This window comes from Antedon bifida, chromosome 11 (assembly GCF_963402885.1).
Source record: "Antedon bifida chromosome 11, ecAntBifi1.1, whole genome shotgun sequence".
Taxonomy (NCBI): Eukaryota; Metazoa; Echinodermata; class Crinoidea; order Comatulida; family Antedonidae; genus Antedon; species Antedon bifida.
In genome coordinates, this window is record NC_136236.1 from 7211350 (window position 1) to 7282139 (window position 70790).

Sequence of the window (70790 nt, forward strand, 5' to 3'; positions counted from 1 at the left end):
CGTACAATAAGCCTACCGGGTACTACGACACAAAATCATACCTTATTTATTAATTATTTCTGTATAGGCCTACACTTAGTAACTTAGTTAGGTTTGCTCCCAAAGACGATGGTTTATAAACGATTTACGCCGAGACATTCTCAGCTTTAATGTGCAGACCTATTTACTTTTTGGAAACACGTGTTGTAATGTTAATGAGACGGTTCAGATGCCCGGTGCCAATGGTGGCTGATGATATATATATACAGTAGTATTAAGAGGTACTTTGTCACCAAAAAAATGAGCCCCCTGAGTGAGTGAGGAGTAACTGTATCAATCGTACGTGTTATTAATTTTGAGCCAAAATTTGACCTATTTTAGAAGACGTCAATATTCGCATACCTACCGTATAGAACGTTAGGCCTATTCCTATCGAAATACATTACAACAAAATCTCCTGCCAAAACATGTTACATTCACTGCATAATGCCTAATGCTGCTTACAAATAGTACTGAACATCAATATTAAATTCATCTTTTTGAAACCAATTTACAAACTCACATAATAAAGCAGTTCTATTATTGTGAAAACGCATCGTTCTGAAAGGTCGCACTGGAATTGTTGTCAGCTACATTAGCCGATTGGCTAACGTTCTCTGTCGCATTTTTCCGCCGGAACATCAGTACGTATAACACGTCGTACATGCACTCTAGAAATTCCATGAACGTTAAAGCCGACATACCAATCCAAAGACCCAAGTGTCCTCCAACATTACTTACAAGTGATAGCAACTTTAGAAGAAGAAAATAACAATAGCTGTTATATATTCATTTCTCCATATAGACAAGCCAAATGGACACACTCATCAGAGGTTTTACTCAGGCCTAGGCCTATACCTACACGACCGTCAACAAAATGTTATGGACAACGCGCCATTTCCTGGTCAGCTGCTGCTCTTTGGAACGCCCTTCCAAATTCAATCAGGAATGTCGAATCACTCGCCACATTCAAACTCCTCAAATCCCACCTTTTTAATTTGCATTTTTTAACAATAATTAATTAGTGCTTTTTACTTTTTTGTTGTTTGTTCAGCGGTTAGACACGCCCTGCATTATTATTATTATTATTATTATTATTATTATTATTATTATTATTATTATTATTATATAATCGATGTGAAATAATCAACATTATTAATGCTATTGTGTGTTTTTTTTAAATTTCATCGGCTGGTTCCTAATTCATAACAACAATAATACATTATAATGTCGGATGATATTAATGTCAAAATAATTAAATACACGTACGATAGCGTGCATTTCAGAATGTACTATGTGTTCATAGCTGCTTTTAATATATATTATAACTTACTGTGTACGTTGCTACTTGTTCGATTGAGTCGTATTGCAGATTTTCATAATAAACATTCAATTTTGCAAAGTTTTCACTAGAAAAATAAATGGTAATTGTATAAAATGGTTATAGTTTAATATAATATTTAGTATTGTATTTGTACCTATAACGTACAGATCCTATTACTAGCTAGATATTATACATGAATGTTGACAACATTTTATTTGTTTTTTATATTTGTTACAGCACTGGTATCACAGACAAAAAAAATGAATACAAATGAAAATTGATAAAAACAAAATAATATTTTTTTTTATATGTAAATATTTAAAAAATATATATATATATATAATTGTTTTAGAAACAACGCTGAAAAGAAGAAGAAAAAAAAAGTTAATTTTTTAATTAAGTTGATTTTCACACGAAACGAAAAAGGTACAAAGTTGAAAAGGTTAAATGGCGAATTAGAATGTATTATTCGGTGATGAAAAAGCACAACATTTACAGAGAAAAATAAGTATTGGTATATTTACTAAATGAATTTCTCGGTATCGTTGCCTTCTACACTAATTTCTGGTGTATTCTGCAATTTGTCTACGATTTTAGGCTGTGAAAATAATGTGTTAAATAATAATAAAAAATAATAAATTTAAGTTTTTAAAACTAGTGTAAAAAGCAACAGTATCTGACATGTTCAAAATACTCTAAAATTATCACATTGATTTAAAGATGTATTGTCCCCCTGAAAAAATAATTTTTAACAACATTTTTGTTGAATATGCCATTTTAATGTAACATAATAGTTATCCACTTTGACCAAAAATTGGATCGAAAAAAAAATGTATTTACCTGAAAAAACCTGTAATTTATAGCAAAAAATTGTCAAATTGGCTGCCAGTCAATGGGTTTTTGGTTGAATTTAACCATTTACTTTGTCATTTTAAAAGTGAAAACATTATTTGTTTTCGTTTTTTTTCTACTGAAGTGATTAACTTTATTAAAACTACAAAATAACATATTAAAAGACTGATTCAATTAATCTTCATTTTTCATGTTTCTGGGGACAATACATCTTTAAAGAATAAAAAGTGTGTAGTTTATTAGAAAAATAATTGAAAATCTTACCAAATACTCTGAACCCGGCCATGTCGATGAAAATACGCTCGTACTGTAGGATACCTCTCTGTGGACAACCAACATAAACAAGAAGTCATTACTTAGGCCTATACTTAAAATAATAATTGGTCAAATGGTTGCCCTACTCTGACGTAATTGTACTAAGTACATTATGAGAATATTTAAGTCAATCTCGGGTGGGAATCGAACCAACGACCTCCAGATCACTAGCCGACCATTGATTCCTCTAATGCTTTGTTTCCATAGAACGTAACGCAAGGAAATTCAAATTATGTGATTCGGTAAGCTAAGGATAGCAAAAGAGCGGTAAATATGTATGCGGTTTTTTTAATGTAGGGCCTACTTATACATTATTATTCAGATATTAAAAGATGATACTGGGATAGTGACATTTGAAAGCACTGACTTACGTGCATGCCGGCCCACAGTTACAGCTGATGTTACCCTCTGCAATCATTAATTCAGTATTAAGCAAGCACTCCTCTAAATAAATACCGTATACAAAACACAAACACATTAATGAAAGTTAATAAGTTGATTATCAACTGTATCTGACTCGGATGTTTTGTTTTGGTTTTTTTTTATATTTATGGTCTACCGTACCTTATATTTAGTCAAATTTAGACATATTTGTATTATTTGACAATGCAGAAAAACAGCTGAAATTCAGTACCGGACCAGTACTGTAGGTCTAGGCCTATTCATCATTTTAAACAGCACCACAAAAATAAAGAATGGTGACGATACCTTCATCTTCCACACCAACTTTGCACACTGGCGATTCAGAATCGTACGTGTATCGAGAATTGTAACAGTCACATTCAAGAAATGTGTGTCTGTAGAGACAATCTTTTAGACAAGCCTATGCAAGGAAACAATTACATTATCAATTAGTAAGTTACCGTATGGGACAGACCTCTTGTCATTTCTAAAAAGGAAAGTTCAGTTAATAATGTCGTCTAGTAGACCTTCATGCCTGAGACATATTACTCTGTAGGCCTATATTTGAATAAATTCAATTTTAACCGAGAAGAACATTTCAATAATTTTGGAGTAAAATCATTATTTTAACTAACACAAAGGAAAGCTTTCCTTTATCCTATTCAATGTGTATGTCTTGATGAGTAACTACTTTGAAGTAGCCTTGCGTCAGCGAGCTTAAAAAACAATCAAATGTGAATAAATTATAGAAAACACTCGAATAATTAATTTCAATCCAGCATTTTTAAGATAAAACCCATTTAATCTAAGAAAGATGTCATCATAACAGTGCGTACAGCCTAATTTGTTTCAATGCATCAAGGAAAAGCAAAATATCAATATATAATATATAACACCCGACAAAATAGCTTATAGCTATGGTTGCTAACGGCAACACATTAGTAGTAATTAGAAGAAATAATAATTACTCAAGAAATCATAATTCTTCATACGAACCGTAGTATTATGAAAATAATAATATATGATCTTCCAGTGTTGTTGATAGTGATTCATTGCACTTTGAATGAATGCTAAATCTTACATTTATTGTATAGACTGTAAGCCTACTATCATGCCTAATACCTGGTTAATCATTTCATAACGTGTTAAGCTTGGTTCCCACTAGAACGTAACGCAAGGACGTAAACGCAACGCAAACGTTTTAACCAATGACAAGCGAAGTTATAGACAGTTAGCAATCACAATCGAATAAGCCATCGCTTGTGATTGGTCAATTCACTTGCGTTGCGTTACGTCCTTGTGTTGCGTCGCTAGTGGGAACCACGCTTTACCGGGTTTTTCATCTAGGAAATAGAAGACGTCGGGCCTAAAATATTGTGAAATGAAGTGCCGAACTCTATGATAAATACCCTTCACTGTAAAAATAGTGTTTAGATCTTAAACATGTATTTTGTACTCACTTTTTCCCCACGTCTAGCCTTAAATATGTTTAGATATGAACATGTTTAGATTCTACATACATTCTAAACATGTGACGTGTTGATTGTTAAACATGTGGAGCAATATAAAGACACGTGGAGCTTTTTCCCGCCACAGTAAAATCATATGAACGCAACGTTAAACACGTACCTAAACATGTTGACTGAACATATTAATAGTTGACTGCTGAACGAGTGGAGGAAAACAACATGTAGATATAAACACGTTTAGGTTTTAAACACGCTAACATGTAAATATAAGTTTGAAAGCTAAATGTGTGGAAAAGGTGGGTACAGAATAGATGTTTAAGATCTAAACACTATTTTTACAGTATTACGTTTTAAGTAGATTGAATACTTTACCGATTTGCTATATTCAATGCCAGGAAATCTTCTGCTGAATATCGTCTGACTCTCTTTTAGTTTACAGTCAGACGGATAGGGATGTGGTAATCGTTCAAACTCAGTCTGTCGTATACAAAATGGAGAATGTTATTTCAGAGTTTAGTCAAGGTGGTTAATATATGTTAGGTATGGAATAGAAATCCAAAGAATTGAAAACAAAGTTGATGGTGCTGCTTGTACAATTACTTCTATTAATGGCTTGAATTATTTCCCAGCTCCTAATCGGTGTGGTGTTCCCCATGCATCTATTTTGGGACCTTTTCTTTTTATTATTTTTATTAAAGATGTATTGTCCCCCAAAAACATGAAAAATGAAGATTAATTTAATCAGACTTTGAATATGTTATTTTGTAGTTTTAATAAAGTTAATCACTTCCATAGAAAAAAAAACAAAAAAAAATTGTTTTCACTTATAAAATGACAAAATAAATGGTTAAATTCAAGCAAAAATCCATTGGCTGGCAGCCAATTTGACCATGTTTTGCTTTAAATTCGATTTTTTTCAGGTAAATACATTTTTTTTCGATCCAGTTTTTGGTCAAAGTTGATAACTATTAAGTTACATTAAAGTGGAATATTCAACAACATTTTTTATTTTAAATATTTTTTCAGGGGGACAATACATCTTTAATGATCTTCCCAGTGTTATACTAACTGCACTAGTTTTAAGTAAGCTGATGGCATTGCTATCTTCTCTGCTGCTTCTAAATCGTTTGATGCTGTTAAAATTAATCTTAAAAATGATTTTAACCATGCTTCAACAAAACTCTCTTTAAATATTGAGAAAAACCAACTATTTATCGTTTGGTTCTCGTAAGAAATTACATGGTGCAGCTGCATTTTGATATCAAGATTAGGGACTCTGCCATGCAAGTTGTTGATAAGTTTAAATGTCTTGTAGTTTGGTTTGACCCTTCGCTTACCTAGAGTGTCCATGTGGATAAACGTTGTGTTAAAGTAAGCAACCAAATTTCTCTTTTATGTAGACTGTGTGACACTATATATTGATAACAAATCTCTTAATTTATTTTACAAATCGTTAATTTTACTTCTTTTTGATTATTGTGATTTAGTTTTGGGAAGTTGAAGTAAGGGTCTGTCCGACCAACTTCAAAAGATGCAGAATAGAGCTGCCAGTGTTATTCTCAGGGCGGATCATCGTTCTAACTTAATTCGTTTGCATGCATACTTCTTTGTTGGTCTTTTCTTAGTGAAAGACGTGACACCCATGTGCTTACTTTTGTTAATAAATGATTGAGTGGCAGGGTCCCCGCTCTCCAAAATTGTTTTAATTTAGCTCATGATTTTCATAATTATTATATCAGGTTCAGTTCTAATGGTAATTTATTATTACCCAAGGCTAGAACTGAATCTGGTAGAAGAAGATTTATTTATCAGGGGTACGCAGATCTGGAATACTGATGGTGGATAATTTGGAACGTGAGGTGGTATTCTATTCTTTGTTTGTTTGTATCGTTGGTTTGTTTTAATTTGTTTTGTAATTTTTACTGTGATTTGTGCACTGGGTACTCTGGGAGAACATTTTTTGTTACTGAAGAGGTTACCCAGTATAAAGAATAAATAAATTGCTTAAATCGTTATGGTACAACGATTGTATTGTTCTGACTTGTGAAAATATTAATTTCATCGAAGCCATTCTATTGGTCTAGGATGGAAACTGTTTTCTTTTCTGAATACAAATGTATATGTATCTATTTATCGTCGTTGTTTATCGATCGTACTCCTTTATAGTTTATCCAATTTTAAATATAAAAATCATTTACCCTATATACACCAACCGATGTCTCTTTTCCAGGAGGAACATTAATACCTTTATCTTCTGGGAATGGCATTTCATGTTGGTCGTGCACAAGAATCCGCAGTCCGGCGGCCGGTCGTATATCTGCAATGTACTCGGATTGTTGGATGTTCATTTCCAGGGTTAACCCTAAAATGATTATAAATAGAATACATTTGTAATTTGAATAAAGTCGATGAAAACGGTTTTAATAATTTGTTTCTGAGAGTACGGCATCAGTCAATTTCACGTTGTTTCTGTATTTTTATATTACATTGTTTTAGTTGTATGGCATTATTATATCGAACCATTTCCATGCATTTTATAATTATTGATAACTGAATCTTGAAATTGAAAATATTTGATACCGTAAGGAATATCATGGATCAATTTCTTCTAGCGATATAATAAATTTTTAATTAATTGTAGGTATTGTTAATCGTATGTTATCATCTTCAAATTATTTTGCGTTTTCCTCTAACAATAGAAAAATCAATAGATGGTGTAAAGGTAAAGCAAACACAGCATCGATTTTGATGGAAAACATTCAGCCGCTAAATGAAGATGTGTAATACTATATCAAGCGTGGATTGGCGCCTTACTGATTTATTGTTATGCTTCAAGACATTGTCGTATATATTCTATTATTCTTATAGATTGATATCAATACAAATATAAGGCGTGATAGATATGCAAAGAAAATACATGGATCTTGTGCACCTTGGTATATCCTAGTCTAGCGATTTATAAGAAAGATCTTAATAAAGATTGAATTTGTCCAATGCATTTGAAATGTTATTTATTTATTTTTTTAAATTTTATTTTATGTCTTTAATGTCCTATCAGATAGGTGGTAATCCCCCTGATACAGTGGCTATTTTGTGAACCAGTTCACCGGGTATCCCCCTACTCTTCTCGAATAATGAACTGGGTTCTTTAAAGCGTACACAGGTTATAACTATGTACACTGGACCTACGGTTTATAGTCCTTCGAGAAGACTTGTTTCTCCACCAGAACTAGGAGCGGTAAACGGCGCCCCTACCTTAACCGCTCGGCCATTTGACTCGCTCAAATGGCCTTGAACCTTTGCGGTAGTCCGATTTGAGTAAACAGTTAATTATGTTTTGAGAACTATTTTTAATACATCAACAAGCATGTGCTTGCAATGTTTTAAACCAAACTCACCATAAATGGGACCAGCACTGACGGTGCTACTGGCAGGAAACTTCATACCATTGTTGTAAGTATAGCAGTTACCAAATAAGTAATTGTATACGTAGGAAAAATGGCTGAAAAAAAACAAGTAAGAACATTACTTCTCATAATTGATACCATTCTTAACATTCATGCAAACACCCACCTCGATTACCATTTTCCTCTCTTTTAAAAACATAATGTGCTTTTAAAAGAAAGGAAAATTAAATTAAATAATATTATTATTATTTAATTTTGTCTTCATTATTTTATTTATCAATGACTTTTGTTTCGGTTTCATTAGAAAATAAGTACTGCATCAGTATTTCATCTTTCGGCACAAATCCAACTACACAAACGTAATCATTTTTTAATATGGTTTGCATGGATTGATCCAATTGAATACTGGAAAACGAGGCCTGTTGTACAGTGGCTTATGTCAAGATAGTTAAGTGACGCTTTATTTGACACACTAGTGTAAAGTGTGCCCCCGCGTCCGGAACGTATTTGTAGACTATGTAACAGAGGAGATGTAGAGAACGTCACGTTTTTCATCTTATTTTTAACTGTTCGTTATATAATCAAGAAAGAAATCGTCTCATTCCAAATTATATTTCAAATATGTTCTACTTTGTTTCATTATTTAAATCTGGAAACACAAATACGAATAAGTTATTAGCAAATGTTATTGTATGTGCTGTCAAGAAACAAATATTTTATTTGGCACACTAAGAAATGTTTATAATATACAGAATAAAGTGTCCATCTCAGGAGAGTTAAACTTGAGCTTGAAAAAACATGCAACACTATACTTGTCGTAATCTGAGCTGACATTTAAAAATCATTTTGCTTAATTGCTTAATTCAAGATAGTTAAGAAGTTCTTAATTAAACAAATCAAACGAACTTAGGCAAAATCTAAAAATAAAAATCTACAATAAAATAAACATTATTCAATATACTTGGGGTTGCATGGATTTCCATTAAATATGCAAGACAGCAGGCTTGTGTTGATCTGGTGACCACTACTTTCTCTGTCATCGTATGCTATAGGAGAGAGATGTTCCGTCAGAAGATTAATCAAATCAAAAGGAGCCTCATAACTTTCATCATCATCGTTGTCCCAATATTGAAACTTGGAATCCTATTTAAGAAAGTTTTTTTACAGACAATTGTTAAATACAGCATCTCAAATCGAAATTTAAGGATGTAATTTCCTAAAAACATGACAACATTTTACTTTTTTGGTAGTTTTAGCAAGATACCGCCGGTATTCATTTTCACCGAAAAACAAACCAGAATGATTTCGCTTATAGAAATATTAAATAAACAGTTGAAAAGATTTGAAGACAATGGGCTTTTCGTTGAATAGGCTAACTACTGTATCAAAATGGCTTAACAACAAATACAATCATATATAAAATATATATTTCTAAATAATTATTTATGCTTACTTACTAGTTTAGTCGCAGTACTATTTATGTCATTGAATAATTCTTCATTTTGTTGTAAGTAGGACTTTAACATGCCGTTATTGTTGCAGATAGTAACAGCGGGGAAGGTTAGTTTCGTTTTGGTAATGACGTCTACATTGGTAGTGATTTGCCGATCGAGGTAGGCGCTGATTAGCAAAGTAATCTGCCACACACATACGGAAAATGACGTCAGAAATGCACAAATCCAAAAGAGACGTCTGACATTCTGATGTGCGCGCTTTATATTTGAGATTCCATGCGCTGAACTATTCTCCATACACGATCCTACAATAAGGACGGCACTCTTAGCGGTCCTTTCACCCGCTGACTTACGTTGAAGTTCGATTGTCGTCATTTTGTTTAATTTTTCACTAAAATCGATGTTCTTTCTCCTACAATTGGAAGAGATTTATGAGAGACAGAAAATGATTTGTCATTATTAATAATATTTTTTTTCCACTGCATCAACTTTATCATAATCATCATCGCATTCTGTATATTATTAATACAGCTACAGACGTATTATTTTTCATAATCGTCATACCCATAACACACGAGACATTCGTAAGCGTATTTTTGTCGAGTGGGATTTGTTGACACTGAGTGATGTATTGTATCTCTACAGTCGTACGAATGTGACCACGTCTTAGTAAATATTTTTTAGCAGCATCGTTACTATAACTAAATAACGTCTTACCTTTGTGACAATTACTTCTCTCACTACTTAAGTGACATGGCAGTGCGTAAGAAATTCCAGTAGTATTTCGTCCATGGTTACCCATAATATTTAAAAAAAATCACCGTCAAAACGTATTCAAAGGTACGTCTTTGTAAATCTTGTAACTTGGCGGCGCTATTACTACACCATAGAAGTAACATTGATAATAATATCGATGACGATAGAGCTGTTAAACACTTTAAATTATCGTCGATCTGCTCTGATTACATCAGTGTGATTCTTATGTTTGATGTCTTACTGAATTGTTATTGTTAATTATACAATATTTGAATTTAATTGGTCTATATGAAATTGTGGTTTCTTTGTTATTTCTGCCTTGAGTTGATTTCAAATTTTAATCACGTCAATCAATAACCAACTGTAGCTTCCTTTATAAGAACGTGCGCGTGTATTACGCAATTAAGTCGTTTACTTAATAACTTAACTTAATTTGCCAACATTGTTGGGGGTCTCCATCTCAAAGAAAACAGGTTAAAGCCATAATAACATGAAATCCATTGTAGAAACATTAGATAAATCAGTTTTTTATAATTAATAAATAGATAATAAACCCAAAGTGCTCCATTTAGGGATTGTCAAGGTTATACTAATAATAATTGATATTCAAATAGGATTTTCTCCAATTTACTCAAGATATTTGAAGATCGTAACAGATAGTTCCTAGTACACACAACGAGATCATTTTCACTAAGTTACGATACTTAAAGCCCCCTTCCCTACGTTTTTTAGATCTAATTTAACATCACAAACTATATTTAATGTAAAAATAATACTATATGGTCCTATTGCGATAATTTTTTTCGTCTTTAAACGGTTAAAAATGTGAAAAATAAGTCGATTCTAATAATTATAGCGGCCCGCTATAAATCCCAAAATGCATTGCGCGCGGATTGATATTTTTGTTTTTCACCTGTAATTCGCCCACTTTTCGATCAATCGTGAGGCAAAAACAAATGGAAGACTCCTAACCTTTCAGTGAAAATACCGGGTTTTCCCCAACTTGTATCAACGGAGTCTGGCAAAAATAGAAAGACAATTAATGCAGCAACTATACAACGTCAGGCTAGGTATATAGCTAGCGTACGATGTTCGTACGTTACCGATGTTTACCAGCTAGGCCTACAAAACTAAGCCTAGCTAGGCTAGGCCTAAGACCGTCCACGAGAGGTCGATCGCCGCGAGCTACTTAGGTAGTGCATTGTTTCTCACTTTTTATCATAATTTACCATAAAACGTACATTTAAGACAAGGAATGACATGGTTTAATGTTTTTAAAGTGATATATATGTATTATTTTCCAAAAAACGTCCAAAATTGCAGGGAAGGGGTCTTTAACACTTGAAATGAATTAATTGTCGTATACCTTCGAATGGGAACTTTCGTTGTCAACATTTAAGATTCGTTGAGTACTTTTTGTATTTGAATGGTAAATTGTTAACAGATTGTGCTCAACAGAGAGTCATTCAAGTAAGACCCCGTGCATTATAACAAAATATTCATGCCTTCTATAGGAAAAAAAAAGTATTTCAAAAAGGGGTATTCAGTGTATCACCGGACAGTTTCTTTCGACTTTGTATAATTTAAGTTAAATATTTTAATCCAGCTAAATAATAAACCACAAATAAATGAATCACAAGCTAATAAAATCTCTTTTGGGACATGTGGTGGCTCTGAAAAGAGCCGTTTGGTTTGAGATTCAGCAAAATGATGTTTACTTGGAGCTGGTGTATTTGGTGACAGCCTTGGTACCCTCAGAGACGGCATGTTTAGCCAATTCACCAGGAAGCAATAGACGGACAGCGGTCTGGACTTCCCTGCTAGTGATGGTAGATTTCTTGTTGTAGTGAGCAAGACGAGATGCTTCTCCTGCAATACGTTCGAAGATGTCGTTGACGAAACTGTTCATGATTCCCATGGCTCTGCTGGAGATACCAGTGTCTGGGTGAACTTGCTTCAACACCTTGTAGATGTAGATGCTGTAGCTTTCCTTTCGCTTACGTTTCCTCTTCTTGTCAGTAGCTCTTACAGCTTTAGCCTTACCGGCTTTCTTGGCAGCTTTTCCTGAAGTTTTTGGTGGCATGATTTTAGTAACTACGATACGATACTAGTAAAGTAATCAAGTGAAGATTTCAATATTGCCCAGTGTATTTATTGACTTTGGTATGCAAATGAGGTTTTCCAGTTAGGCTTGCTTGTCAACGGTTTTCATTGGTTGTTGACTGCACGCAATTTATTGAATGTACAAAACAAAAGCTTACTCATTCTTTCTTTGTTAATATTTGGAGGGAAGAAGACAAGTAAACACCTACCCTTTTATTTGTATGTATGCTTTATTTTGTACTTACCACCACCAATACAATGGTGTACTTTACGAACACAAAAGGTAGTATAAAACTGAAAATGACTATAATAATGGTGTCTATTGTAATAAATAATCTGTTGTACAAGCAGTAACAAAAAAATGTTTCAAAAATCTCTGTAAAACGTTTTTAATAATGTATGAACACAGGCAGTACATTTACTGTATTTTATTCTTATCTGGAATAATAAATTAGCGTGGTCATTTAATTGTAAAAAATGTAATTCTCATCCTGATAAAAATGAAAGGTTGTATTTTCACAAGGCAAATCATTTTACTGAAAGATATTATTATAATGTACAGTTTATACAGTATACTGAATACAGTAATTATTATATGGTATGTTATTTATGTGTTAGTATTAAATTCCTGATGATAAAAGTCGAAATGTTGAATCATGGCCTGGTTATTTGGAGTCAGTTTTATACTACTGTGTATGTTATTTTTAAAGTCAATCAGTGCATATATTGGTACTGTACACATAAAAGTGTTATTTTCTTCATTAAATCTGATAAATTATAATTTATATAGACAAATCATGGGAAAAGAAAGTGCAATTAGTAAGTATACTATACTTTTGTTTTTACCTGTGTTTAGGATTAGATTATTATAATGTACATATGCTAAGCTTCACTTAATTAATGTATATTATATAGTATATTAAATAAATATAAAATAGACAAGTGCTAATTTCATCTCTTTTGTACATATGGTGGCTCTGAAAAGAGCCTTTTGGTTTGAGGAAACGGAGAATTGCCTTATGCACGTTCTCCACGGATACGGCGGGCAAGTTGGATGTCCTTTGGCATGATGGTAACACGTTTGGCGTGGATGGCACACAAGTTGGTATCTTCGAAAAGCCCAACTAGGTATGCTTCGCTAGCTTCTTGAAGAGCCATGACAGCTGAGCTCTGGAAACGAAGATCTGTCTTGAAATCTTGGGCGATTTCACGAACAAGACGTTGGAATGGGAGCTTTCGGATAAGAAGCTCAGTGCTCTTCTGGTAACGACGGATCTCACGAAGAGCGACGGTTCCAGGCCTGTAACGATGAGGCTTCTTTACTCCACCGGTGGCTGGTGCACTCTTTCGTGCTGCCTTGGTGGCAAGTTGTTTTCGGGGAGCTTTTCCTCCGGTAGATTTACGTGCAGTTTGCTTAGTACGAGCCATCTTTGTTTTTCAACTAATGAAATTGATTGATATCAAAATTGTTTAAATTTGTGCGTTTATAAGGACATATGTTTTCAAGGGTAATTAACTACAAGCAATACGATTGGCTAAATGGAAACTTGTGTTTCTTTGTTATTCAAACAGGAATCAAGTGATTGGCTAAATTGTACAGTTTATAACACGTCCGCAGTTTTGTTTTCAATGTGGCGGGAGTTCCACGAAACTAGTGTCTGATTAACAAAACGAATTCTATTGGTTGAAATCTGTGGCTAAGAACACGTCCGGAGCTCACCAAGATATTGACCTTTTTTTTGTTAAAATTAAACGTTTCTTTTGTCTTTTTATATTGTAAGTGAAATAATTATTTTGTTTCATTTTTTACAGAAGTAAATAAATTTATTAAAACTTCAAAATGGCCTATTTAAAGTCTCATTTTATTAATCTTCATTTTTACGTTTTTTGGGGGAGCATGTCTTCTTTTATGAACATAATTATGGCAAACACCATGCATAGCTTCTTGTAAAAGAGTCCAAATTGTATTTGTTATACAGTAAGGATCTAGGCCAGTTTGCCGACTCCCAGTTTGCCGACTCCAGTTTGCCGACTGGCTATGTGGATGGTGTGTCAAATAGCCTAGTCGGCACACGGTGAACCCACATAGCCGACAATAATAAAACTATGAAAAATCATACTTTAATCAATGGTTTCTATTAACTAAGATACCTTGGTTTTTTTGAAATGTTTTTTTCATACGCAAAAACGAAACAATCACACGCACGAACCTTGTGCTGCCGTGTTAGGTCAACAGCCACCACCAATGAAGAGCAAGTACAGAGAAAGAAGAACAGCTATTCAGAGGTTGCAGATGGAATCATGTGTTCTCTATTTGTTTAATACTTTTTAGGGCAAGAAACGTGGATTATTTCTGTGTGTTAAAAGTGAAAATTTCATTTACGTACTAATATGGAAATAAATATTATAATCAGGCTTTTGAAAATACATTCAGGGGTGCTGTAGGTTTGCTGTTTGTGTGTAGAAATTATCAAATTTAAGCATGTTGTAAATCACACTCGTCAAGGGCAGTTTTGGAGTGTGTTAGGTGAGTGATCGCTCGCCTTTAGTACTGTAAATGATGTTAAGTCGAGGATAATAAATAATACATACTATAACTACAAGAAACTGTTTTTATCGAATTTGCAGATGACGGTGACAACAAAATATTGAAATAACCCTCTTTATTTTTGGATTTTACACATAAATTAGCTTTTTGGTGGTAAATGTGAACACAGTACTGTGTTTCTATTATATTATTACCTTGTGCTAACTCAATTTCTTTTGGACAAGTGGTGGCTCTGAAAAGAGCCGTTTGGTTTGAGAGAATGCGGTAAGCAATACGATGATTTACTTGGCTTTGGCCTGGGTCTTCTTTGGTAAAAGTACAGCTTGGATGTTTGGTAGTACACCTCCCTGTGCGATGGTCACACTTCCGAGAAGTCGGTTCAACTCTTCATCATTACGGATGGCAAGTTGAAGATGACGAGGGATGATTCTGCTCTTCTTGTTATCACGGGCAGCGTTGCCAGCCAACTCCAAGATTTCAGCAGTCAAGTATTCAAGTACGGCAGCCATGTAGACTGGGGCACCAGCACCGACACGGGATGCGTAGTTACCTTTTCGCAAGAATCGGTGAACACGACCGACTGGAAACTGAAGTCCAGCACGGCTTGATCGGCTCTTGGCCTTACCTTTAGCTTTTCCTCCTTTGCCACGTCCAGACATATTTGTTACTTGCTATTGTATTTCGGTATATTCGAAAATAATGAAGATTCAAACAGTACCCGGTATTTTATAGCCGCCTTTGGTTCGTCCTACGGAAATCTTGTACTGATGTGACCAATCAGGGTCGTCCGCGCTGTAGTCGGTAATCACTTCTATTGTGATTGTTCTATTGGGTAGGCGTTCTTTGTTATTTTGGCGCAAATTTACAAAATATCATCACAACGGTTATTTGTTATACAGTACTATATACAATACATACAAATACATTAAAGATGTATTGTCCCCCTGAAAAAATAATTCTTAAAAAATTTTTTGTTGAATATTCCATTTTAATGTAACATAATAGCTATCCACTTTGACCAAAAATTGGATCGAAAAAAAATGTATTTACCTGAAAAAATGTAATTTAAAGCAAAAAATGGTCAAAACTGGCTGCTAGCCAATGGATTTTTGGTTGAATTTAACCATTTATTTTGTCATTTTATAAGTGAAAACATGATTTTTTTCTTTTTTTTCTATGGAAGTGATTAACTTTATTAAAACTACAAAATAACATATTCCAAGTCTGATTTAATTAATCTTCATTTTTCATGTTTTTGGGGGACAATACATCTTTAATAATAGCAGCAGGAAAAAAGTAACATTTTTCAGCTGAATTGCACTTTATGATAAAAGAAAAGGATTACAAAAAAATATAAATAAACACATTACAAATTTAACAACGGTTAAATTCGAATTCATCGTAAAATTTTAATCTGTAAATTTGAAAAACAATGTACAGTAAATTTACATTTATAAAACAATTTTTTCATAAATGTAATATTTAAGACCAGTTAAATATCCAAAATTCAACAACTCCCTGATAATACTATTACAAAGTACCTTATCGATTTTATGCTCACATAAATAATGATTAACCTGGGTAATAAATATTAACTAATTGTACAAGCATGTCTTCTTTTATGAACATATGGCAAACACCATGCATAGCTTCTTGTAAAAGAGTTCAAATTGTATTTGTTATACAGTAAGGATCTAGGCCATTTTGCCGATGTGTGTATCAAATAGCATAGTCGGCACACGGAAAACCCACATAGCCGATAAAACTATGAAAAATCATACTTTAATCAATGGTTTCTATTAACTAAGATACCTTGTTTTTTTTTTAATGTTTTTTTCATACGCAAAAACGAACCTCGTGCTGCCGTGTTAGGTCAACAGCCACCACCAATGAAGAGCAAGTACAGAGAAGGAAGAACAGCTATTCAGAGGTTGCAGACGGAATTACGCGAAGGACAACGCACGATCGACGAGTATTTGACCGCGATTCGACGACATGTAGGCCATAATCGTATTTAAGATGTATAATTTAAGTTATCGTATTTAAGATGTTTAATTTAGTAATTAATTATTTTAAATGTATATAGGTCAATGTGAACATGAGCATGGTGAAATCAAATGTTGCAATAGTTTGCGGCCCGCCCGGTGATAATTTTCTGAAATTTAATTAATCTGAGGAAATCGCCCCAACAGAGAGTTATTCCTCGTGTAATTAATAGTATTATCTATGCACTATGTTATGGTGAATTTTGTGGTATTCGCTTTCGACACACCCCTTTAATCTATGACATTTGTTTCGTTTTACAGTAACATATGTAAAGGCTAATGTGAATGTTGATTCATATTTTCCATATTATAAATAGCAAACAAATCAAGCAAATTAATCTGACGATAAAGATGAGGAAATCTGTGAGAATGAAAAAAAGTCGCCCCAACCGAGAGTTATTCCTCGTGTAATTAATAGAATTATATGCACTATGTTATGGTATTCGCTTTCGATACATCCCTTCAATCTATGACATTTGTATCGTTGTACAGTAACAATTGTAATGGTTAATGTCAACATGATGTAGATTCACATCGTGAATCAATGCTGATTCGGATTTTTCATACTATAAATAAATAGACATTTAGCAAACAAATCTCTTTTGTACATGTGGTGGCTCTGAAAAGAGCCGTTTGGTTTGAAATTGATCGTACTGAACTGCTTATCCACCGAATCCGTACAGGGTTCGGCCTTGTCTCTTCAAGGCGTAGACGACATCCATGGCGGTGACCGTCTTTCTCTTGGCATGCTCAGTGTAAGTTACAGCATCACGAATGACATTCTCAAGGAATACTTTGAGTACACCACGGGTTTCTTCGTAGATGAGACCAGAGATTCTCTTGACGCCACCACGGCGAGCAAGACGACGGATAGCCGGTTTTGTGATGCCTTGGATGTTATCACGCAACACTTTACGATGACGCTTAGCGCCTCCTTTTCCAAGTCCTTTTCCTCCTTTACCACGTCCAGACATATTGTAGATATTCAATTATTTTCTTCGAAGACAAATTCGAAATGTGCTAATTGTTTCGAAAATTGACGTACTTATACAGCCAATGCGGACGTAAATTCCGACTGCTGTATACAGCTGTTGTTGACCTTTGTACTGGGAAGCAAATATACTACAATAGCCGTTGTGTTTAATTTTGGTGGGAAATACAAAAATTGCGCTTTTTTGCTTGCTTGCTTTCTTTCTGTCAAATATTATGGTAAACAATAAAAGCAATTGATGTTGTATTTTTGTGTGAAATAAAAGTTGTTTTTTCTTTTTCATGCATTCCGGAAGATGAACAAAGAAAGTTCGAAATAATATTGAAAAAATCATAACATGTGTTGCCTCACTTTCGTTTGTTTTATATTGTCATAGATAAAAATATTAGTTGACCCTCCAGTTCAACTTTGTTCATTCAGTTCAGTAGATTTAACTTTTCGTTAAATATACCGTTTATGTATACAGTAATTTACAATCAAATTATACCCAGTTGCATGCACTCAATCAAAGCATCTCAAGATATTAAACATATATAAATAAAAATTGATTATTTTCCACCTCCTTCAACCATAGAAGTATATTTTCTTTGATAAACATACTAAAGCAATGTTTTAAAGATGTGTTGTCCCCCAAAAACATGAAAAATGAAGATTAATTAAATCAGACTTTGAATAGGTTATTTTATAGTTTTAATCAAGTTCATCACTTCCACAGAAAAAAAACCGGTGAAAAATAATGTTTTCACTTATAAAATAACATGATAAATGGTTAAATTCAACCAAAAATCCATTGGCTGGCAGCCAATTTGACCAATTTTTGCTTTAAATTACATTTTTTTCAATCCACTTTTTGGCGAAGTCAATAACTATTATGTGACGTTAACATATTAAAAAAAAATAAAAAAAGTTATTTTTTTCAGTGGGACAATTCATCTTTAATTAGAATCAGTTTTGTTATGGATGTTTAGCATGAAATAAAAGAATGAATAACAATACACTCTTGAATTCTGGAACATCAAGGTTCTGTCGCCATTTTAAAATACCATATGGTATGCTATACTGTATTATCAAGAATCATCTTTTATATACATAACTGTAATTATATTATACTCACGACGTCTATAACGTTTTCTTAGCGATTTGTTAAATTATTATTATGTATTATCAATAATCATCTTTTATATACATAACTGTAATTATATTATATTCACGACGTCTATAACGTTTTCTTAGCGATTTGTTAAATTAAAGCAAATTAAAAAAAAATATTGCACTGTTTTTATTGTTTCGGAAATGGATTATAGGAAATAAATGTGGTGTATATCCTGATCATCTTTTATGTATTCATTTTTACTACGTAAAGGTTATACGTAAAAGCAATCAAATCTCTTTAGGATATTTGGTGGCTCTGAAAAGAGCCGTTTGGTTTGGATTTTGAATTTAAATACTGTATTTTACTTCTTTGCAGCTGCTTTCTTTGGTGACTTTGAAGCCTTTTTAGATTTCGGCTTTTTGGGCTTATTGGTCTTTGGCTTCTTTGCAGGAGATTTAGCCTTCTTAGGCTTAGAGGATGGCTTCTTTTTCTCGGACTTCTTTGCCTTTTTAGGTGACTTGGTAGCCTTCTTTGCAGCTGGTTTCTTTGCAGCTGGTTTCTTTGCCTTCTTTGCAGCTGGTTTTTTCTCCTTATCTGCAGCTGCCTTCTTTTTAGCCTTTTCCTTTTTTACCTTTGCAGCCGCATCAGCTTTTGCTGAAGCCTGATTTAGCTTGAATGAACCACTTGCTCCAGTACCCTTAGGCTGGACTAGTTTGTTGCTCTCGACTCCGCGTTTCAACGCCATACGGAGATGGGTTTTCATGTTGGCAGGATCGACTTTGTAGTTGGCTAGAATGTAAAACTTTCGCATTTCCCGTTCTTCGCTTCATTCGGGCAAGGGGGAGGGGGGGTGGCGACCTTGATTTTGTATAATTATCCACAGCGAGCAGTATTCGTAAGGGAATAGCAGTACCCGTCTTACAGAAGACAAACAAGATCCGCATCGATCGTTCGTAGAGATCAAGGTCAAGATGGCTAAGGACAGTCAAACACCGGCTTATCAGCGACTCGTTACTGTGGACTCCGCTTGCACTTGGGGTTGATTGGAGAGAGAGAGAGAGAGAATGAAAATATCGTTTTTGTTTTATACACTCTAACATTTGGGTTGTTATTCATGATGTCATCGACAACCACAAATACGGTGTTACGATTGGTTTAATGTCGATTAAGTTTCACCCCCCACACCGTGAACACAAGTTAGGATTTTGGCAATCAGGAAAAAGTCAAGCAAAATACTACGATGTCTTCCGATTGGTTTTGTTATCGATGATGTCATCTTTAACAAAAATGCGCTAATACGATTGGTTTTGTTAACGTCAACAAAAATACGCTATTACGATTGGTTTGATGTTGTTAACACACCCACAAAAGTAGGATTTGGCCAATCAGGATATATGTCAAGTAAAATACAGTGCACAAACAAGAGAAAATGGGAGTTTCCACCTAGCTAGAGATGTACTGTGTGCGAAGGATTGCGTGCGGCCAAAGTGCATGTAGAAGTAAGTAGTTTTGTGATCCTTAAACTTTAAACAATAAACAAATAATTCACTAACACTTTATTTTTAATATTATTTCTGTCAGTTTGCTAATAATATTGTTGTAGATAGGCTAGCTAAACTACGCTACCGCTAGCTGTCTGTGGTCTAAAATATGAGATAAAATATGATAAAGCGTGCACCAACCACCAAAGGTTAATGCGTGTCGCCGTCAGACTGTCAAAGTTTGTACGTATTAAAACGGTATCACTGTCATTGCAAAAAAAATAAAAAATAAAGAATACGTCCGTCGCAATCTTTTGAAAATTATCGTCTATATAAATTATAGAAACTATATTATTAAATCACACAAATCATTTATTTTTTTTCTTTTGATTTTTTAATAGTAATTACGAATAAGTACTCTTACTACTACTGCAATATGGTGTTTTTCTCTCGTCCAACGAGTCTTCGCCATAAATATCTGTAAATAAATATTCAATAAGTTATAGTACTAATTTGTTTAAACGAATTATTAATTCGTTCAAACGGATTACTAATCCGTTCAAACAAATTATTAATTTGTTTGAACAAATTAGTAATATATGTTGCAATTCGTTTGAACGGTGTTGTATATGTTGCAATTCGTTTGAACGGATTACTAATTCGTTTGAACAGATCATTAATCTGTTCAAACGAATTACTAATTTGTTAGAACGGATTATTAATCTGTTCAAACGAATTACTAATTTGTTAGAACGGATTACGTTCGAAAAACATATACTTAAAATGGCATTAATGGGCTTTCGTAGATAACAAATTGAATGAAATTTAAAACTAATAATATGTTATTTAATTTTAAAATTATTTCAAATTACTTACAGTTATTCGATTAATACAACTTCATCGTCTGGTTGTATAACCAGACGTTGCTCTTCTTCTTCCGCCGTTACCATATTTTCTTCTTCTTCTTCTTCATCGTCTGGTTGTATAACCAGACGTTGCTCTTCTTGTATAACCAGACGTTGCTCTTCATCTTCCGCCGTTACCATATTGGTATTTTCTTCTTCTTCTTCTAAGTCCTCTATTCTTCTGTTAAGATGATAAGTCTGATTTTCTAAATATGATATCGCCTTTGCAAGCGGCGATTTAATTGTCTTTGTTCGGCTGCCAATCTAATGTTTTTCTGCTTCAGTTGAAACACCATTTGCTTTAAATTGTTTCTTTCTTTTTCTAATTTTTTTAGTTTTTCTTCTAATACGAACATCACAACTTGCGCTTGTGCCATTGTAATTGTAAATTCAAAATAATAATGCGCGGCCCGGTGATTCAATTCTAAATTAATATGAAAATATCTCATCAGCCCCATCCCTTCGCCCCCAAACCTCCTATCTAAAGCCATTCGTTGATTGGTCAAGCGTTTGGTGTAAGTTACTCTATTGGTAGGCGAAGGATATGTTTTTAGACCCTCCGAAAAACCAGTCTTCTGATCAAACTGGTCGATGCCACCGTAGGACGACACAAGTGTTACGTATTGGTGCAAAAAATCCTCGACAAGTTAATATCCCCCCACGTTTCTTTCCTTCAAAGCACCGATTGCTGCTGAAATCATGTCAATGTAAGTTGGGTGAGCAGCAGGCTTCTTAGCTGCAGCCTTCTTAGTTTTAGTTTTGTCAGCCATCTTAAATAAGTAACACACTTGAGCACGAATCAAATAGCAGGTTAAAATATTATGATAAAAGTTCAAAATTGAAAGGTAGCTTTATATTGATGTTGCGGACCTATACTAAAGCAACCTTGTTGTTTCCCCGACCGCCTTTTTGTGTTGTCATGTTTAAAATGATTTTTACAAAAATTGTGTTTGTCATTGGCCTAATTGTTGCTAAAATAATCAATTAATATTCATATTTTATCGTTCTTGTTGAAGTAAAAATAAATGACAATACATTCTTTTTATATATCCGAGTTTTTAACCGAATATTCGGCTTGGGTACAAAGATATATACAGTCAACATGTAAGTTTGTGTTTTGAAAAACATATTTATTTCACAAAATAATGAAATTGGCAAAACATTATAAATATTTTTTAATAAAAATTGTTAATACAACAAAGTCATTATTATATTCTTAAACACCGAATAGAAATTGAAAAATATATGTCAGTTTTTCTGTTTAGTTTTGAGTCAATAATATCAGTGACTTGAACACAGTTGTACTAATCTCATCCACTATACATTTTTGACTAAATATTATATTCGGGATATTTTTATTTAATTCGTACAACTTGGGTACCAAATACATTTCCAAAGCTTGGAACTTTTTTCTTATTTAATACTTCATTTTCATTGAGATCCAATTACTGTCATTTTTTCTCCAGATCTTAGGATTTATATGTTATAATGTTAGTCAACATTTTTCAGTAAGTCAGGTTCTTACAACCAAAAATCTGTTCTGAATACAGTATATTAGGATTTCGGGTTATAGTTGTTTTTTTTTTATAACAAAAAATAGCATCCAAATGGTTTTCTCTAACGTTGAATAAGATATTCAAAGTAGTTTAATGGTTAGGATATTTACAAATGATGTTCGCATCGTCCTTTCTCACAGATTTCCTCATCTTTATTGTTGAAATTAATTTATCAAACAATTTATAAAAACCATGTTGATCGATTAAACACTTAAAGATCATGGAGTTGGTACATCTACTCAAATCCAGACTCATTAAATAACTTCTACTAACATCTTGTTCTCTGTTTTATGTGATTTTATTCTTTTTTACTGTTTGTGCGACAATGTTTTTAGACAATTTTAATGTGTACACTTTCAGCCAAAGTTTCAAGCCATTCATGTGTTTGACAATAAAGTTTATTGAATTGAACAGATTAGGATGGGAATTAGTACAATTCCCATTTAACACATGAGCTGCCATTTAATACTATACTTTTCGGAGGTCTGAAATATAGGCCTATGAATGACACCTTTGATGGTAACGGAAAAATATTCGTTAAATAAAGGATTAAAAATAGATTTTGTGGATTATTTTTTAATTAAAAAATGCTTACAGACAAAATACATGAAAAAAGGACCAAGGTAGAAAATAGGCAAACTTCAAATCAAACTTTATATTATATAGACAAATCATGGAAAAAGAAATCGCAATTAATATTAGGTATTGAGAATCTTTTTTTTAGTAATTATATTATTATTGGTAGAAATGTTTGAATATGTATATATTATGTAATACTGTTTTAAGTAAATCATTTTTTATATATACAGTCGAATTCGCGTAAGTCGAAAAATCGCGAAAGTCGAATTTTTATGAAAGTCCCAATTCTTTCCTATACATTACTGTGTAATTTTTATTTGTAAGTCGAATTTTTCTAAGTCGAAATTCGTCTAAGTCGACGTCTTTTTGCGGTCCGAATACACACATTCTTTAGTGATTTATATCGTATAAGTCGAAGTCACAAATCACGCGGCAACAACGCGCTAAAAAAGCCGATGAAACGTACGTAATTCGATAAACAAACGACAGCGGGGATAATGTGGGACCATATCGGTTCTCTCAAGCAGGTTGTATAGTATAGGCGGCGTCCTACAACTCGCGATAGTGTATAGTCTATGAGTTGTTTCAGAGTTGAGAACTTGAGCGCGGCGTTTTGTGGGTACCCATTTTGTGTTAGGACAGATGGCAAAAAAAATGGATACCGATTTCGAATAAGAACCTAAATGTATTTATTATACGTTTTCGTATTGTTTCGGGCTTAAACCATAAAAGAAAATACAGTTTATCATTGCCGATAAAAGAGGCTTAGCATTTATTAGGCCTAGCTTGCTAGCTAAGCAAACTCAATTCAAGAAGGCTCATCGCGTGGGCCGCGATCGCGACAGGGTCTACTACGGTTTACGATGAAATCGGTCGCGTCTGAAATCAGTCGCGTTTGAAATCGGTCGCGCTATTTTGTATGGATCGAGCGGGATGCATGCTAGAGCGGGATATACATTTTTCGTTTATATAGATTTAATTGATATTTTTTAGGAACTAGATTATTTATGTGGATATTTTTTACTTGGTTAATAAATATTTATTATCAAGGTCTCGGAGAAGGACTGTGTCTGTTCAAAATGGCCATTTCTAAACACGTTTAAATATTATATTAGGCATAATGTTATATTAGGCATATAATAATTAATTACCTCTATTTATATGTACTGTAATTAATATATTATATAGAGAATATACGTCTGTCGTGTCTTTTATTATGCAAACAATTACGTAAAAGAGAACAATTTATTTAAAAACAATAATTTTTACAATATAGCCCGTAAAGCCAGCGTATCCATTTTTATACTTATGCATACTGTGACAGATTATATCATATCCATGTCGTTAACAACATACTATTCGATCACCTTATTTTTATTTCTATTTTATTTCTCCGTTATGTAGGATAACATTAAGTGTATAATGATTATTGTTGAGGCAAATCACGTGTATGTTTTTATTTCTAATGTTTAAAATAGATTTTAGTAAAATGTGATCGTGCAGTACAGCTGTTTCCTCTAACAATACGTGGATTTGCTGAGGGGGTTTCCCGTTTTTAAAAAACACGCACTTGTTAGTGTGTCAAATCATGGACAAAACACGTACGATCGTTGTCCATGGCGAGGTAAAGATGACGTCTATTACTAATAACCATCCATACGTTTGAAACGTCTATAGGCGTCCTGCACGTGTTTTTGTGAAACGATCCAATGAGCTATAGATGCTCGACGCGAGTATGAGATCATGTTCATTCATTCATTCATTCTTTATTTAGCCTTTAAAATCGAAATACATTTAAAACATAGGTAACCAAATCAAGACACGTGGAAATATAAGGAGGCAAGGATAAGCAAAAGCAATTAAAATCGCTGTAGCTCACAGGCTTGCTTATCCATAATAATTCCGAATAAAGCACTTTTTCTATAATTTGACAGTATGACTTATATATAATTTACGTATATACGTCGGCGATACTATAGATTTTAATTTGAATATTTTTTATTTCTTCATTTATAATCAGTGCAGATTACCTCTTTGAGAATCGTGTCCACCTTTATTATCCATACACTATTATTCTCACATCTATCATTGTACATCATAGTCCTACTGTAGGCCGGTAGATTGATTTATAACGGCATATTATCTATATATTTTATTAATATCCTAAAACCATACGTAATTGTTTGCATAATAAAAGACACGATAGACGTATATTCTCTATATAATATATTAATTACAGTACATATAAATAAGAGGTAAATTATTATATGCCTAATATAACATTATGCCTAATATAATATTTAGACGTGTTTAGAATTAATTTAATGATTAATAATAAATATTTATTAACCAAGTAACAAATATCCACATAAATAATCTATTTCCCAAAAAATATCAATTAAATATATATAAACGAAAAATGTATATCCCGCTCTAGCATGCATCCCGCTCGATCCATACAAAATAGCGCGACCGATTTCAAACGCGACCGATATAATCAAAAGTATAGCTCTAACGGCGCGCCATACAAAATACCGGAAGTTGATTTTATCGCGACCGATTTCAAACGCGACCGATTTCAAGCGCGACCGATTTCATCTTACACCAGTTGTTTTCGGGGAGCTTTTCCTCCGGTAGATTTACGTGCAGTTTGCTTAGTACGAGCCATCTTTGTTTTTCAACTAATAACATTGATTGATATCAAAATTGTTTAAATTTGTGCGTTTATAAGGACATATGTTTTCAAGGGTAATTAACTACAAGCAATACGATTGGCTAAATGGAAACTTGTGTTTCTTTGTTATTCAAACAGGAATCAAGTGATTGGCTAACTTTTACAGTTTATAACACGTCCGCAGTTTTGTTTTCAATGTGGCGGGAGTTCCACGAAACTAGTGTGCGATTAACAGATTAACAAAACGAATTCTATTGGTTGAAATCTGTGGCTAAGAACACGTCCGTAGCTCAGCAAGATATTGCGCCTTTTTTAAGTGTTTTTTTGTTAAAATTAAACGTTTCTTTTGTCTTTCTATATTTTAAGTGAAATAATTATAGAGCAGGAGCCCAGAGGGATCAACCTAGCTGGAAAGTTAACCAATTTCTATGCATGTGGCAATTATATACCTACATATTATCAATGTATGGAAATGACAGTCTGGCGCGTTTCTTTTGGTGGGTGTGGCTAGGAGGGACATTGTAAAGGGTAAAAAAAAATGAGCTAGATCAGCTTAAAAGTTAACCCTCTAAAACTGGTGGAAAAATGTTCAATAAACTCATAACTATTATGAATGACCATTTTCAGTGGTGGATTGTGCCGTCAAATATTTTGTTTTTCATTTTTTTTACAGAAGTGAATAATTTTGATAAAACTGGCCTATTTAAAGTCTGATTTTATTCATCTTCATTTTTTATGTTTTTTGGGGATGAGGTATAATTGTATTTTAGGCTTCTGCTATCTGATCATAAATGTAGAAATTAAAAACGAACCTTTGATATATCCATTTTTCTAGTTATTATTAAATCAGACCCATATCTTTTTTATCCAAACAATGATGCATCTCCTTTTACATTACATTTAATTAATTCTGTTTATGCAACCAACTACAGTATTTATTTGTACTATGTTTATAAAATATTATATACAGGGTAGTATACTATTCTATCAGGGCAAGAAACATGGTTTATTTTTTAGCTTATAAATTGGTTTCTTAGTTAAAAGTGAACATTTCATTTACGTACTTTGTATGTTCTAAATAGTCTAATATCGTATATCTATCAATTATACTAGTAAGTAGAACCTTCGTTTTACGTACCCTGATTTTACGTTCCCTTGATTGTACGTACGCTTAAATGACCGATGACGTAATCATTTTCTTACATTGAGCAAAGCCATGGCTGTGTGAGGAACTCATGTGCATTCCCCTACAGCAGCGACTGTTTTTATTGATAGAAAATATACTTTATTTAAACTAAATCACACAGCCTGTATATACTGTACTTTTCTAGGCCTCACATCTTGCTAGGCCTGGCCTAGATTAGTCTAGGCCTAGCTAATCTAGTGACCACCTGCATGCTGTAGGCATACACGGCAGCCTTTTTAGCTACGATATACGTATTTGGGGGTCAATTTAAGGTCAACCTTGATTTTACGAATCCCTTGTTTTACGTACGCCTTTCGGTCCCGTACGTAAAATGGGAGTGTAAAATGGAGGTTCTACTGTACTGTAAATGATGTTAAGTCGAGGATAATAAATAATACATACTATAACTACAAGAAACTGTTTTGTCTCCCGTTTTGTCCAACTTGTAGATGATGGTGAAAGTAAAATATTATCTATTATATTGTTACTTTGTGCTAATTCAATTTCTTTTGGACAAGTGGTGGCTCTGAAAAGAGCCGTTTGGTTTGAGAGTGCGGTAAGCAATACGATGATTTACTTGGCTTTGGCCTGGGTCTTCTTTGGTAGAAGTACAGCTTGGATGTTTGGTAGTACACCTCCCTGTGCGATGGTCACACTTCCGAGAAGTCGGTTCAACTCTTCATCATTACGGATGGCAAGTTGAAGATGACGAGGGATGATTCTGCTCTTCTTGTTATCACGGGCAGCGTTGCCAGCCAACTCCAAGATTTCAGCAGTCAAGTATTCAAGTACGGCAGCCATGTAGACTGGGGCACCAGCACCGACACGGGATGCGTAGTTACCTTTTCGCAAGAATCGGTGAACACGACCGACTGGAAACTGAAGTCCAGCACGGCTTGATCGGCTCTTGGCCTTTCCTTTAGCTTTTCCTCCTTTGCCACGTCCAGACATATTTGTTACTTGCTATTGTATTTCGGTATATTCGAAAATAATGAAGATTCTAACAGTACCCGGTATTTTATAGCCGCCTTTGGTTCGTCCTACGGAAATCATGTACTGATGTGACCAATCAGGGTCGTCCGCGCTGTAGGCGGTAATCACTTCTATTGTGATTGTTCTATTGGGTAGGCGTTCTTTGTTATTTTGGCGCAAATTTACAAAATATCATCACAACCGTTATATATCACATAACACTGGTATTATTTTATTCAATATTATTATATATAAAAATACATTCATAAAATTTAGCAGCAGAAAAAAAAGTAAAATTTTTCAGCTTAATTGCATAACAGAAAAGAATTACAATAAAAATAAACACATTACAAATTTAACAACGGTTAAATTCGAATTCATCGTAAAATTTGTATCTGTAAATTTGAAAAACAATGTACAGTAAATTTACATTTATTAAACAATTTTTTCATCAATGTAATATTTAAGACCAATTAAATATCCAAAATTCAACCTGATGTCACTATACCAAAGTACCAATACTGTTACACAGTACTGTACCTTAGAGTATCGATTTTATACTAACATAAATAATGATTAACCTGGGTAATAATATTTACTATCCCCGACTGAACAATAGTACAAGCATTATGAACATTTGGCAAACACCATGCATAGCTTCTTAAAAATGTCTTTATTACATTAAACAACATTGTAAAAGAGTCCAAATTGTATTTGTTATACAGTAACAGTATTATGTAGGTCAGTGTGAACATGAGCATCATGCTGTAATTACTGTATATTGTTTGCATGGTGAAATCAAATATTGATATGGTTTAATATGTTGATATGCTGTAATTGAATTAATCTGACAATAAAGATATCCGTGTGAGAATGAGAAAAAGTCGCCCCAATCGAGAGTTATTCCTTGAATGTGTAATTGATAGCATTATCTATGCACTATGTTATGATGGATTTTGTATGGTATATTTCGTATGGTCTTCGCTTTCGGCACAATCTAGGACATTTGTTTCGTTATAATTGTAATGTGAACATGTTGATTCGGATTTTTCATATTATAAATATTTAGCAAACAAATCTCTTTATTAAATAACATTGAAAAAGAGTCCAAATTGTATTTATTTTGTTATACAGTAATAATATTATATAGGCCAATGTGAACATGAGCATCATGATGTAATATATTGTTTGCATGGTGTAATCAAATGTTTATATAGTTTGCGGCCCACCACCATGTCGTATATATTTCTGAAAAGAACTGTTGAGTTTAGATCAATATACAGTACCTGGTTGCCCTCAGGAGGGAAAAGGTATATTCACGTTGTGTAATGTTGATTCGGATATATTATACTTTAGTATATCTCATTTCTTCAATTTTTTTTATTGATATAATTATTATCTATGCACTATGACGTACAGCAAGGAAACGTGGATTGTAGTGTACATACTATAAATAAATAGACATATTAGCAAACAAATCTCTTTTGTACATGTGGTGGCTCTGAAAAGAGCCGTTTGGTTTGAATTTGATTGTATAACTTCTTATCCACCGAATCCATAAAGGGTTCGACCTTGTCTCTTCAAAGCGTAGACGACATCCATGGCGGTGACGGTCTTTCTCTTGGCATGCTCAGTGTAAGTTACAGCATCACGAATGACATTCTCAAGGAACACCTTGAGTACACCACGGGTTTCTTCGTAGATGAGACCAGAGATTCTCTTGACACCACCACGGCGAGCAAGACGACGAATAGCCGGTTTTGTGATACCTTGGATGTTATCACGCAACACCTTGCGATGACGCTTAGCGCCTCCTTTTCCAAGTCCTTTTCCTCCTTTACCACGTCCAGACATGTTATAGATACTCGGTTATTTTCTTCGACGACAAATTCGAAATGTGCTAATTGTTTCAAAAAGTGACGTTCTTATACAGCCAATGCGGACGTAAATTCCGACTGCTGTATTCAGCTGTGGCTGACCTTTGTACTGGGAAGCAAATATACTACAATAGCCGTTGCGTTTAATTTTGGTGGCAAATACAACATGGCGCTTTTTTTGCGATCTGTCAAATGTTAATCTCCATACCATAACGTTTTCCTCCATGCCATAACGGAAAGCATGAGTTTTTGTATTAAATTTTAGTGAGAAATAAAAGTTTTTCTTTGTCATGCTTTTCTGAAGATGAACAAATAATGTTCGAAATATTGATTCATAAAATGCGTCGTTTGTTTTATGTTATCATAGATAAAAATATTAGTTGACCTCCAGTTCAGCCTTGTTCATTCAGTTCAACGTAGTTTTAACATTTCGTTTGTCGAAATCAAGGGTCCAAACGTTTGTAACTGGGCATTATTTATATTTATAAATCATAATACTGTAAATCATAAATTAAATTATAATGAAATGTGCCTTCCGTTTATGTATAATTTACAATAAAAGTATACTCGTCTGTAGGTGAAAAAAGGAATTCCCTTCGAAACTAAAATCAACGTAGACACAGAAAGAACAAATCGGGAGCGATTTATTAGTGGCATGCACTCAATCAAGATATTATAAAAGATGAAATCAAGATTGTGAGGCATTTGATAAATAGGCAAACTGTCTTAAAATACCGTGACATGTTCGAGAAACAATTCTCATCATCAGTACAGAAATCAACGCCTCTAAGCAGTTTGCCTAAAAGTTTGGTGGTATCATACATGATTTATCTAATAAAATATGAAGTGATTATTTTCCACCTCCTTCAACCATAGAAGTATATTGTCTTTGATAAACATACTAAAGCAATGTTTTAAAGATGTATTGTCCCCAAAAACATGAAAAATGAAGATTAATTAAATCAGACTTTGAATAGCTTATTTTATAGTTTTAATCAAGTTTATCACTTCCACAGAAAAAAAAAAGGGGAAAATAATGTTTTCACTTATAAAATAACATGATAAATGGTTAAATTCAACCAAAAATCCATTGGCTGGCAGCCAATTTGACCATTTTTTGCTTTAAATTCCAGTTTTTTCAGGTAAATACATTTTTTCAATCCACTTTTTGGCGAAGTATTATGTGACATTAACATATTAAAAAAAAAAAAAATTTTTAATTATTTTTCAGGGGCACAATACATCTTTAATTAGAATAAGTTTTGTTATGGATGTTTAGCATGAAATAAAAGAATGAATATAACATAAAAATACACTCTTCAATTCTGGAACATCAAGGTTCTGTCGCCATTTTAAAATACCATACGGTATGCTATACTGTATTATCAAGAATCATCTTTTATATACATAACAGTAATTATATTATATTCACGACGTATATAACGTTTTCTTAGCGATTTGTTAAATTAAAGCAAATTAAAAAAAATATTGCACTGTTTTTATTGTTTCGGAAATGGATTATAGGAAACAAATGTGGTGTATATCCTGATCATCTTTTATGTATTCATTTTTACTAAGTACAGGTTATACGTGAAAGCAATCAAATCTCTTTAGGATATTTGGTGGCTCTGAAAAGAGCCGTTTGGTTTGGATTTTGAATTTAAATACAGTAGAACCTTTGTTTTACGTACCCTGATTTTACGTTCCCTTGATTTTACGTACGCTTAAATGACCGATGACGTCATCATTTTCTTACATTGAGGGCGCAATTTAACAACAACAAAGCACAAAGCCATGGCTGTGTGAGGAACTCATGTGCATTCCCCTACAGCAGCGACTGTTTTTATTGATAGAAAATACAAGAACATTGATATTTTATTTATAAAACTTTATTTAAACTAAATCGCACAGCCTGTATATACTGTACTTAGGCCTCACATCTTGCTAGGCCTGCTATCCTGGCCTAGATTAGTCTAGGCCTAGGAAGGGCCTAGCTAAGCTAGTGACCAGCTGCATGCTGTAGGCAAACACGGCAGCCTTTTTAGCTACGATCTACGTATTTGGGGGTCAATTTAAGGTCAACCTTGATTTTACGAATCCCTTGTTTTACGTACGCCTTTCGGTCCCGTACCGTACGTAAAATGGAGGTTCTACTGTACTGTATTTTACTTCTTTGCAGCTGCTTTCTTTGGTGACTTTTTAGATTTCGGCTTTTTGGACTTATTGGTCTTTGGCTTCTTTGCAGGAGATTTAGCCTTTTTAGGCTTAGAGGATGGCTTCTTTTTCTCCGACTTCTTTGCCTTTTTAGGTGACTTGGTAGCCTTCTTTGCAGCTGGTTTCTTTGCAGCTGGTTTTTTGGTCTTTGTTGCTTTTTTCTCCTTATCTGCAGCTGCCTTCTTTTTAGCTTTTTCTTTCTTTACCTTTGCAGCCGCATCAGCTTTTGCTGCAGCCTGATTTAGCTTGAATGAACCACTGGCTCCAGTGCCCTTAGGCTGGATTAGTTTGTTGCTCTCGACTCCGCGTTTCAACGCCATACGGAGATGGGTTTTCATGTTGGCAGGATCGACTTTGTAGTTGGCTAGAATGTACTTAGCAATAGCCTGACGAGATGAACCGTTTCTTTCCTTCAAAGCACCGATTGCTGCCGAAATCATGTCGATGTAAGTTGGGTGAGCAGCAGGCTTCTTTGCTGCAGCCTTCTTAGTTTTAGTTTTGTCAGCCATCTTTGATAAGTAACACACTTTAGCACGAATCAAATAGCAGGTTAAAATATTATCATAAAAGTCCAAAATTGAAAGCTACCTTTATATTGATGTTGCGGACCTATACTAAAGCAACAGTGTTGTTTCCTTGACCGCCTTTTTGTGTTGGAATGTTTAAAATGATTTTTACAAAAATTGTGTTTGTTATTGGCTTAATTGTTGCTAAAATAATCAATTAATATTCATATTTTTTTGTTTCTTGTTGAACTACAATAAATTAAAATATGTTCTTTTTATATATCTGAGTTTTTAACCGAATATTCGGCTTGCTTGCAAACATATATACAGTCAACATGTAAATTTGTGTTTTGAAAAACATATTTATTTCACAAAATAATGAAATTGGGAAAAAATTATAAATATTTTTAAATAAAAAATATTAATATAACAAAATCATTATTATATACTTAGATATCGAATAGAAATTGAAAAACATATTTCAGTTTTTCTGTTTAGTTTTGAGTCAATAATATCAGTGACTTGAACACAATATTGTACTAATCTCATCCACTATATATTTTTGACTAAATATTATATTCGGGATATTTCTATTTAATTCGTACAACTTGGGTACCAAATACATTTCCAAAGCTTGAAAGCTTCTTTCTAGTTGTTTTTTTCTTATTTAATACTTCATTGAGATCCAATTACTGTAATTTTTTTCTCAGATCTTTGGATTTATGTTATTATGTTAGTCAACATTTTTCAGTAAGTCAGGTTCTTACAACCAAAAATCTGTTCTGAATACAGTATTAGGGTATATAGTTTTTTTTAATATAAAAAAAAGCATCCAAATGGTTCGCTAACGTTGAATAAGAAATATGATGTTCGCATCGGCCTTTTCTCATTCTCACAGATTTCCTCATCTTTATTGTTGAAATTAATTTATCAAACAATTTATAAAAACTATTTTGATCGATTATATTTTTTTAAATGTAACTTTTCACCAGGTTCACCAATATCATACAGTATTTTAGATAAGTTCAGTGGTTTTTATAAAGATTGTGGAGTTGGTACAACTACTAAAATCCAGAATCATTAAAAAAGTTCTACTAACAGAATATTTAGTACAATTCGCATTTAACACATGAGCTGTCATTTAATACCATACTTTTCGGAGGTCTGAAATTTATGAATGATACATTTGATGGTAACGGAAAACTATACACAAAAATTAAAAATTGATTTTGTGAATTATTTTTAAATTAAATCTATTCTTAAAAAATGGGAACAGACAAACACATAAAAACAGCAACAAGTTAGAAAAAAGGCAAACTTCAAATCAAACATTATATTATATAGACAAATTATGGAAAAAGAAATGGCAATAGGTATGTCGTATTGAGAATCTTTTTATTAATAATTATATATTTTAGTCTTATTGGTGAAAATGTTGTCCTAAAAAGTTTGAAATGTGCATGTATGTTAACTGTATATTTAAAAAGAATAGATAGTCCTGAATAGGATTGTATTTAAAAATATTGTTTTTAATTTTTAAAAAAAATATATATATATATTATAGAAATGACAGTTAGTAAGCAATGTACTATGATTAAGTTGTATTGTATTTTTAATCTTTAGACCAAACTAAAATGGTGGTATATTTTGAAAATCCAATAATATTAATATAAATCACAAAAATGAATCACAAGCTAATAAAATCTCTTTTGGGACATGTGGTGGCTCTGAAAAGAGCCGTTTGGTTTGAGATTCAGCAAAATGATGTTTACTTGGAGCTGGTGTATTTGGTGACAGCCTTGGTACCCTCAGATACAGCATGCTTAGCCAATTCACCAGGAAGCAATAGACGGACAGCGGTCTGGACTTCCCTGCTAGTGATGGTAGATTTCTTGTTGTAGTGAGCAAGACGAGATGCTTCTCCTGCAATACGTTCGAAGATGTCGTTGACGAAACTGTTCATGATTCCCATGGCTCTGCTGGAGATACCAGTGTCTGGGTGAACTTGCTTCAACACCTTGTAGATGTAGATGCTGTAGCTTTCCTTTCGCTTACGTTTTCTCTTCTTGTCAGTAGCTCTTACAGCTTTAGCCTTACCGGCTTTCTTGGCAGCTTTTCCTGAAGTTTTTGGTGGCATGATTTTAGTAACTACGATACGATACTAGTAAAGTAATCAAGTGAAGATTTCAATATTGCCCAGTGTATTTATTGACTTTGGTATGCAAATGAGGTTTTCCAGTTAGGCTTGCTTGTCAACGGTTTTCATTGGTTGTTGACTGCGCGCAATTTATTGAATGTACAAAACAAAAGCTTACTCATTCTTTCTTTGTTAATATTTGGAGGGAAGAAGACAAGTAAACACCTACCCTTTTATTTGTATGTATGCTTTATTTTGTACTTACCACCACCAATACAATGGTGTACTTTACGAACACAAAAGGTAGTATAAAACTGAAAATGACTATAATAATGGTGTCTATTGTAATAAATAATCTGTTGTACAAGCAGTAACAAAAAAATGTTTCAAAAATCTCTGTAAAACGTTTTTAATAATGTATGAACACAGGCAGTACATTTACTGTATTTTATTCTTATCTGGAATAATAAATTAGCGTGGTCATTTAATTGTAAAAAATGTAATTCTCATCCTGATAAAAATGAAAGGTTGTATTTTCACAAGTCAAATCATTTTACTGAATGAAATATTGTACAGATATTATTATAATGTACAGTTTATACAGTATACTGAATACAGTAATATTATATTGTATGTTATTTATGTGTTAGTATTACATTCCTGATGATGATCAAATAAAAGTCGAAATGATGTAGACACTTTTTTGTAATGTTTTTGAGTTCGTGTTGTGTCCGTTGGATATTGTGCTCCGCCAACAGAGCAAACAGAATTTCTATGTTTTTTTTCTTAAAACAAATGATACTTGACTTGAAATGTTGAATCATGGCTTGGTTATTTGGAGTCAATTTTATACTATACGTTATTTTTAAACTCAATCGGTGCATCTATTGGTTTTTTAAATACTGTACACATAAAAGTGTTATTTTCTTCTCTATAATCTGATAAATTATAATTTATATAGACAAATCATGGGAAAAAAAAGTGCAATTAGTAAGTATACTATACTTTTATTTTTACCTGTTTTTAAGATTAGATTATTATAATGTACATATGCTAAGCTTAACTTAATTAATGTATATTATATGGTATATTAAATAAACACAAAATATAAAGTAGACAAGTGCTAATTTCATCTCTTTTGTACATATGGTGGCTCTGAAAAGAGCCTTTTGGTTTAAGAAAACGGAGAATTGCCTTATGCACGTTCTCCACGGATACGGCGGGCAAGTTGGATGTCCTTTGGCATGATGGTAACACGTTTGGCGTGGATGGCACACAAGTTGGTATCTTCGAAAAGCCCAACTAGGTATGCTTCGCTAGCTTCTTGAAGAGCCATGACAGCTGAGCTCTGGAAACGAAGATCTGTCTTGAAATCTTGGGCGATTTCACGGACAAGACGTTGGAATGGGAGCTTTCGGATAAGAAGCTCAGTGCTCTTCTGGTAACGACGGATCTCACGAAGAGCGACGGTTCCAGGCCTGTAACGATGAGGCTTCTTTACTCCACCGGTGGCTGGTGCACTCTTTCGTGCTGCCTTGGTTGCAAGTTGTTTTCGGGGAGCTTTTCCTCCGGTAGACTTACGTGCAGTTTGCTTAGTACGAGCCATCTTTGTTCAACTAATAAAATTTATTGATATCAAAATTGTTTAAATTTGTGCGTTTATAAGGACCTATGTTTTCAAGGGTAATTAACTACAAGCAATACGATTGGCTAAATGGAAACTTGTATTTCTTTGTTATTCAAACAGGAATCAAGTGATTGGCTAAATTTTACAGTTTAGAACACGTCCGCAGTTTTGTTTTCAATGTGGCGGGAGTTCCACGAAACTAGTGTCTGATTAACAGATTAACAAAACGAATTCTATTGGTTAAAATCTGTGGCTAAGAACACGTCCGGAGCTCACCAAGATATTGCGCTTTTTTTGGTTAAAATTAGACGTTTCTTTTGTCTTTTTATATTGTAAGTGGAATAATTATTTTGTTTCTTTTTTTACAGAAGTAAATAAATTTATTTATTAAAACTTAAAAACGAACCTTTGATAGGCCTATATGGATTTTTCTATTTATTTTTAAATCAGGCCCATATCTTTGCTTTTTTATTCAAACAATTATACATCTCTTTTTACATTTAATTTGATTAATTGTTTGTTGCAAACATGTCACTCTTCTTTGTATAGTTGATTCTGTTTTATGCAACTACAGTATTTATTTGTACAATGTTTATAATATATGATATATACAGGGGTTCATGTGTTCTCTATTTGTTTAATACTTTTTAGGGCAAGAAACGTGGTTTATTTTTGTGTGTTAAAAGTGAACATTTCATTTACGTACTAATATGGAAATAAATATTATAATCAGGCTTTTGAAAATACATTCAGGGGTGATGTAGGTTTGCTGTTTGTGTGTAGAAATTTATCAAATTCAAGCATGTTCTGAGTGATCGCTCGCCTTTAGTACTGTAAATGATGTTAAGTCGAGGATAATAAATAATACATACTATAACTACAAGAAACTGTTTTTATCGAATTTGCAGATGACGGTGACAACAAAATATTGAAATAACTCTCTTTATTTTTGGATTTTACAGATAAATTAGCTTTTTGGTGGTAAATGTGAACACAGTACTGTGTTTCTATTATATTATTACCTTGTGCTAACTGAATTTCTTTTGGACAAGTGGTGGCTCTGAAAAGAGCCGTTTGGTTTGAGAGAATGCGGTAAGCAATACGATGATTTACTTGGCTTTGGCCTGGGTCTTCTTTGGTAAAAGTACAGCTTGGATGTTTGGTAGTACACCTCCCTGTGCGATGGTCACACTTCCGAGAAGTCGGTTCAATTCTTCATCATTACGGATGGCAAGTTGAAGATGACGAGGGATGATTCTGCTCTTCTTGTTATCACGGGCAGCGTTGCCAGCCAACTCCAAGATTTCAGCAGTCAAGTATTCGAGTACGGCAGCCATGTAGACTGGGGCACCAGCACCGACACGGGATGCGTAGTTACCTTTTCGCAAGAATCGGTGAACACGACCGACTGGAAACTGAAGTCCAGCACGGCTTGATCGGCTCTTGGCCTTTCCTTTAGCTTTTCCTCCTTTGCCACGTCCAGACATATTTGTTACTTGTTATTGTATTTCGGTATATTCGAAAATAATGAAGATTCAAACAGTACCCGGTATTTTATAGCCGCCTTTGGTTCGTCCTACGGAAATCTTGTACTGATGTGACCAATCAGGGTCGTCCGCGCTGTAGGCGGTAATCACTTCTATTGTGATTGTTCTATTGGGTAGGCGTTCTTTGTTTTTTTGGCGCAAATTTACAAAATATCATCACAACGGTTATTTGTTATACAGTACTGTATACAATACATACAAATACATTAATAATATTTAGCAGCAGGAAAAAAGTAACATTTTTCAGCTGAATTGCACTTTATGATAAAAAAAAACAATTTTTTCATAAATGTAATATTTAAGACCAGTTAAATATCCAAAATTCAACAACTCCCTGATAATACTATTCCAAAGTACCTTATCGATTTTATGCTCACATAAATAATGATTAACCTGGATAAATATTAACTATACCCCACTGAAACAATAGTACAAGCATGTCTTCTTTTATGAACATATGGCAAACACCATGCATAGCTTAAAAGAGTATTTCACCGCGATTCGACGACATGTAGGCCATTTAAGATGTATAATTTAAGTTATCGTATTTAAGATGTTTAATTTAGTAATTAATTATTTTGAATATATAGGTCAATGTGAACATGAGCATGGTGAAATCAAATGTTGAAATAGTTTGCGGCCCGCCCGGTGATAATATACTGAAATTCAATTAATCTGAGGAAATCGCCCTAACAGAGAGTTATTCCTCGTGTATTTGATAGCATTATTTATGCACTATTATATGGTGGATTTCGTATGGTCTTCGCTTTAATTTGACACACCCCTATAATCTGACATTTGTTCCGTTTTATAGTAACATATGTAAAGATGTGAATGTTGATTCAGATTTTCCATATTATAAATAGCAAACAAATCAAGCAAATTAATCTGACGATAAAGATTAGAAAATCTGTGAGAATGAGAAAAAGTCGCCCCAACCGAGAGTTATTCCTCGTGTAATTGATAGCATTATATGTACTGTACTATGTTATGGTATTCGCTTTCGATACATCCCTTCAATCTATGACATTTGTATCGTTGTACAGTAACAATTGTAATGGTTAATGTCAACATGATGTAGATTCACATCGTGAATCAATGCTGATTCGGATTTTTCATACTATAAATAAATAGACATTTAGCAAAAAAATCTCTTTTGTACATGTGGTGGCTCTGAAAAGAGCCGTTTGGTTTCAAATTGATTGTACTGAACTGCTTATCCACCGAAACATATATAAATAATAAATTGATTATTTTCCACCTCCTTCAACCATAGAAGTATATTTTCTTTGATAAATATACTAAAGCAATGTTTTAAAGATGTATTGTCCCCCAAAAACATGAAAAATGAAGATTAATTAAATCAGACTTTGAATAGGTTATTTTATAGTTTTAATCAAATTCATCACTTCCACAAAAAAAAAAACGGGGAAAAATAATGTTTTCACTTATAAAATAACATGATAAATGGTTAAATTCAACCAAAAATCCATTGGCTGGCAGCCAATTTGACCATCTTTTGCTTTAAATTCCAGTTTTTTCAGGTAAATACATTTTTTTCAATCCACTTTTTGGCAAAGTCAATAACATACCTGTATTAAAAAAAAAATTTAAAAAAAGTTATTTTTCAGGGGGACAATACATCTTTTATTAGAATCAGTTTTGTTATGGATGTTTAGCATGAAATAAAAGAATGAATAACATAAAAATACACTCTTCAATTCTGGAACATCAAGGTTCCGTCTGTCGCCATTTTAAAATACCATACGGTATGCTATACTGTATTATCAAGAATCATCTTTTATATACATAACTAATTATATTATATTCACGACGTCTATAAGGTTTCTTAGCGATTTGTTAAGTTAAAGCAAATAAAAAAATATTGCACTGTTTTTATTGTTTCGGAAATGGATTATAGGAAACAATTGTGGTGTATATCCTGATCATCTTTTTTGTATTCATTTTTACTAAGTAAAGGTTATACGTGAAAGCAATCAAATCTCTTTAGGATATTTGGTGGCTCTGAAAAGAGCCGTTTGGTTTGGATTTTGAATTTAAATACTGTATTTTACTTCTTTGCAGCTGCTTTCTTTGGTGACTTTGAAGCCTTTTTAGCTTTCGACTTTTTGGTCTTTGGCTTCTTTGCAGGAGATTTAGCCTTCTTAGGCTTAGAGGATGGCTTCTTTTTCTCCGACTTCTTTGCCTTTTTAGGTGACTTGGTAGCCTTCTTTGCAGCTGGTTTCTTTGCCTTCTTTGCAGCTGGTTTTTTAGTCTTTGTTGCTTTTTTCTCCTTATCTGCAGCTGCCTTCTTTTTAGCTTTTTCCTTCTTTACCTTTGCAGCCGCATCAGCTTTTGCTGCAGCCTGATTTAGCTTGAATGAACCACTGGCTCCAGTACCCTTAGGCTGGACTAGTTTGTTGCTCTCGACTCCGCGTTTCAACGCCATACGGAGATGGGTTTTCATGTTGGCAGGATCGACTTTGTAGTTGGCTAGAATGTACTTAGCAATAGCCTGACGAGATGAACCGTTTCTTTCCTTCAAAGCACCGATTGCTGCCGAAATCATGTCGATGTAAGTTGGGTGAGCAGCAGGCTTCTTAGCTGCAGCCTTCTTAGTTTTAGTTTTGTCAGCCATCTTAAATAAGTAACACACTTGAGCACGAATCAAATAGCAGGTTAAAATATTATGATAAAAGTTCAAAATTGAAAGGTTGCTTTATATTGATGTTGCGGACCTATACTAAAGCATACTTGTTGTTTCCCCGACCGCCTTTTTGTGTTGTCATGTTTAAAATGATTTTCACAAAAATTGTGTTTGTCATTGGCCTAATTGTTGCTAAAATAATCAATTAATATTCATATTTTTTCGTTCTTGTTGAAGTAAAAATAAATGACAATACATTCTTTTTATATATCCGAGTTTTTAACCGAATATTCGGCTTGGTTACAAAGATATATACAGTCAACATGTAAGTTTGTGTTTTGAAAAACATATTTATTTTACAAAATAATGAAATTGGCAAAAAATTATAAATATTTTTTAATAAAAAATGTTAATATAACAAAGTCATTATTATATTCTTAAACACCGAATAGAAATTGAAAAATATATGTCAGTTTTTCTGTTTAGTTTTGAGTCAATAATATCAGTGACTTGAACACAGTTGTACTAATCTCATCCACTATATTTTTGACTAAATATTATATTCAGGATATTTCTATTTAATTCGTACAACTTGGGTACCAAATACATTTCCAAAGCTTGGAACTTCTTTCTTGTTGTTTTTTTCTTATTTAAAAATACTTCATTTTCATTGAGATCCAATTACTGTCATTTTTTCTCCAGATCTTTGGATTTATATGTTATAATGTTAGTCAACATTTTTCAGTAAGTCTGGTTCTTACAACCAAAAATCTGTTCTGAATACAGTATTAGGATTCCGGTTTATAGTTTTTTTTTGATAACAAAAAATAGCATCCAAATGGTTTTCTCTAACGTTGAATAAGATATTCAAAGTAGTTTAATGGTATTAGGATATTTACAAATGATGTTCGCATCGTCCTTTATCATTCTCACAGATTTCCTCATCTTTATTGTTGAAATTAATTTATCAAACAATTTATAAAAACTATGTTGATCGATTAAACACTTAAAGATCATGGAGTTGGTACATCTACTCAAATCCAGACTCATTAAATAACTTCTACTAACATCTTGTTCTCTGTTTTATGTGATTTTATTCTTTTTTACTGTTTGTGCGACAATGTTTTTAGACAATTTTAATGTGTTACACTTTCAGCCGGCCAAAGTTTCAAGCCATTCATGTGTTTGACAATAAAGTTTATTGAATTGAACAGAGTATTTAGTACAATTCCCATTTAACACATGAGCTGCCATTTAATACTATACTTTTCGGAGGTCTGAAATATATGAATGACACATTTGATGGTAACGGAAAAATATTCGTTAAATAAAGGATTAAAAATAGATTTTGTGGATTATTTTTTAATTCAAAAATACTTACAGACAAAATACATGAAAAAAGGACCAAGGTAGAAAAAAGGTAAACTTCAAATCAAACTTTATATTATATAGACAAATCATGGAAAAAGAAATGGCAATTAATATTAGGTATTGAGAATCTTTTTTTTAGTAATTATATATTATATTATTATTGGTAAAAATGTTTGAATATGTATATATTATGTAATACTGTTTTAAGTAAATCATTTTTTTATTTAAAAAATATATATATTATGACAGTTGTATTGTATTTCTAATCTTTAGACCAAACTAAAAGGCTGGTATATTTTGAAAATACAATAATAATATAATTAATTTAAAAAATGAAATACAAGCTAATAAAATCTCTTTTGGGACATGTGGTGGCTCTGAAAAGAGCCGTTTGGTTTGAGATTCAGCACAATGATGTTTACTTGGAGCTGGTGTATTTGGTGACAGCCTTGGTACCCTCAGATACAGCATGCTTAGCCAATTCACCAGGAAGCAATAGACGGACAGCGGTCTGGACTTCCCTGCTAGTGATGGTAGATTTCTTGTTGTAGTGAGCAAGACGAGATGCTTCTCCTGCAATACGTTCGAAGATGTCGTTGACGAAACTGTTCATGATTCCCATGGCTCTGCTGGAGATACCAGTGTCTGGGTGAACTTGCTTCAACACCTTGTAGATGTAGATGCTGTAGCTTTCCTTTCGCTTACGTTTTCTCTTCTTGTCAGTAGCTCTTACAGCTTTAGCCTTACCGGCTTTCTTGGCAGCTTTTCCTGAAGTTTTTGGTGGCATGATTTTAGTAACTACGATACGATACTAGTAAAGTAATCAAGTGAAGATTTCAATATTGCCCAGTGTATTTATTGACTTTGGTATGCAAATGGAGTTTTCCAGTTAGGCTTGCTTGTCAACGTTTTCATTGGTTGTTGACTGCGCGCAATTTATTGAATGTACAAAACAAAAGCTTACTCATTCTTTCTTTGTTAACATTTGGAGGGAAGAAGACAAGTAAACACCTATCCTTTTATTTGTATGCATGCTTCATTTTGTACCTACCACCAATACAATGGTGTACTTTACGAACACAAAAGGTAGGATAAAAACTGAAAATGTACCTCATAATGTGAACTATTTGGTGTATATTGTAATACATAATTTAATGTCTATACATAACATAAATACAGTACAAGTGGTTTTCAATATACGGTATTATAAAATATCAAACTGAAAATTATTTTTTTATTTAACAAAAAATGTTTTATAAATCTCCGTAAATCGTTTTTAATGTACACAACCAGTACATTTATTTTATTCTTATCTGGAATAATAAATGTGCATGTTTAATAAAATGGCATGGTATGTCATTTAATTGTAAAAAAAATGTAATTCTCATCCCGAATACTGTATAGTACAAATAATTTCATGAGGTGAATCATTTTACCGAATGAAATATAGATTAGATTATTATAATGTACAGTTTATATACTGAATACACTACAGGAATATTATATGGTATGTTATTTTTTTATGTTATTACATTCCTGAAAATCGAAATGTTGAATCATGGCTTGGTTATTTGGAGTCAGTTTTATACAACAGTATATACAGTATTATTTTTAAACATATTCAGTGCATCTATTGGTTTTTTAAAACACACATACACAAAAAAAAGTATTATTTTCATCTCTTTTGTGCATATTTGATGGTAATGGAAAACTATATTGGTTAAAGGAACTATAAAAGTAAAGGATTAAAAATATATTTTATGAATTATTTTAGGTGAATTGCTCAAAAATGGGACAAAACACATACAGCAACAGGGCGAACATCAAACTAAACTTTCATCATTCAATGACAGATGCTGCACTCCTAGAAAGCCCATCAGCCTTCATTGGAATGTTCACATTCATTTCGATTTGCTGTACTTTGTGCAGTGTCTTTTATGTGTAAACTGGCTGTAGGGTGTTGGGTCAACCAGCTCAGCTACACTTAGGTTCACCCTGGTCTCCCCAATAGCGAATTGAAATCAAGTTATAATTTATAGACAAATAATGGGAAAAGAAAGTGAAATTAATTAGTAAGTATACTAATACTGTATGTATGTTCTCTGTATCTATTTTTACCTCTTTTTCAGATTAGATTATTATAATTTAGGCCTACAGTTTATATACTAAGCTTGACTTAATTAATGTATATATTAAATGGTATATAAAATGCTAATTTCATCTCTTTTGTACATATGGTGGCTCTGAAAAGAGCCTTTTGGTTTGAGAAAACGGAGAATTTGCGTCTTATGCACGTTCTCCACGGATACGGCGGGCAAGTTGGATGTCCTTTGGCATGATGGTAACACGTTTGGCGTGGATGGCACACAAGTTGGTATCTTCGAAAAGTCCAACTAGGTAAGCTTCGCTAGCTTCTTGAAGAGCCATGACAGCTGAGCTCTGGAAACGAAGATCTGTCTTGAAATCTTGGGCGATTTCACGGACAAGACGTTGGAATGGGAGCTTTCGGATAAGAAGCTCAGTGCTCTTCTGGTAACGACGGATCTCACGAAGAGCGACGGTTCCAGGCCTGTAACGATGAGGCTTCTTTACTCCACCGGTGGCTGGTGCACTCTTTCGTGCTGCCTTGGTGGCAAGTTGTTTTCGGGGAGCTTTTCCTCCGGTAGATTTACGTGCAGTTTGCTTAGTACGAGCCATCTTTGATTTTCAACTAATAAAATTGATATCAAAATTGTCTAAATTCGTGTGTTTATAAGGACCTATGTTTCCTAGGGTAATTAACTACAAGCAATACCATTGGCTAACCGGAAACTTGCGTTTCTTTGTTATGCAAACAGGAATCAAGTGATTGGCTAAATTTTACACTTTAGAACACGTCCGCATTTTTATTTTTAATGTGGCGGGAGTTCCACAAGACTAGTGACTGATTAATGGATTAACAAAACGAATTCTATTGGTTAAAATGTGTGGCTAAGAACACGTCCGTAGCTCACCACCAAGATATTGCGCCTTTTTAAGTGTTTTTTTGTTAAAATTAAACGTTTCTTTTGTCTTTCTATATTTTAAGTGAAATAATTATAGAGCAGGAGCCCAGAGGGGTCAACCTAGCTGGAAAGTTAACCAATTTCTATGCATGTGGCAATTATCTACCTACATATCAATGTATGGAAATGACAGTCTGGCGCGTTTCTTTTGGTGGGTGTGGCTAGGAGGAACATTGTAAAGGGTAAAAAAAATGAGCTAGATCAGCTGAAAAGTTAACCCCATGAAATATTTTGCAAATAGTTTGACATAGAGTGAAATATAAGGAATGGCCATTGCCAGACGATTTTAGTGGTGGGGGTGCCTGCCAGACCCCAATTTCTGGGGGATCAAAAATGAGCTACATCAGCTTAAAAGTTAACCCTCTAAAACTGGTGGGAAAATATTATGAATGACCATTGCCAGACATTTTCAGTGGTGGATTGTGCCCGCCAGACCCCGTCAAATATTTTGTTTTTCTTTTTTTACAGAAGTGAATAATTTCTGGCCTATTTAAAGTCTGATTTTATTCATCTTCATTTTTTATGTTTTTTGGGGATGAGGTATAATTGTATTTTAGGCTTCTGTTATCTGATGATAAATGTAGAAATTAAAAACGAACCTTTGATATATCCATTTTTCTAGTTATTATTAAATCAGGCCCATATCTTTTTTATCCAAACAATGATGCATCTCTTTTTACATTACATTAATTCTGTTTATGCAACCAACTACAGTATTTATTTGTACTATGTTTATAAAATATTATATACAGGGTAGTATACTATTCCATCAGGGCAAGAAACGTGGTTTATTTTTTATCTTATAAATTGGTTTCTTAGTTAAAAGTGAACATTTCATTTACGTACTTTGTATGTTCTAAATAGACTTAATGAAAGTAAAATATTGAAATAACCCCATTTTACGCAAAAATTTGCTTTTTGGTGTTAGATGTGAACACAGTACTGTGTTTCTATTATATTGTTACTTTGTGCTAATTCAATTTCTTTTGGACAAGTGGTGGCTCTGAAAAGAGCCGTTTGGTTTGAGAGTGCGGTAAGCAATACGATGATTTACTTGGCTTTGGCCTGGGTCTTCTTTGGTAGAAGTACAGCTTGGATGTTTGGTAGTACACCTCCCTGTGCGATGGTCACACTTCCGAGAAGTCGGTTCAACTCTTCATCATTACGGATGGCAAGTTGAAGATGACGAGGGATTATTCTGCTCTTCTTGTTATCACGGGCAGCGTTGCCAGCCAACTCCAAGATTTCAGCAGTTAAGTATTCGAGTACGGCAGCCATGTAGACTGGGGCACCAGCACCGACACGGGATGCGTAGTTACCTTTTCGCAAGAATCGATGAACACGACCGACTGGAAACTGAAGTCCAGCACGGCTTGATCGGCTCTTGGCCTTTCCTTTAGCTTTTCCTCCTTTGCCACGTCCAGACATACTTGTTACTTGCTATTATATTTCGGTATACTCGAAAATAATGAAGATTTAAACAGTACCCGGTATTTTATAGCCGCCTTTGGTTCGCCCGACGGAAATCATGTACTGATGTGACCAATCACGGTCGTCCGCGCTGTAGGCGGTAATCTCTTCTATTGTGATTGTTTTATTGGGTAGGCGTTCGGATTACCAGGCGTTCTTTGTTATTTTTGGCGCAAATTTTCAAAATATCATTACAACCGTTATATATCACATAATCACTAGTATTATTTTATTCAATATTATTATACATAAAAATACATTCATACAATTTAGCAGCAGAAAAAAAGTAACATTTTTCAGCTTAATTGCATAACAGAAAAGAATTACAATAAAAATAAACACATTACAAATTTAACAACGGTTAAATTCGAATTCATCGTAAAATTTGTATCTGTAAATTTGAAAAACAGTATACAGTAAATTTACATTTATAAAACAATTTTTTCATAAATGTAATATTTAAGACCAATTAAATATCCAAAATTCAACCTGATGTCACTATACCAAAGTACATTATACTGTTACACAGTACTGTACCTTAGAGTATCGATTTTATGCTAACATAATAATGATTAACCTGGGTAATAATATGAACTATCCCAGACTGATACAATAGTACAGGCATGATGTCTTCTTTTATTAAATAAACATTTGGCAAACACCATGCATAGCTTCTTAAAAATGTCTTGATTACATTAAATAACATAGTAAAAGAGTCCAAATTGTATTTGTTATACAGTAACAGTATCATCATGTTGTAATATTTTGTTTTCATGGTGTAATCAAATGTTGATATAGTTTGCGGCCAACCACCATGTAATATATATTTCTGAAAAGAACTCATCAGGTGTAGATTCACGGGTCACCGATTCACGTTGTGAATTCGGATATATTATACTGTAGTATATTTTTGGAAATAAAGATATAAATTCAATTCTAAACCGCCCGGTGATATACTGACATTTTTAATTAATTTGACGATAAAATTGAGGAAATCTGTGAGAAAAAGTGAGAGTTATTTCTCGTGTAATTGATAGCAAATATCTATGAACTATGACGTGTGCAACAGCAAGGAAACGTGGATTGTAATGTACATACTACTGTATAAATAAATAGACATATTAGCAAACAAATCTCTTTTGTACATGTGGTGGCTCTGAAAAGAGCCGTTTGGTTTGAATTTGATTGTATAACTGCTTATCCACCGAATCCGTACAGGGTTCGGCCTTGTCTCTTCAAGGCGTAGACGACATCCATGGCGGTGACGGTCTTTCTCTTGGCGTGCTCGGTGTAAGTTACAGCATCACGAATGACATTCTCAAGGAATACCTTGAGTACACCACGGGTTTCTTCGTAGATGAGACCAGAGATTCTCTTGACGCCACCACGGCGAGCAAGACGACGGATAGCCGGTTTTGTGATGCCTTGGATGTTATCACGCAACACTTTACGATGACGCTTAGCGCCTCCTTTTCCAAGTCCTTTTCCTCCTTTACCACGTCCAGACATATTGTAGATATTCAATTATTTTCTTCGAAGACAAATTCGAAATGTGCTAATTGTTTCGAAAATTGACGTACTTATACAGCCAATGCGGACGTAAATTCCGACTGCTGTATTCAGCTGTAGCTGACCTTTGTACTGGGAAGCAAATATACTACAATAGCCGGTGTGTTTAATTTTGGTGGGAAATACAAAAATTGCGCTGTTTTGCTTGCTTTCTTTCTTTCTGTCAAATATTGTATGGTAAACAATAAAAGCAATTGATTTTGTATTATTGTGAGAAATAAAAGTTGTTTTTTCATGTCATGCATTCCTGAAGATGAACAAATAAAGTTCGAAATAGTGAATCATAACAATCATGTGTTGCCTCACTTTATCGTCGTTTGTTTTATATTGTCATAGATAAAAATATTAGTTGACCCTCCAGTTCAGCCTTGTTCATTCAGTTCAGTAGATTTTCGTTTGTCGAAATCAAAGGTTCAAACATTTGTAACTGGGCATTATTTATAAATTATAATAAATATACCGTTTATGTATACAGTAATAAAATAAAATTACACCCGTCTGTATAATGTGAAATGAATAGCTATCCAATCGAACCTAAAAACAACGTAGGAGGGCAAATCGATTAATTGATAATCAAACCAGTTGCATTTAATTAGTGGCATGCACTCAATCAAAGCATCTCAAGATATTAAACATTGAAGATGAATTGATTATTTTCCCCCTACTTCAAACATAGAAGTATATTTTCTTTGACAAGCAATGTTTTAATTAGTATGCTCCTTCTTTCTTTAATTCTCTACCTTTAAGTATTCGCAATTTCTTCTCCTTTAAATCTCTTTTGAAAAAACACCTGTTTCTCTCTCTCTGATTTTATTTCTTTTTATCCTTCTTTCATTGTAGGCCTACTGTATATTTATTTTTTATATCTTTGTTAATTTTGTGTTTTTATAGTTTATTTTGTATTTACTGTTTGTATTGTTTGAGGGTCCCTAATGATCAGATGATGCTGGATGGACCACCCTCATAAAATATTGTTGAAATAAAATAAATAAAAATCAGGAATCATCTTTTATATACATACATGTATAATAACTTTTTCTTTGCAATCTTAAAACAAAAGCAAATTATTAAAAAATATTGCACTATTTGTATTGTTTCGTAAATGGATTTAAAAAAAAATATTTTACTAATTAAGTAAAGGTTATACGTGAAAACAATTAAATCCCTTTAGGATATTTGGTGGCTCTGAAAAGAGCCGTTTGGTTTGGATTTTGGTCGTAAATGTTTTACTTCTTTGCAGCTGCCTTCTTTGGCGACTTTGAAGCCTTTTTAGCTTTCGGCTTTTTGGGCTTCTTGGTCTTTGCAGGAGATTTAGCCTTCTTAGGCTTAGAAGATGGCTTCTTTTTCTCCGACTTCTTTGCCTTTTTAGGTGACTTGGTAGCCTTCTTTGCAGCTGGTTTCTTTGCCTTCTTTGCAACTGGTTGTTTGGTCTTTGTTGCTTTTTTCTCCTTATCTGCAGCTGCCTTCTTCTTAGCTTTTTCCTTCTTTACCTTTGCAGCCGCATCAGCTTTTGCTGCAGCCTGATTTAGCTTGAATGAACCACTGGCTCCGGTACCCTTAGGCTGGACTAGTTTGTTGCTCTCGACTCCGCGTTTCAACGCCATACGGAGATGGGTTTTCATGTTGGCAGGATCGACTTTGTAGTTGGCTAGAATGTACTTAGCAATAGCCTGACGAGATGAACCGTTTCTTTCCTTCAAAGCACCGATTGCTGCCGAAATCATGTCAATGTAAGTAGGGTGAGCAGCAGGCTTCTTAGCTGCAGCCTTCTTAGTTTTAGTTTTGTCAGCCATCTTAAATAAGTAACACACTTGAGCACGAATCAAATAGCAGGTTAAAATATTATGATAAAAGTTCAAAATTGAAAGGTAGCTTTATATTGATGTTGCGGACCTATACTAAAGCACACTTGTTGTTTCCCCGACCGCCTTTTTGTGTTGTCATGTTTAAAATGATTTTTAAAAAAATTGTGTTTGTCATTGGCCTAATTGTTGCTAAAATAATCAATTAATATTCATATTTTTTCGTTCTTGTTGAAGTAAAAATAAATGACAATACATTCTTTTTATATATCCGAGTTTTTAACCGAATATTCGGCTTGGTTACAAAGATATATACAGTCAACATGTAAGTTTGTGTTTTGAAAAACATATTTATTTCACAAAATAATGAAATTGGCAAAAAATTATAAATATTTTTTAATAAAAAATGTTAATATAACAAAGTCATTATTATATTCTTAAACACCAAATAGAAATTGAAAAATATATGTCAGTTTTTCTGTTTAGTTTTGAGTCAATAATATCAGTGACTTTAACACAGTTGTACTAATCTCATCCACTATATTTTTGACTAAATATTATATTCAGGATATTTCTATTTAATTCGTACAACTTGGGTACCAAATACATTTCCAAAGCTTGGAACTTCTTTCTTGTTGTTTTTTTCTTATTTAATACTTCATTTTCATTGAGATCCAATTACTGTCATTTTTTCTCCAGATCTTTGGATTTATATGCTATAATGTTAGTCAACATTTTTCAGTAAGTCAGGTTCTTACAACCAAAAATCTGTTCTGAATACAGTATTAGGATTTCGGTTTACAGTTTTTTTTTGATAACAAAAAATAGTATCCAAATGGTTTTCTCTAACGTTGAATAAGATATTCAAAGTATTGAATAAGATATTCAAAGTAGTTTAATGGTATTAGGATATTTACAAATGATGTTCGCATCGTCCTTTATCATTCTCACAGATTTCCTCATCTTTATTGTTGAAATTAATTTATCAAACAATTTATAAAAACTATGTTGATCGATTAAACACTTAAAGATCATGGAGTTGGTACATCTACTCAAATCCAGACTCTAATAATAATTAAATAACTTCTACTAACATCTTGTTCTCTGTTTTATGTGATTTTATTCTTTTTTACTGTTTGTGCGACAATGTTTTTAGACAATTTTAATGTGTTACACTTTCAGCCGGCCAAAGTTTCAAGCCATTCATGTGTTTGACAATAAAGTTTATTGAATTTAACAGAGTATTTAGTACAATTCCCATTTAACACATGAGCTGCCATTTAATACTATACTTTTCGGAGGTCTGAAATATATGAATGACACATTTGATGGTAACGGAAAAATATTCGTTAAATAAAGGATTAAAAATAGATTTTGTGGATTATTTTTTAATCCAATAATACTTACAGACAAAATACATGAAAAAAGGACCAAGGTAGAAAAAAGGCAAACTTCAAATCAAACTTTATATTATATAGACAAATCATGGAAAAAGAAATGGCAATTAATATTAGGTATTGAGAATCTTTTTTTTAGTAATTATATATTATATTATTATTGGTAAAAATGTTTGAATATGTATATATTATGTAATACTGTTTTAAGTAAATCATTTTTTTATTTAAAAAATATATATATTATGACAGTTGTATTGTATTTCTAATCTTTAGACCAAACTAAAAGGCTGGTATATTTTGAAAATACAATAATAATATAATTACTTTAAAAAATGAAATACAAGCTAATAAAATCTCTTTTGGGACATGTGGTGGCTCTGAAAAGAGCCGTTTGGTTTGCTAACGTTGAATAAGACATATGATGTTCTCATTCTCACATATTTCCTCATCTTTATCGTTTAAATTAATTTATCAAGCAATTTATAAAAACTATGTTGATCGATTATATTTTTTAAGTGTAACTTTTCACCAGGTTCACCGATACAGTATTTTAGATAAGTTCAGTGGTTTTTATAAAGATCGTGGAGTTGGTACAACTACTCAAATCCAGACTCATTAAATAAGTTCTACTAACAGAGTATTTAGTACAATTCCCATTTAACACATGATCTGCCATTTAATACCATACTTTTCGGTCTGATACAGTATAATATTTCCATTCCGACTTTTAACACTAAAACGTATGGTCTTAGCAGCTTTACTTCTGCTGCCTCTTGCTTATGGAATGACCTACCCGCCTCTATTAGGTCATGTTCTTCTAACATCGCCTTTAAATCTGCCTTGAAAACTCATCTTTTTCTTTCAAATTGAGCTCTCTCATACACCGCGCCTTTGATCAATTACTGCTGGAATTGGCGCATTACAAATTCGTATTATTATTATTATTATACCTTTCGGAGGTCTGAAACTTATGAATGACACATTAGATGGTAACAGAAAACTATATTCCTTAAAGAAACTATACACAAAAATAAAGGATTAAAAATAGATTTTGTGGATTATTTTTAAATTAAATCTATTTTTAAAAAATGGAAACAGACAAAACACATGAAAACAGCAACAAGTTAGAAAATAGGCAAACTTCAAATCAAACATTATATTATATAGACAAATTATGGAAAAAGAAATGGCAATTAGTATTAGGTATGTCGTATTTAGAATCTTTTTATTAATAACTATATATTATAGTCTGATTGGTGAAAATGTTATCTTAAAATGTTTGAAATGTGTATGTATGTAACTGTATATTTAACAAGGCCAACAGCTATAAGTCGCGTGCTAAAACGCATAGTGATACCGGACCGACAGACAGACCGACCGACATAGTGAACTATAGATTAATTAATTATTAAAAAGAATAGATAGTCCCGAATAGGATTGTATTTAAAAATGTGTATATTATAGAAGTGACAGTAGTAATCAATGTACTATGGTTAAGTTGTATTGTATTTAATCTTTAGACCAAAGGCTGGTATATTTTGAAAATCCAATAATATTAATATAAATCACAAAAATGAATCACAAACTAATAAAATCTCTTTTGGGACATGTGGTGGCTCTGAAAAGAGCCTTTAGGTTTGATATTTCAGCAAAATGATGTTTACAATATAGCATGAAATGGATCTCATCTTAAATATCGCCACCTTTACAAAGAGTACACAGTCTATTGTTTGCATCTGTTTTGGGAATTGTGTATCGACCTCTCTCAATTTCGAGAGCATGTGCACTTACTCTTAGCTTGCTAAACTGACATCTTTTATTTCTTTTATATAGTAACGTATAGTTCTCTATACAGAAGAACTTTTTATATGTACAAAAGGATCGTAATTTTGGTTGATGGTTTTGTATCATATTAAGCCATTGGTTATCATACTTTTTTGTATTTTCGATAAAATATTTAGGTTAAAATTAATGTTTACATTACAAGGCCAAATAAGTGTTGCCTCGATAGATTCCAGAATACGTCGTATTCCAGAGGACCAAGTAAAGCTTTTTTGGCATGCGTTCTGTGTGTCTAATTTTTATTCTCTAAAAGGGCATCAATAACCAGTGAATCTATCCCATTGTAAAGGGCCTTTCACACCTGTTCCGGCACGGTTCCGGTCCGGCGCCGGCAAATCCAATCGAACGTCAATGTTTCGTTTTTACGCGGCTACGCGCATATCGATTGGCGCATAGCCGCGTGGAGCGTCGTCAAAACGAAACATTGATGTTCGATTCGCCGGACCGGAACCGTGCCGGAACAGGTGTGAAAGGCCCTTAACACATGTTATTTAATTTTAACCAGTATTTAATGGAAGAACATAGCAATGAAATAGCATGGTTGGATGCTTTTTTGTTTACTCCAAGCATATCTTTGCATATTTTAATATTAATCGATTCTCCAGAATATTTATCACATTGATCGATAAAATTATTTTCATTTAAATTTCTTAATAAATAAGGAACCCATACTTCACATCCGTAACTCACAATAGGATTAATTAAACTTCTTGACAGTTGAAATGCCCTATTGACGGATGCGAACGACAAAGTATTTCTAATTCTGAAAAAACTTTGAAGGGCTTTGTCTTTTAATTTATTCATTGCTATGTTAAAAGAGCCAGATGGGATGAACGTTATACCAAGATAACTGTAGGCCTATTCATTTGTAATTTCTATGTTAACGGTCCCGAAATAAAATTTATAATTTAGAACTTTTCCACTCTTATTAAATATTATGATGTTTGTTTTATCAACATTAACGGTCAGTTTCCATTTATCACAATAATTGCATAATTTGTTTAAAGCATTTTGTAAACCAGTTTGACTCTCTGGCATAATAACCAGATTGTCAGCGTATAGTAGGCAATTCAATGATTTATCATTGATACATACTGGATCACATGTCTCATCAAAAATGGCGATTAAATCACTAAGGAAAATGTTAAAGATGTATTGTCCCTTGAAACACAAAAAAATGAAGGTCAAAATATTCTAAATTTAAATTGGCCATATCAAAGTAATATTAAAGTTATTCACTTTAAGTCGAAAATTCGAGTCAAAAACAACAATTTTACGTAATTAAAAGCTAAATTAATTTGATTACATTTCGTCTGGAAAATCGTCGCGAGCGAAAGTAAACAAAGATTTCAAACCACGAGTATACATTATGCATGATGCTAATTAGGATTGTTTACAACTCTTCATGGTTGAGAAGGTGTTTTCACACAGATCGTGAGGAAGTTTTATGATTATGCATACAGAGTAGCCAAATAAGCGGGTTGTATTATGAGATATGTTTTGATCGATCGAAGTTATTTTTTGAACCAAAAAACGTCTGTATTTCAGTTAAATGATTTTTTTTTTCGACTAATTTTTGGTGAAAATTAATAACTATTATGATACTTCAAAATGACCCACTTTTTTTCGAAATCTTTTATTTTTTATTTTTTTGGAATTTGACAAAGGGACAATACATCTTTAAATAAAAGTGGTCTAAGAACGCATCCCTGCTTAACACCTACAGTAGATTCACATGGTTTTGTAATCATTCCGTTCAATTTTAAACAAAATGATACATCCGAATACATATTTTGTACAATATTCAAAAAATTACCACGGACACCAATTTTAAAGAGTTTGGCTGCACTCGCGTGCTCAAGTTAGTGTTTACCGACCGACCGACTGACCGACCGACATAGTAAACTGTAGAGTCGCGTTGCACGCGATTATAAACCACAATCCGAATGTCCGGGGATACAGGACTGACACATAGTTACTGCTTGCTGGGCTGGAGATGGTAACTTCAATTCCATACTGTTGAAATTTACAAAACATAATGAACTGAGATAATTAGATTTTATATTATTTTATTAATGTACTTCTGTTAGACGCGATTTGAACAATTTATGCAATTTGAAATTCATTGACGATTTTCTTGCGCAAATTGAATCAATATTCAAATTGCGCAGAAAATTTCGAACAGCGCATGGTATTTTCAGTATTTGAAAAAACTAAAGCTCATTGAAATCCGTATACATTTATAAAAAATGCAGGTAAAAGAATAAAGTGTTATTAAAATTGCGCAAATATTTCTTGCGCAAATTCAAATGCGCAACGGAATCTTTGCGCTATTTTATATCACGCATAACATTTTACCTTCGGTTAAGGATTATACCATATTCATATAACTACTTTATCTATATTATTTTCCTTTTAATTAATTTTGTTAAAGAAAATGATTTGCACAAGGGATAATAGTAGTTTTGGTCTAAGCAGAGTTTAGTTTCTATTTGTTCAATGTCTCAAAACTCTTTCTTTTTGAGGTTCCAGTCTAAATATATTCTTATTTTATCCTTTCCTTTTTATCATTTGGATTGCATTTCAAACATTATACTCATCATGTAATGATATCTATAACTATTTATACCCCAGAATGATGCCATTATTTCTTCGTGTTTTTTTCCTGCTTTAATCTGTTGGTAAGTGCTTATTTTTTAAATACGCTTAAACAATGTAAATTTCCCTTTAAATTGAGACTGTAATCACAAGAGGGTGGCATTGCAGTTTGTTAAAATACCAAGAACAACTCTATCGAAATTGTCAACTTACCGTTTTCTTGTTTAGGTTCTGGCAAGTGGTAAAGTTTGAGAGCAAATACCCACATTGACCATTAAAAGCAGGCGTACTACTAGTTCTGTTCAGCCTGATTAAGAAATAATAAAAAAGTACTTTAATACACTATCCCACATCTTTCGGTCTACTTGTTTTGTAAAATACTATATTATTCATAAAATAATGGAACTAAATTGCAATAATTTGGTCTTTCAACGGTTTAAAATGTGAAAAATAAGTCCCTCTATAATGGCCCTCTATAAATAAAAACCAAAATAAATTGTTAAAATCGCGCATAACAGAAATACGTTTTAAATAAAATAATATAAAATCTAATGAACTCAGTTCCTTATTTTTTTCTGAATTTCCTTTAAAATAAGAGGATAACTTTAAGGGATTTTAATGGTATAGAAGTCTCCATCTCCAGCAAGCAGCGACCACGTGTCAGTCCTGCATCCCCGGACATGATTGTGGTTTTTCAAAACAGATTATTTCAGCCTGTACTACAATTAAGTATGTCACTGTGGCTATATCTTGAAGACATTGTTAGAAAACCCTGTGACAGTTTAGAGAATTAGGTTATCATTTTTAATAAACGATTTAGGTTGAAAAGAATGATTTGCACATTTGTAGAATAGAAGTAGAACAGTTTTTACATTTAACGGCGTGATGTTTGCACATTAGTGGATTATATATTTTTACAGATTTGCACATTTAGGGTGCCATGTTTGCACAAATGTGGTTGTTTGTACATTTGAAGGCAACATGTTTGCACAAATGTGAATTTTTGCACATTTCACGGCTCAACATACCCCCTTTATAATAGTAGAAAGACGTAGACCACGTACGCCGACTCAATCAAACGGCATTATAACGACGAGCGATACCTGAGATAACTGCTTAAACAAACAATATATATAATTCAAAAGATGCAACAACAAAAAGACTGCACACGCAGACTCCCGGCACAACATGTTAATTGTTGACTATAATTCAAACACACCCTAAGGGTTCCAAATAACAATATAGATGATAAAAACTGCATAAATATCTCACACGATACCATCAAATATAGATTTTGCTCAGCCTGCCTATCGTACGCGCAACGCGTAAAGTGAAAAACAAGTGACGTCATGACAATAGTGTTAGTTATAATATTGCGACCGTATGATATACAGCATATTCGTTTTTGACGACATAATTGAACATTGTTTATTAACACACTGTGAAGTTAGATTGTTTCCAAAAATGGCCTGTTGGAAATTCGTCTGTTTTTTTCTTTCTACCTTTCTACAGTTAAGTAAAGGTACGTTATTAATATTATTTTAGTATTTACCAATGTTGTAAATGTAAAGGGTATCTCCGACTAACTGCTTCTGAATTGAGAAAGAAACTTGGATGTTTATGCTCTTCAAAGTAGGCTACTGTGTATTTTACGAATTCAATATAAATTACTTATTATTTAAAAAAATGTTTTCCAGAATTAAGTTTTTTAACATTACTAAACTTTTTAATAATCAAAATTTATTTACACATTAAAATTTCAATTTTCCTTGTGGTTCTTGTTTTTCGTTCACACACTGGTGACGGTAAATTAACCAAATATATCGGTAACTAGGTATGTTATTATATATTTTTTCCTAAAGCATTATACAATCTACCACATGTGCGCATATCGAGTTAAAAATATTGGCACGTGTAATCATCGCTACACTGTATCACCGACAGTTGGTAACTTCCATTACATTATGTCCAGGATATAATAAAATCAAATTATAGAGACAATTTTGTTCACAAGATGAATTAATCTTTCTTAAAAATCCACTAAAAATACAGTACTGTACTTTAGAGAAAACTATAAGTCTTTTCATTTTAACCCAAAAAATAAAAAAAATCATTGGGAGAAAAACTTTGTTCGTCGGTAACTGGCGTTACATAAGTAAATTGGTGCTTTTTTAAAAATCATGTTGTTTTTTCTTCATATTTTAGGAAAAATTATAGAAATTACGATAATTATTTTTGTTCATAGAAGTATAACTTGTATGTAATGCAGGAAATGATACTGTGCGAATTAAATGTTCAGGTCATATCCATCTCATAGAAATACCCAATTGGCAACATATGTATACGGCATATATTATACTCCGTACCCTTTTACTTAGACTTTTATTTATTTTTTTTAATTATGCATTTTGAAACCTTGTTTTAAGAGCATTCTCCACCTAGACATTTTAACTGTTTAAAGACAAACAAAATTATCGCCATATGCCCATATATAGGAATTATCTGTACATTAAATGTAGGTTGTGACCTTTAAGATATACTGAAAATATGCAAATAAAGGGTCTTTAAGTTGCTTTAACATTGATCAGCAGCATTCATCATTCATCATCTTTTTGTTTGTTGCTGTTCTTTCCCATCATTATCGTCATCTACGATTATTGTTTGGTTGTTGCTGCATGTTTGCTCAAAATATTTAATGCACTAGCTAAGTTGGAGGTAGACTTGCCAACTGATTTATTTTAACTTGGAGAACTGCAACTGATTGCCCGTTTATATGCAAGGTGTCGGTATTTTTCAAGTGATTTAACAATAAAATTAGATGATGATAATGACGTACAAATAAATTCTATTTGGGCCTATGGCGATAATTTGGTCGTCTTTAAACAGTTAAAAATATGAAAAATAAATATATGCCTGCCAAATACATTCTTTTTTTCATCATAAACAAACCATAGGCCTATAACGTACATTTAAAACAAGGAATGACCATGTATATAGGCCTACTACCTAGCTAGGGATAACGATGCAACATTAAAAGTTAATAGCATACATTGTCGGTTCATATCTTCAAATATCTATCAATATTAAAATAAAGAAAGAATTATGAAAATCTGACTTGTAGTTTTCGAAAACATTGCCGAAAAAATCGTTTTTAGCCACGAACGAAGTAAAAAAAATTGCGACCTCAGTAAGCAATTGTATGAACTTTACGGTTTTTAGTAATATATTTGGTATATCAACACTGTACAATTCAATCAAACATGATATTACATGTTTATTAAATAAAAATTAAGAGTGTTTATCTAACCTAATTTCCCGTGTGTTGGACATGCAGTCCTCAGTACACTTCACTGTGTTGATTCGCGTCAATTCAACCAAAATCGTTCAACCGTGAGCCCTCATAGACTCTCTTTTCCCAGATGTTTTTTTGGTCCAGCAGCTTGGACCTATCAATTAGTCGAGTTTACAAAATACCAAAAATGTCAGCCGTAGATAATAAGCTTTCCGCTTGATATAGCTTCTGAATGAATATTCATCGTTGTGTCTGAACACCTTGACTTCGACATGCGTTAATACTCTCTTAACATTTGTTTTTTACAATCTGTGCCGTGTACATAGGTATTTGCCAATTGTCTTTTGTCTAATTAACCAACTTTGATTAGCTTACTGACAGACTTTGTAATTTGTTGATTTTATATTTCTTTTTGTAACAATTCACTTTATCTGATAATGTACTATGCCTCTAAACATGTTTTATGGCAGATTTAAAACTAGTGATTTTGATTCATATACTCCGCCCCTGCATCTCTTTGATTTTTTATTATATTTTGCTTAAGTGAAATATTCCAATAAATTAACTTATTTCCAAGCATTTTAGGGCAAACAGTTGTAAAAGACTAAATAGAAATATATATTCCAAACAATTTGACACGACAAATATTTCTTGAGATATGTTAGTTATAATATTGCGACCGTGTTATATACAGCATATTCGTTTTGACGACATAATTGAACATTGTTTATTAACACACTGTGAAGTTAGATTGTTTCCAAAAATGGCCTGTTGGAAATTCGTCTGTTTTTTTTTCTACCTTTCTACAGTTAAGTAAAGGTACGTTATTAATATTATTTTAGTATTTACCAATGTTGTAAATGTAAAGGGTATCTCCGACTAACTGCTTCTAAATTGAGAAAGAAACTTGGATGTTTATGCTCTTCAAAGTAGGCTACTGTGTATTTTACGAATTCAATATAAATTACTTATTATTTAAAAAAATGTTTACTAAACTTTTTAATAATCAAAATTGATTTACACATTAAAATTTCAATTTTCCTTGTGGTTCTTGTTATTCGTTCACACACTGGTGACGGTAAATTAATCAAATATATCAGTAACTAGGTATGGTATTATATATTTTTTCCTAAAGCATTATACAATCTACCACATGTACGCATATCGAGTAAAAAATATTGGCACGTCATGAAGCCTGTTTTCCATTAAATCGCTACACTGTATCGCCGACAGTTGGTAACTTCCATTACATTATGTCCAGGATATAATAAAATCAAATTATAGAGACAATTTTGTTCACAAGATTAATTAATCTTTTTTAAACATCCACTAAAAATGCAGTACTGTACTTTAGAGAAAGCTATAAGTCTTTTCATTTTAACCCAAAAAATAAACAAAATCATTGGGAGAAAAACTTTGTTCGTCGGTAACTGGCGTTACATAAGTAAATTGGTGCTTTTTTTTAAATCATGTTGTTTTTTCTTCATATTTTAAGAAAAATTATAGAAATTACGATAATTATTTTTGTTCATAGAAGTATAACTTGTATGTAATGTAGGAAAGGTATCAACTATATATGATACTGTGCGAATTAAATGTTCAGGTCATATCCATTTCTCATAGAAATGCCCAATTGGCAACATATCTATACGGCATATATTATACCCCGGACCCTTTTACTTACAATTTTATTTATTTTTTTTAATTATGCATTTTGAAACCTTGTTTTAAAAGAGCATTCTCTACCTAGACATTTTAACTGTTTAAAGACAAACAAAATTATCGCCATATGCCCATATAATGAGTATACTGAATGAGTATTCCTCTGGGGATATAGCTGGCTAAAAAGCCGTGGCGCGATAACAAAAAACAACTTTACAATGTAAACTGTAATGCGTTTGTGATGAATATCTGCTTAGAAATAACGATTAGGCATTGGAATGTTGATCGTTGTGTCTGAACACCTTCACTTCGACATGCGTTAATACTCTCTTAACATTTGTTTTTTACAATATGTGCCGTGTACATAGGTATTTGCCAATTGTCTTTTGTCGAATTAACCAACTTTGATTAGCTTACTGACAGACTTTGTAATTTGTTGATTTTATATTTCTTTTTGTAACAATTCACTTTATCTGATAATGTACTATGCCTCTAAACATGTTTTATGGCAGATTTAAAACTAGTGATTTTGATTCATATACTCCGCCCCTGCATCTCTTTGATTTTTTATTATATTTAGCTTAAGGGAAATATTCCAATAAATTAACTTATTTCCAAGCATTTTAGGGCAAACAGTTGTAAAAGACTAAATCGAAATATATATTCCAAACAATTTGACACGACAAATATTTCTTGAGATATGGTAAAAGATATATGGATAAAAAAAGACATGGAGTACTTTTACAGGTAGCTAAGAAAGTCAACCGGCCTTCAACATAGTGAAAACATTTCTTCTGGTTTCGATAGTATAATTGACATGTAGTTCCTTGATTGTAAACCTCAGAAACCAGTAAGTATATATTACTGGCCTTCAGCATATGTTTATGCCTAGTCATCCTCACTAGGTAGGCCTAGGCCTAGCTAGAGCTAAACTATTCTAGCCTACTATGATGGAGGCCTATCATATCAGGACATCAGTCCTATAGCCTATACTCTAGTCCAACTGTACCTAGTAGGCCCTAAAAATATGCCTAGCTAGGCTAGCTAGGGCATAGGCCTAGTAATTATTATTAAAATATTAATTAAATAAAGCCTAGCTAGCCTAACTACTTTAAGGCTAGAAGAGTATTTACTATATACTACAAAGTACTATGCCTATGTTAGGGGGCTATGCACTTGGTCTAGCCTGCTGGGCCTGACCAGATCCTACTAGACTATGTAACTATATTAATAGTGGCTTGGCCTAGCAGAGCATATTGTAGTACAGCCGGCCTATTACACCGGATACTGTATATGAATATGGTGACTTCTTGTAATAATGATATTAAATTTATTACCCGACAGTCATATACAGTACATATGTTTTATCCTATATTATTACTTACTGCTGTATATATATTTAAAGCCAATTTTATTTAAAGATCACAAACTATATTTAATGTAAAAATAATACTATATGGTCCTATTGCGATAACTTTTTTCGTCTTTAAACGGTTAAAATGTGAAAAATAAGTCGATTCTAATAATTATAGCGGCCTGCTATAAATCCCAAAATGCATTGCGCGCGGATTGATATTTTTGTTTTTCACCTGTAATTCGCCCACTTTTCGATCGATCGTGAGGCCAAAACAAATGGATTTCAGCGAAAATACCGGGTTTTCCCCAATTTGTATCAACGGAGTCTGGCAAAAATAGAAAGACAATTAATGCAGCAACTATACAACGTCAGGCTAGGTATATAGCTAGCGTACGATGTTCGTACGTTACCGATGTTTACCAGCTAGGCCTACAAAACTAAGCCTAGCTAGGCTAGACCTAAGACCGTCCACGAGAGGTCGATCGCCGCGAGCTAATTAGGTAGTGCATTGTTTCTCACTTTTTATCATAATTTACCATAAAACGTACATTTAAGACAAGGAATGAAATGGTTTAATGTTTTTAAAGTGATATATATGTATTATTTTCCAAAAAACGTCCAAAATTGCAGGGAAGGGGTCTTTAAGTATATTTTTTTTGTCAGATATTTTATCATTTTGTTTATTATGTACACCTCGTGTTATATCACAATAATGATTGTATTATGTAAACAAAATGATCATAACTATTTCATGTAATAGTCCACTGATGTTTATGTAATCATAAGTTATTACATTAACAGTATAATGTTTCATGTAAAATAGTTTATGCATGATGATTGATATTATGTTATCAAGATAAATGACTGTGTCATATATAAAATAGTGTTTATGTATTACTACTTACAGTATGCTATGTTATCAAGATAACTGACTGTATACTGTAGTGCCACGTTTGAAATCTCTGTACTATAGTACAGAAATATTGTTTTCGAAAAATGGGCAAACCATTATGGTTAAAAATGTTAATTTCTACCAGGCAAATATAAATCATATTATCAATATCGAGTCAATACTCGTTAACAAAGGTAGTGGATTCCAATTAAATCACTCAACATCAATGTTGCTTTGTAAATAACAATTGTGTGGAGAGTAAAATATTTGTGAGGTGCGTGTCTCATATCATGGATATAAGCAGACATTAGCAGAATCCGATGATTTTATCATTGTAAGCGGACATCAATTAATGTTTATAATCCAATCCTGTCCAAGATGATGCTGTTAATGCAGAAATGGCATACACGATGCAAGAAAGGGCATTAAGCATTGTAAAGGTACTAATATCTGGTCTGCTTGTTCTGTATCAGTCTGTCGTATTCTTTTGTATAATAAATTTATACTCATTTCTGGCATGAATGCACTATTAATAGGTAAATGAAATATCAAACATTTAAATCTAGTTGATTAATTTATTTAACTTGTAATAACATCTTTTTTAAATTATCATATCGATGTGTCTCTTAATGAAATATGTGAATTAGTTATCTCTATGACAAAAGTCAGAAGTAATACAAAGATATAAGGATTAAAAGTAATGGAGTAAGGTGGCGGCAAAATTTGAATGTACTGTTAAAACATTAATTGCTTCCCAACTCAATTTCATATTATATCAATTGTATTATTTTCATCTCAGCCATTGCTTTTTTGTGGGGCTCAAACGATTTCAATCTCGCTGCAATTGTTCGTGAGAGATGTGTTTCTTCATCATCCTCTTTATTTTCTAATCTATACTAGCCAGTATAGCAGCTGTCACTGAATCTGGTTCCTGAATAAGATTAAGGGAATATTTACTTACAGTACTTGATTTATTCTTATACTTTAGTATATTGTAAAGTCTGGTCTGCTTGTTCTGTATCAGTCTGCCGTAATCGTTTGTGAGTATGTTTATGTACCTACTAACTTCCGCCATAAAGGCAATATCAATAGGTCAATGAAATGTCATGACCTAACATTTAAATTGTTTCTTGATCTGAACCAATGTAATACTGTAACAATTACAAATTTACTCTAAAGTAATTAAGATATATTTTTTCTTCCACTCAATGTACATACGAATTACTCCAGAAAGATTTCAACATCTCCTCGGCTTAGTGGGGCCAACAATCACCAAAAGACACGAAAAGTTCCATCAGTGCTGAAGAACGCCTTACTGTAACTATTAGATATCTGGCAACAGGTGATTCTCAGAGTTCGCATGCGTTCAATTTCAAAATTAGAAGATCCACTATAAGCAACGTGGTAATAGAAACATTCTCAGCTATTTGGAGTGTATTAATGCCTGTTTACATGCGGATGTCATCAACTAAAGAAGACTAACAGACCATTTCTGACCAAATTTTTGACCGATGGAATTTTCCGCATGTTTTAGGAGCTGCGGATGGCAAACATGTGTGCATAGAATGCCCCAGTAATGGGTGTTCTAGCTACAAGAACTTCCACAGTATTGTAATCATGGGTATCTGTGATGCTAAATACACATTCACCTATGTTGACATCGGGGGATACGGAAGGGACAACGATGCGGTTCTATTCCAGGGATTAGAGTGCCAGTGCCCTATGTAGAAGAAGTGAGTGGGTATAAACTTTCCTACGTTTTAGTATACGACGAAATCTTCCAATTGAAGAAATGGATGATGAAGCCATACCAAGGCAAAAAGATTGACCGAAGTACAGAACATTTACAATTACAAACTTTAAGGGCCAGACGCACGATTGGAAATGCCTACGGGATACTTTCGGCTAGATGGAGAATATATCGTAGGCCTTAACTAGGCTATAGGCTAGTAGTAGAGAAGTGTTCTAGGCCTACCTGGAAAATTTGGTCCGGACACACTATGGTACCGTTGAATGCATTTTTCAACAGTACAACCGAGTTTGGCCGCCACCTCACTCAAGGCATTGCTTTTCATTCGTATTTATTTTCGTATTATTTTTCAACGAAATTCCCTGACTTCATTAAGAAAAGGCACGTCAAAATTGTTTGTCGCTGCTACCATCATTGCGATGTTTGTAGATCGTGTATCATGATGAAAACGAGCGATCAGATTCCCGCCACGAGTGACGTCGACTGATATTCAGCGTGTGATTGGATAATAGTTACGATTCGTCCCCGACAAATCGGCAAGGTTGAACCTGGTTGAATTTTGCCGATTTGACTGCGATCAAACGGGGAGTCTTCCCGATTGCGTCGGGAACAGCGTTACGACGTAGCGTTTGTCGTAGCGACAGTGCAGCGATGTAATGGAAACCACGCTGCCGCGCAAGGCGCGTCGTGAAGACGAAAAGATGAAAGGTGATTTTTTGGTGTGAACGACCCTTAAGGCGTAACTACAGTTATTTTAATATTGCGATAGTGGGACTGAACAATGCTTGTAAGAAACCTGTTAATAACTGTGGAGCGAATGCTTTCAATAATTTCCTAGAGATCGGCCTTGATTTTGTCTTTTTATTAACTTATTTCCACTTTATTTAAAGAGGGTAACCCTTCTAGCTGAATCCTCAGGCCAACTAGTATCCAGAGGCCTTTAAAATATAAACATCTATTATCTTTTTAAAAAGATGGTAATACATAGTATAAATGTGTCGCAAAATAACTAAGAGAACGACGGAAGCATTCCAATGTTACTTTAGGTACATGTAAGTCGCCTCTTGAAGCAGCTTTAGTCCTCTGGAACTTTGCAAAATCGCTTTTGTTTTTGTGCATAGGTATTGTATTTGATTTGTTCATGCGTTTATTTATGAATCAGCAAAGAATTTTATCTTTATAATAATGAATGTTTAATAGAATAATAATTAGTGTGTCAATGTTTAATTTTGTTATACTTTATTGTTTATTTAGGTGCTATTAATCAAGTAAACGTTTTTTTTATATATTTTAATAATACAGGTGATGTTATGTTTGTAGTCAACCAGGATCCTCCTGGAATATATATGACAAACATTCGTTCCAGTGACAACGCAAGTTTGATTTTAGCATCAGTTATTCAGAATGTCGGATTAACTGAACCCTACACTGTCGATTATGACATTATCAGGTTAACACTGTATTGGTCGGATGGCAGCAAGTACACCATTGAACGGTTTTCACTTGTTACTAACCAACATGAAGTGTTTGTGTCTTTGGGATCAAATTCTCGTAATATTCTATTCATTTTTACATGTTTTATTAGGAAAAATAAGCATCATGATATTTTGTAGCATTTGTTTCGCTAACTTTTAAATGTATTTTTTTGTTAATGTTTTTTTTTTTTTTAAAGAATAGGCCTAATTATTTGGTAGCAAGTTTATAATTTCGTTTGATTTACATCGCCTAAATAGACCAGCTCTTCAGAGTTATTTCAAGGTTGAATCAAGCGTTGTTGAACTAAACAACTTTGTTGTTTAATAATCATAATTAAATAATGTCGTTAAGAATTTACGTTTTACATCTTTTTGCATAGGTGATGTTATAAGTATAAGCACCATTTATCAATTCCTCTGATTTTTTCAGAAATTGTAGATAACGAGGTCGGATTTAGGATTCCTGAATCGAAAGATTTCAGTAAGCGTTGATGACAGATGTGAGGTTAGGAAAGATAGCGCCTAGTCCAAAAGAGTAGCAGAAGTTAAACCATTTTACAGCATATTTATAATTTGTAATTTGTATAGGCCAATCTTTTATATCCCGCTTTCGCAAACAAAAATCTTTCTTTTGTCGTTTCCTCTGCATAGAAGAACTAAACAACCTGGGATAATAAAGGGTATAATAGAATCAATAAACACTAGGAATCAAAACACCGAACATAATTAATAATAAAACCTACAGAAATAAACGTACAAGATTATTATGAATATCATAAACAGAATTTTACAAAAAATTCAACCAAACAGTAAAAGTAACTGTTAAAAACAAAATGGAATACAATCAATATATCATGCTCTGTAAAAATAAAGACATTATCCAATTATTTTATAAATAAATTGCCACGAAATCTAATTACTACTTCTCTGCAATAGGATTAATGTTCTTTTAAAACCCAAGCTATCTCTTGCAATGTCACTAACTAATATCTAAGGAATCCCACTAAAACTTGTTTGTACCTAAATCTTAAAAAGAGATTCTTGAAAATTATAATCTAAAGTAGTGCCGGTCTTGACGATGTTGAACTACAATAATAAAAGAAATTGAATCTTTTTTACAAGAATACAAGGATACAAGGAAACTTTATTCATCTCAAGTTGGGAAATTGTGTTGCTGTCTTATAACAATGCCGTAAAGAAAAGAGAAATGATAGGCCTAATACATAAGTGTGATAATAATAATAATAACAATAATAGTGTATCGTAAAAAATTCCCCTATCTTTGATATCTTCATTATAGTCTCGTATGCCCCTAGGGAGGAAGGAGAGACGATGGCGTTCAGTGGATCCCCGTGGCGGCCTCAGTCTACCACTACGTTCCATAAGGCAGTCGGCAATGTCCGAGTTAAGGGGATGACTAACATCATTCCATATCACTCTAAACATATTGCGCAACCGTTCATGATAGACCGAGTCCACCACAGGTAATTCACATTCAACCATCCTCCCTGCCCTCCTCACCAACCTGTCTATTCTATCCCTATCTCTCCTACCAACATTCCCACCCCAACCCAACAGACAATATCCCCAAACAGAACTAATCACTGACAAATAAAACATACGAAGGATGTGGCTATCGACATTAAATGAGCGTAGTTTACGTAGGCAGTACATGCGTGAATTTAGTTTCTCTATAATGTGATCTATGTGTTCCCCCCAGGACAGATATTCATCAAAAACCATCCCAGATACTTAAAACTAGATACCCTCTCTACTTTAGCATTCTTTATTAGCACGTCTTTAGCCTCGACCCTCTTTTTAGTCCGGAAATCTATCACCACCTCTTTGGTTTTTGAGACGTTCAATTCCAAATAATTTAAATCACAATATTCTACAAATCGTTTAATTTCTGAAATATACTGAGAATCATCATCCCCCCTGATTAACCCAATGAGAGCAGTGTCGTCAGCGAATTTAATAGAGGACAGGAGGTTTGGTCATTAGATCTAAAGTCAGTGGTATAGACTGAAAATAGAAATGGAGTCAACACCGAACCCTGGGGTGCGCCTGTGTTTGTACAAATTAAATCCGAGATGGCTCCTGTACTTAACTTAACATATTGACTACGATTTACTAGAAAATTATATATAAAGAATATTAGTGAGCGCGGGAGTTCCAAAACAATTTATTAATTAGCCTTCAAGATGAGAGTATATCTTTTTGAGTTTAAGCAATATAGCATTTTAGTATTTCGTGAACTTCTGTACGCGAATTGCAGTGGGTCTAAATATTGAGAGATTAACGGCTCTAACTTATTGATGACAATCCTTTCACACACTTTCATAACAACAGAGGCCTCCGAACGCATAACTTAAATAATGTTCCCATCATAAAATGTCCAACTTTTCATAAAATAAATTATCGTTGGTTCAATTATTACACTGCCTTGCTTTTTTAAGATACGCCTTAAAAACTCGTTCACTGCGTATACCCGGTACTACCGGGTATAAACAAACGTCGTTGAAATACGTATACCCGGTAATACCAGGTATGGGCAAAACAATTATTTAATCGTATTTGCCTATAATATATGGCACCCTCTATATTCTTTCGATGAACTTGAATAATTTTGCAAGTCATTAAAAAAATTTCCCAGCAAAAAAAAACGGCCCTCTATAGTTGTATTATCGTCTTGAAAATAATGCGCCCTCTATAGTTAATTATATATAGTATAGTATATACAATAGTATTTCTATCTAGGAAAGTTGTTTTGAGTAGCGTAATGGCGGCCATTTTGAAAGTAACACAAATTTACCAGCCCCAATAGGGCAACATCGTGTTTATCACAACACACACACAAAAAAATTCTGAAACAATAGTTAGTTTTTGTACTATAGTGAATTATTGGAAACTGTCATTATTTCCTCGATTTTGCCCCAAAACTTTGATTATAATATAATAATTTAATTTTTTTTTTATATTTTTATTTGTTATATGTATCTTCATCAATATCCAGTTGAAAAAACGTATTCCATAAGAATTTCTTATAGAAAATATAGTTTTTATCATTGAATAGATAAAAAACTCGAAATCCAAAATACCTGTAATGACGTCACATGACGTCATCAATATGCAAATTACTTTTTTTTTATACCTAACTGTAAACTAACCCTTTGCCCATCACACACCACAAAAATAATTACACAATTATCTCAATTAGTATTTTTTTGCAATTTATTAAAATATCATATGTTTTTCTTAAATATATATTACGCACAGAGGTGGGAATAATGCGCCGCAATGAAATTATATAACATACCTTTTTCTTTCTACGTGAGCAAGCATTACGAACAACTATAGTTAAAATAGCGACTTGAAAAACGTTAACCAAAGGGTATCGAAACTGCTGAATCATGAACTACCGCACACTGTTATGCAAATTAGTAGAATGTTGACGTCATCCGTTATAGTAAACGTTTTCGTCCTCGTGCTAAAGTTTCGTAAAATATAATACATAACCCTAGTCAAGGGTTGAGTATCATTTGAAATGTGTTAACACAGTTTTAGTCTTTAGCATATCAAGTAAATTAGATGGTTGAGATTGCAGTAATTGTTTAATTGTCATCATTATTTAAGGTATGCGTGGTTTAACCGTTGATGGAGCTGGAAAAAAACTTTATTGGACAGATGCTGGCGAAGACCGAATTGAAGTTATCAATCTGGATGGAACAAACAGAACAGTTCTGTTTGACACAGGATTACGATATCCATTTGCAATTGAGATAGATACAGCTAACGGGTATGTCACTCTCTCTTAACGTACATCTATCTATTGTTTTCACTCATCCAAAGGAGATGAACTGTGTGACCACATCTTGGATAACTGTATATTATCAATGCATTTAAACCATACATTTAAATTCGTTCAAATTTAATAATAGGAATTTAAAAAAAGGAATGATTGCCTTTACGTTTAATAATAACATCTCAACTTAAGCAGTTTTGTAAGTTTCTATACTTTTCATTCGTAATACGTACAATCTGTCCAGTATAGGCCAATTCTATATTAATACATTGCCGCATGTTTCACATGGCGCTTGTACTACATTATGGTTAAAGTTAGGTTAGGTTTATACAGGTGTCACATGTGATACAGATATAACACTGTATTGAACCACGTGTACTGTATCATAATCTAAATTAGTAAAAGACTGGCCGTAATAAAGTAATAAATCTAGATTCTTATTAGTTACGTTTGATATATCTAACGGGTAGTGCCACCTTCTATATACAATAAACCTCTTATCACGTTGGAGGGAGATCAACTATGAACTTCACAGTTCCATTCTTTTGATTCTTCCTTTTGAAAAACGTAAATAACAATAACAATAATGCATTAATACCACTCAATAAAGGAAGTAATAAAACATTTATTTCACATATTCGTAAATCATTAATAACTAATTTCGTAAGTTTCAATATATTTTTTTTTCGTAGAAGGGATGTGAACTACTTGTAACAGAATGTTAATGTAGTAACATATATTATCTTATACTTAGATACCTGTACTGGACTGATACAATC

The 70790-nt window shown here is 33.1% G+C and overlaps 15 protein-coding genes across 15 annotated transcripts; all 15 read right to left on the reverse strand.

Annotated features, from left to right (window-relative positions):
- Window positions 1-474: 474 nt before the first annotated feature.
- LOC144856054 (acid-sensing ion channel 1A-like) lies at window positions 475-9649 on the reverse strand. The gene is made up of 11 exons (XM_078714031.1): window positions 9245-9649; window positions 8749-8930; window positions 7779-7882; window positions 6579-6742; window positions 4753-4857; window positions 3218-3332; window positions 2881-2953; window positions 2459-2516; window positions 1867-1940; window positions 1352-1427; window positions 475-771 (listed from the first exon to the last, which is right to left on the reverse strand). Exons 1-11 carry the CDS (start codon window positions 9614-9616, stop codon window positions 559-561), a joined length of 1536 nt encoding a protein of 511 aa, XP_078570157.1. The 5' UTR covers window positions 9617-9649; the 3' UTR covers window positions 475-558.
- A 2004-nt stretch (window positions 9650-11653) lies between these two features.
- LOC144856055 (histone H2A-like) lies at window positions 11654-15307 on the reverse strand. Its single transcript, XM_078714032.1, has 2 exons — window positions 14951-15307; window positions 11654-12065 (listed from the first exon to the last, which is right to left on the reverse strand). The coding sequence occupies exons 1-2, from the start codon at window positions 15305-15307 to the stop codon at window positions 11712-11714; spliced, it is 711 nt and encodes a 236-aa protein (XP_078570158.1). The 3' UTR covers window positions 11654-11711.
- Window positions 13052-13775, reverse strand: LOC144855431 (histone H3). Its single transcript, XM_078713289.1, has one exon. It carries the CDS (start codon window positions 13526-13528, stop codon window positions 13118-13120), a length of 411 nt encoding a protein of 136 aa, XP_078569415.1. The 5' UTR covers window positions 13529-13775; the 3' UTR covers window positions 13052-13117.
- Window positions 15308-17355: 2048 nt separating the features above from the next.
- Window positions 17356-17704, reverse strand: LOC144856056 (histone H4). The gene has a single exon (XM_078714033.1). It carries the CDS (start codon window positions 17665-17667, stop codon window positions 17356-17358), a length of 312 nt encoding a protein of 103 aa, XP_078570159.1. The 5' UTR covers window positions 17668-17704.
- Window positions 17705-19138: 1434 nt separating this feature from the next.
- On the reverse strand, window positions 19139-21933 carry LOC144856091 (uncharacterized). The gene is made up of 4 exons (XM_078714063.1): window positions 21826-21933; window positions 21152-21385; window positions 20683-20736; window positions 19139-19579 (listed from the first exon to the last, which is right to left on the reverse strand). The coding sequence occupies exons 1-4, from the start codon at window positions 21931-21933 to the stop codon at window positions 19139-19141; spliced, it is 837 nt and encodes a 278-aa protein (XP_078570189.1).
- Window positions 21934-27640: 5707 nt separating this feature from the next.
- Window positions 27641-28159, reverse strand: LOC144856047 (histone H2A). Its single transcript, XM_078714027.1, has one exon. It carries the CDS (start codon window positions 28107-28109, stop codon window positions 27732-27734), a length of 378 nt encoding a protein of 125 aa, XP_078570153.1. The 5' UTR covers window positions 28110-28159; the 3' UTR covers window positions 27641-27731.
- A 1513-nt stretch (window positions 28160-29672) lies between these two features.
- Window positions 29673-29984, reverse strand: LOC144856048 (histone H4). Its single transcript, XM_078714028.1, has one exon. The coding sequence runs from the start codon at window positions 29982-29984 to the stop codon at window positions 29673-29675; it is 312 nt and encodes a 103-aa protein (XP_078570154.1).
- A 2188-nt stretch (window positions 29985-32172) lies between these two features.
- LOC144856092 (histone H1-like) lies at window positions 32173-32859 on the reverse strand. Its single transcript, XM_078714064.1, has one exon. The coding sequence runs from the start codon at window positions 32728-32730 to the stop codon at window positions 32173-32175; it is 558 nt and encodes a 185-aa protein (XP_078570190.1). The 5' UTR covers window positions 32731-32859.
- Window positions 32860-34437: 1578 nt separating this feature from the next.
- On the reverse strand, window positions 34438-38158 carry LOC144856292 (histone H2A-like). Its single transcript, XM_078714246.1, has 2 exons — window positions 37616-38158; window positions 34438-34777 (listed from the first exon to the last, which is right to left on the reverse strand). The coding sequence occupies exons 1-2, from the start codon at window positions 37976-37978 to the stop codon at window positions 34496-34498; spliced, it is 645 nt and encodes a 214-aa protein (XP_078570372.1). The 5' UTR covers window positions 37979-38158; the 3' UTR covers window positions 34438-34495.
- LOC144855435 (histone H3) lies at window positions 35977-36470 on the reverse strand. Its single transcript, XM_078713295.1, has one exon. The coding sequence runs from the start codon at window positions 36468-36470 to the stop codon at window positions 36060-36062; it is 411 nt and encodes a 136-aa protein (XP_078569421.1). The 3' UTR covers window positions 35977-36059.
- A 1951-nt stretch (window positions 38159-40109) lies between the features above and the next one.
- On the reverse strand, window positions 40110-40676 carry LOC144856480 (histone H1-like). The gene has a single exon (XM_078714494.1). It carries the CDS (start codon window positions 40674-40676, stop codon window positions 40110-40112), a length of 567 nt encoding a protein of 188 aa, XP_078570620.1.
- Window positions 40677-42474: 1798 nt separating this feature from the next.
- On the reverse strand, window positions 42475-46528 carry LOC144856477 (histone H2A-like). The gene is made up of 2 exons (XM_078714491.1): window positions 46166-46528; window positions 42475-42756 (listed from the first exon to the last, which is right to left on the reverse strand). The coding sequence occupies exons 1-2, from the start codon at window positions 46526-46528 to the stop codon at window positions 42475-42477; spliced, it is 645 nt and encodes a 214-aa protein (XP_078570617.1).
- Window positions 44268-44753, reverse strand: LOC144855504 (histone H3). The gene has a single exon (XM_078713391.1). It carries the CDS (start codon window positions 44751-44753, stop codon window positions 44343-44345), a length of 411 nt encoding a protein of 136 aa, XP_078569517.1. The 3' UTR covers window positions 44268-44342.
- Window positions 46529-47767: 1239 nt separating the features above from the next.
- Window positions 47768-48116, reverse strand: LOC144856487 (histone H4). The gene has a single exon (XM_078714502.1). It carries the CDS (start codon window positions 48077-48079, stop codon window positions 47768-47770), a length of 312 nt encoding a protein of 103 aa, XP_078570628.1. The 5' UTR covers window positions 48080-48116.
- Window positions 48117-49365: 1249 nt separating this feature from the next.
- Window positions 49366-49932, reverse strand: LOC144856481 (histone H1-like). The gene has a single exon (XM_078714495.1). The coding sequence runs from the start codon at window positions 49930-49932 to the stop codon at window positions 49366-49368; it is 567 nt and encodes a 188-aa protein (XP_078570621.1).
- Between the last annotated feature and the right edge of the window lie 20858 nt (window positions 49933-70790).

Bases quoted from the DNA above. Each gene is read 5' to 3' on its own strand.
- LOC144856054 (XM_078714031.1), bottom strand. From the start codon at position 9,616: ATGACGACAATCGAACTTCAACGTAAGTCAGCGGGTGAAAGGACCGCT. The intron at 2,954-3,217 runs GTATCGTCACCA...GTATTTATTTAG, and splicing joins AGTTGGTGTGGAAGATGAAG to AGGAGTGCTTGCTTAATACT. The intron at 1,941-2,458 runs GTAAGATTTTCA...TTATTTTCACAG, and splicing joins GGCCGGGTTCAGAGTATTTG to CCTAAAATCGTAGACAAATT.
- LOC144855431 (XM_078713289.1), bottom strand. From the start codon at position 13,528: ATGGCTCGTACTAAGCAAACTGCACGTAAATCTACCGGAGGAAAAGCT.
- LOC144856055 (XM_078714032.1), bottom strand. From the start codon at position 15,307: ATGTCTGGACGTGGCAAAGGAGGAAAAGCTAAAGGTAAGGCCAAGAGC. The intron at 12,066-14,950 runs ACCCAGGCCAAA...CCACCAAAAACT, and splicing joins CTGTACTTTTACCAAAGAAG to TCAGGAAAAGCTGCCAAGAA.
- LOC144856056 (XM_078714033.1), bottom strand. From the start codon at position 17,667: ATGTCTGGACGTGGTAAAGGAGGAAAAGGACTTGGAAAAGGAGGCGCT.
- LOC144856091 (XM_078714063.1), bottom strand. From the start codon at position 21,933: ATGGCTGACAAAACTAAAACTAAGAAGGCTGCAGCTAAGAAGCCTGCT. The intron at 21,386-21,825 runs GTGGGGGGATAT...CCGCTTGCAAAG, and splicing joins GTGCTTTGAAGGAAAGAAAC to GCGATATCATATTTAGAAAA. The intron at 19,580-20,682 runs GTAAGAGTACTT...GAAATGCGAAAG, and splicing joins AACACCATATTGCAGTAGTA to TTTTACATTCTAGCCAACTA.
- LOC144856047 (XM_078714027.1), bottom strand. From the start codon at position 28,109: ATGTCTGGACGTGGCAAAGGAGGAAAAGCTAAAGGAAAGGCCAAGAGC.
- LOC144856048 (XM_078714028.1), bottom strand. From the start codon at position 29,984: ATGTCTGGACGTGGTAAAGGAGGAAAAGGACTTGGAAAAGGAGGCGCT.
- LOC144856092 (XM_078714064.1), bottom strand. From the start codon at position 32,730: ATGGCTGACAAAACTAAAACTAAGAAGGCTGCAGCAAAGAAGCCTGCT.
- LOC144855435 (XM_078713295.1), bottom strand. From the start codon at position 36,470: ATGGCTCGTACTAAGCAAACTGCACGTAAGTCTACCGGAGGAAAAGCT.
- LOC144856292 (XM_078714246.1), bottom strand. From the start codon at position 37,978: ATGTCTGGACGTGGCAAAGGAGGAAAAGCTAAAGGAAAGGCCAAGAGC. The intron at 34,778-37,615 runs GCCAAAGCCAAG...AGAAAACGTAAG, and splicing joins TTTTACCAAAGAAGACCCAG to CGAAAGGAAAGCTACAGCAT.
- LOC144856480 (XM_078714494.1), bottom strand. From the start codon at position 40,676: ATGGCTGACAAAACTAAAACTAAGAAGGCTGCAGCTAAGAAGCCTGCT.
- LOC144855504 (XM_078713391.1), bottom strand. From the start codon at position 44,753: ATGGCTCGTACTAAGCAAACTGCACGTAAATCTACCGGAGGAAAAGCT.
- LOC144856477 (XM_078714491.1), bottom strand. From the start codon at position 46,528: ATGTCTGGACGTGGCAAAGGAGGAAAAGCTAAAGGAAAGGCCAAGAGC. The intron at 42,757-46,165 runs GCCAAAGCCAAG...AGAAAACGTAAG, and splicing joins TTCTACCAAAGAAGACCCAG to CGAAAGGAAAGCTACAGCAT.
- LOC144856487 (XM_078714502.1), bottom strand. From the start codon at position 48,079: ATGTCTGGACGTGGTAAAGGAGGAAAAGGACTTGGAAAAGGAGGCGCT.
- LOC144856481 (XM_078714495.1), bottom strand. From the start codon at position 49,932: ATGGCTGACAAAACTAAAACTAAGAAGGCTGCAGCTAAGAAGCCTGCT.